The sequence below is a fragment of the Pituophis catenifer genome, unplaced genomic scaffold (genome assembly GCF_029215685.1).
Source record: "Pituophis catenifer annectens isolate HBS135680 unplaced genomic scaffold, rPitCat1.0.hap2 SCAF_1, whole genome shotgun sequence".
In the NCBI taxonomy this organism is placed as follows: domain Eukaryota; kingdom Metazoa; phylum Chordata; class Lepidosauria; order Squamata; family Colubridae; genus Pituophis; species Pituophis catenifer.
Genome location: NW_027256881.1, coordinates 89489380 through 89559840, shown reverse-complemented (window position 1 = coordinate 89559840; position 70461 = coordinate 89489380). Strand labels below are relative to the sequence as shown.

Genomic DNA, 70461 nt, shown 5'->3' with positions numbered 1-70461 from the left:
TGCTCAACTCCGTTTCTAAGCCAAAGAGCCAGCACTGTCTGAAGATGTCTCCGTGGTCATGTGGCCAGCATGACTCAACACCAAAGGCGCAAGGAGCACTGTTACCTTCCCTATTTTTCTACTTGCATTTTTTATGTGCTTTCAAACTGCTAGGTTGGCAGAAGCTGGAACAAGTAATGGGAGCTCACCCCATTATGCGGCACTAGGGATTCAAACCAGTAAACTGCCAACCTTCTGATTGACAGACTCAACGACTTACCTACTGAACCACCGCGTTCCATTACTTTGGCTATTAGGATATATTATATACTGTATAAAGTAAATCATTTGTAAATCATTGGATGTATACAATGTACATTGCATAGTGTCCATGTTATTTAACATCTATGTGAGACCATTAAGAGAAATGAGATTAGGAATGCAGGAAAGTAAATCTATTGAGAGAACCTACTCTAGTTCTCTTTTTTCCTTTGACACCTAGAAAGCTGCTGATGCTTTCAATCAGAGCCTGTAGTAATTAGTGTGAGATAAATTCTGGGGAGAATTAAGTCCACATTCAGTCATTGAATGATTTTGACCATGTATTATTTCTTGGCGCAATCTCCCTCACAGTCTTCAGATAAGGAAAAGAAGAGGGTGCTAAGTGTAGGGTGTCTTGAGCCTGTGGAGGAAAAGGAGGATATAAATCTGATAAATATATAAATAATAAAATTGAAACAGTTGAGAAAAGGGAAAATTCTGAAAGAATCAACCAGCTTTAGATAATGAAATCTGCAACTGGAGATTTTCTTGGAGAAATTATCACAGCTAAATAAATAATGGTGACCAAAAATACTCTCCCCCAGTTGAGAATTACTGTATATGTACAGTAGATCAGTAATACACCCTATATGGCTTTACACCAAAGTAAATTTGCCTTAGAATCTGATCTGAATTTGTCTCCTCCATTTTGCTTCTTCAGAACCAACATAGATAGAACTTTTCCTTTCCTAACCTGGCCCTTCATGTCTTCCAACAATTCATCCAGAACCACCGTGACTGAGTTCATCCACATTGCCGTTGATTATCCTCTTCTTTTTTCTTCCACCTTTCCCAGTATTCTCAAGAAATCTGGGTTTTTGCATAATGTGTCCAAAATATTATTTTGAGCTTATTCATGTAAAACATGTTTATTGTGTTATTATGGTAGAGTGGGTTGAGAATAGGACACAACAATGCTGCTTTCATTAACATTCCTGTAGCCAGAACATTACTTTCTCTGGCTCTGACCAAGAACAGGCTTACTCATTTTCAATTGGAGAGACAGACAGATATAATGTGTCTCACACATACATAAACACACAGATTTCAGTATCTCATAATTGATGAATAATAATATAGGTGATAAGCTTCATATCAACCCTTTTGAAAGATAATTGTGAGATTGTTTCACATGAACTGGTTTTATCAAGAAAGAAGAGATACCATGTTAAAAGACCAGAAAAGTTTATTATTCTGTACTAATTTGAAGTCATACCGTGCAGTCTTGCATCCAGAACTGGACAGCATTTTAAGAAAGACATTAAGAAGCCATATTTAATGGAGGAACCAACAACGTAGTGTCTAGAAAGAAATATTTGAGATGTACCGAAATACATTTCATGCAAAAAAAAAAAAAAAAGTTTATGGTTCTGGAAGGTAGAGCTATGATTAAAGGTGTTGAATCTACAAGGAAAATATATATTAGCTGATCATTGTTGAACAGTGGAACCAGTGATGTTCACAGCAAACTGCTTACACTGCTGAAATTATGTTGCACAAATTATGCTGACTTCTGACACCGGTATGTAAGTTGCATCATTTGGTCCCTATACATGTTTTGTGGTTTGTCCCATTGCCTCCACCCTATCCCGATGCCCATTGGTGGAAAAAATGTCAATGGATACTGCAGGTCTTAAGGGTTTTGAAGCAAAGGCTGAATAAATTTTCATACGAGATGCTGTTTCAGGAGCTTGCCTTGTGGTTTCTGCACTGAAGAGGGGTTGGATAAATGACCTCCAGAGAAGCTGATTCTGGGAAACTAAGATCCACCTTAGAAGGAACCTTATAATCTGCAGTCCTCTTTGGGGCTTTTGAGCTCAAAACTCAAAGAACCGCCCAGGAGGCAATCAGGGAACTTCCTGTACAAACATACCATTCATCAATGTTATCCCAGCCATTTGATGAGATGGTGTGTGTGTGCAGTGGTGAAATCCTAATTTTTTTACTACTGGTTCTGTGGGCGTGGCTTAGTGGGCATGGCGTGGCTTGGTGGGCGTGGCTTGGTGGGTGTGGCAGGGGAAGGATACTGCAAAATCTCCATTCTCACCCCACTACAGGGGAGGGATACTGCAAAATCCCCATTCCCTCCCCACTCTGGGGCCAGCCAGAGGTGGTATTTGCTGGTTCTCCAAACTACTCAAAATTTCCGCTACCGATTCTCCGAACTGCTCAAAATTTCCGTTACCGGTTCTCCAAAACCTGTCAGAACCTGCTGGATTTCACCTCTGTGTGTGTATGTGTGTGTGTGTATATTTGTGTGTGTTTCTGTGGCAATTTAAAGCTGCAAAAATCCCAAGCCATTATCTCTCTATTCAAGTTACAAGCTACGAAGAAAATGCTACAGTATGAAAGTACCATTGCAGAAACTGGGAAAAGCCAAGATACAAGAGGAAAGGTGAGACAAGATGTCCCATCGATAAGATATCAATCAGCTTAAGCTTCACAAAGCACCAGTAGTTCTGCTGAAAAGTTGGCTTCCATTTATTTCCTATTGAATGCAAATGAGCCAAAAATAGATTGGCTCACTTGCTGAACAAAGATAGTATCATGGAATCACATAGGTGAGGAGTTGCTCCTTGAGCTTCACCAGGGTTACATTTGGAGTGCTGCTTAGAATGAATCATGACTTAGCAGCTGATTTATGTAACTATAACAACAAATAGTTTCCCTTATTTTGCTTTAGCATGGAATAGTTCAACAGGACAATGGAAAAATTCCAGAAAGTTTCTACTGCTTGATGAAACGGGGAAGCTTTATCATGCTTTGCAAAAAAACAAAAAACAAAAAATGGATCAGAAACCCAGAAAATGAGAAATTGTTTAAAGTGAATGTGCCAATTTGGAGCATTCATTGTTGTTGATGTTGTTGTTGTTCAAAGCAGCAAAAGATCTAAAGTCATCCTGTAAAGCAGCACAGGAGGACAAAAGTCCTTGACAAGATGGATAGCTATAGAGATATTTTTGACAAATATAACATTCCTAGAAAATCCAGGACAAACAGAACTGCTCTGATATTATGGCTAGCGTGATTACCCTGGGGTCATTTCTGGCTTTCTTCTCATTTCACCATGTATAATCTTCCAGGAGCAGCGGCAGGAAGTTAGAGAGAAAACATTGAAACAATTTTAATGAGTAAATACATCCTCATTGTGCTGATTGTACATTTTGCCCAATTCCCTTAAATACTTCCCTTAAAGAGAACATTTTTCCCCAAAAACCTCTGAAACGGAATAGAATAGAATAGAATAGAATAGAATAGAATAGAATAGAATAGAATAGAATAGAATAGAATAGAATTTTTTATTGGCCAAATGTGATTGGACACACAAGGAATTTGTCTTGGTGCATATGTTCTCGGTGTACATAAAAGAAAACATACGTTCATAAAGAATCATAAGGTACAACACTTAATGATAGTCATAGGGTACAAAATAAGCAATCAGGAACAATATCGATATAAATTGTAAGGATACAAGCAACCAAGTTACAGTTATACAGTCATAAGTGGAAGGAGATGGGTGGTGGGAACGATGAGAAGATTAATAGCAGTGGAGACTTAGTAAATAGTTTGACAGTGTTGAGGGAATTATTTGTTTAGCAGAGTGATGGCTTTCGGGAAAAAACTGTTCTTGTGTCTAGTTGTTCTGGTGTGCAGTGCTCTATAGCATCATTTTGAGGGTAGGACTTGAAACAGTTTATGTCCAGGATATGAGGGGTCTGTAAATATTTTCACAGCCCTCTTTTTGACTCATGCAGTATACAGGTCCTCAATGGAAGGCAGATTGGTAGCAATTGTTTTTTCTGCAGTTCTAATTATCATCTGAAGTCTGTGTCTGTCTTGTTGGGTTGCAGAACCAAACCAGACAGTTATAGAGATGCAGATGACAGACTCAATAATTCCTCTGTAGAACTGTATCAGCAGCTCCTTGGGCAGTTTGAGCTTTCTGAGTTGGCGCAGAAAAAACATTCTTTGTTATGCTTTTTTGATGACGTTTTTGATATTAGCTGTCCATTTTAGATCTTGCTATATGGTAGAACCTAGAAATTTGAAGGTCTCTACTGTTGATACTGTGTTGTCTAGTATTGTGAGAGGTAGAAATATGGAAGGGTTTCTCCTAAAGTCTACCACCATTTCTACAGTTTTGAATGTGTTCAGTTCCAGATTGTTCCGGTCGCACCACGAGGCTAGTTGTTCAACCTCCCATCTGTAAACGGATTAATCATTGTCTCGAATGAGACCACTCACTGTTGTGTCATCTGTGAACTTCAGTAGTTTAACAGATGGATCATTAGAGATGCAGTCATTGGTATACAGAGAGAAGAGAAGTGGGGAGACCACACAGCCTTGGGGGCCCCCTGTGCTAATTGTACAGGTATCTGATGTGATTCTGCTTGGCTTCACTTGCTGCTTCCTGTTTGTTAGGAAGCTTATGATCCATAAGTGTGTTCAGGTACCTGTAGCTGGTTTAGCTTAGTTAGAAGTGTGTCTGGAATTATGGTATTGAATGCTGAACTAAAGTCTACAAAGAGGACTCTTGCATAGGTCTTTGGAGATTCAAAGTATTGTGGGATGTAGTGCAGAGCCATATTAAAAGTATCATCTGTTGATCTATTTGCTCAGTATGCAAATTGCAAGGGGGTCTAACAGCGGATCCGTGATGGTTTTCAAGTGGGACAGCACTAGCCTTTCAAAGGTTTTCATTACTACAGATGTTAGAGCAACTGGTCTGTACTCATTCAGTTCCTTGACGGTGGGCTTCTTCGGCACTGGGATGATAGTAGAGCATTTGAAGCAAGAAGGAACATAGCACATCTCTAGTGATTTATTGAAGATTCGGGTGAAGATGGGGGCCAACTGGTCAGCACAGACTTTTAAGCAAGAAGGAGTTATCTTGTCTTGGCCTGGAGCTTTTCCTGGCTTTTGTCTGTGAAATAGGTCTTGCACTTACTTTTCTGTGATCACTAGGGGTTGTGTACCCAATGGGATGGGGTCCATTGTAGGAGGCTTGGTTGTTGTTGGTGTGTCTGAGATGGGGGTTGTGGAGATAGGTGACTGTAGTTTCCTTTCAAATCTGCAGTAAAACACATTCAGGTCATCTGCCAGTGGCTGATTTCCTTCAGCCTGGGAAGGAGGTTTGCCGTAGCCGGTGATATTTTTAAGAGTTTTCCACATGTTTGCTGTTTCATTTGTTGGGAATTGATTCTTTAACTTTTCAGAGTAGCTTCTTTTTGCTGCTCTGGTCTCCCTTGTTAATACATTTCTGGCCTGATTGTACAGCATTTTATCACCTTAATAATAAACATTAAATAGAAATGGAGCATAATGGAGCAAGATGGGTGCTGTAATATGCCCATTTTGCAGGACCTAGCAGCGTTCTTGAGTTGCAGGTAGATATATCGTTGTACTGATGGACAATGATGCTCCAGCAATATGCACCAGACTTTTTCTCAAAGCTCAAGGCCAAAAGCTTGGCTTTGAAGAAAAATAACTCTTTGGTTAATTGAGTAGTGTCTCTCAAGGGACAATATGCTTCTGGTCCCTAAATAGTTTTACACATAAAGCAACCAAAGGCAACTGATCCAACAGAATTGGTGATTTTGCTCTCCTCACACTTTGCATTTTGCTCTTGATGATCTTCCAGCTTGGTGTAGATACATCCCCTCCATGGTACCAGTGGCAATCCTGGTGGGCATGGAGTTTCATTTGAGAAGGAGTGAAAGCATAATTGTAAGAAAATACTCCTGTACACAACAGCTGCAGTCTGTTTTCACTAATATTTGACATACTCCTTTGGACAGCAGCCAATTCAAGCTTCACCCAATAGCTTCCATGCTTCCTGTAGCTCCAGAATCCTTTGTAGCTGCTACTTGAAATTTAGATTTAGGGCAAACTAAGCCTCTTTCCTCCCCTGAATGTGCAGTCATCCCACCCCAATTAATTAACCCAACAGTGATTTCATCTTCATGTGCCTGCATCTTCCCACACTTTGCCCCTCATTTCTGCTCAAGGACATCAGCACATTCCTTACTTCATCACTTGTCAACTCCCTTCTGTCAAAGGCCACTGTTTCCTTCCCGTGACCTACTGCTTGGCTTGATCTTAATCAAAACTATCTTATTATTGCAAAATGGCCAAGCTTTGCATGTGGATCCTCAAAACCTTGCAGAGAGGTGCAGTGATTGCCAGGTATTTTGATCTGTATGGAAAAAGAACAGCCATTGTTTGAGATTCTTGGAATGGCAGTCAAAAGCATTAACTTGGCCAATTAATCCATATGCGGAGCTGATGGGCACAGATCAAATTAGAATTCTGGTTTGTGAATAAATTCAATATCTCTGGTATTGAAATTAGGAATTGCAATTCTTAATCCTTCTACTTCCAAACAAGAGTGAACACATCTATTTTATTTTTGCAGTTTGCATTTTTATTTTTATTTACAGTTTCGTTTCATATACAGTTTTTCATTTTCCATGATTAATGGACTTGTGTATTAAATGTTTACAAATACATACTTTTAAACGGAATTTTCCATGCTGCATTTCTCATTGGTAATTTGTTTGCAAAATACTGAGAAGTATGCACTGTATGCACTAAACTAAATTTCAGTCCATAAATTAATCCCCAGAATGTAAACTAATGACTCTTCCTCCCATCTGTACTTTTAAGAATAAATTTAGGAATTTGTCCTCACCCAAGAATCCTTTGAGATCTTAACGTCCTAAGAATTAATTGTTTTTGGTTGGGTTCTAAATTGCATCTCCCAACATCCCAGAGGATATTTCCGAAGCAACAGCTGCTTTTTGCACTCCAGTGCAGGGGCTGGCAAGATGATCTTAACTTCTTTGCTGTGGTGAGTAGATAAGGAGGAATTAATTGGTGTGTTCTTATCTTGTAGTAGTCAAATTCCCTTGACCATCCTTTCCTTCATTGCATTCTTCATTCTTAGTTTCAAGATCAGATGATGCAGAACTTCTGCAGAAATAGTAATTGTCTGAAACTGGTTGGGCTAAAGGGAACTCTGATAGGCAGAAGAATATATAATGGGATTGGCAGGCAATATTGGATAGCTGAAAACACCATTTTATTTCCTTGATCAAATTATTTACGGTAGATTTTTTTCACAGCCATTTTTTGTGGGGAAATTATTGACAAAACTTAAGTGGGTACAGTATTTGGATGATCTCTCTCTCTCTCTCTCTCTCTCTCTCTCTCTCTCTCTCTCTCTCTCTCTCTCTCTCTCTCTCTCTCTCTCTCTCTCCCTCCCTCCCTCCCTCCCTCCCTCCCCCCCCCCTCTCTCTTCTTCTCTTTACTGGGTATCTTTACTGGTATCTGAATAGGCCAATATTTTCTCAGGGATCAGGATCTTCCATTTGTAACTCACCCTTGTTTCCATCCTATTTTAATCAACCATTTTAACTATAGAAACTCTGTTGATGGAGGCAAGCTGGAATAACTGTGTTAATGCCTTTTGATCAAATATACTAACAGCAGCTGTAATTAAAGAACAGTCTTTGTTAATACATACTTTCAGAAAGTGCCCTGGGTTACCAGATGAAAATTTATTTAACCATTTATTATCTGGGCTGGTTGACAACTATGTTTATCCAATCAGATATGAAGGATGGATAATCACCAAATGGTAATCCTCCCATGTCTATAAATTACCCTGTGAGATGCGTTAAATCCCATTCATGTAGGCCACTTTATTTAATAATGAGAAGTGCTATGCAAATTAGATCAGTAAGTATTGTACTCCTACCATTCACAACTCATTAAACATAATGGAGAGACTGCAGTATATTTACTCCTCCATCATGGACTCTATATCTATATCTTTAAACAGTTTCATGCATTAAATTGCTCCATAGGGAATCACAAATCAATGCCTTTGGTTTCCTCAGTGTTTAAAGGATAGCAGAACTGACCCAGTCAACTTGACCCAGGTTGTTTTGGCTTTCCAATAGCTCCATACAGCAGACATATATTTGTTAGTTGGGGAGAGGAGAGGGAGATGAAGTCCTGAATAAATAAAGCAACATGCAACTATTGTATTTCACCAGTGAAACTTTAGGATGCTACTGCATTCCTTAGGCTTAAATTAGAGCTGGTTTTAAATGATCCCTGAGACTAAAAAAGCAGATTCAGAGTGGAGCATTTATTTTAATGAAAAGCATCCATGTGCAAATAATAATAAAGAATTGTTGCTTAGATGCCAGGAAGAGAAACTCGTTCATATCTTAAGCCAAAAAAACTACTAACACTTCTGTTTTCAGTCAAAATAGAATTATGACAGAAATCACAAGGAGAAATCCTACTGTATAGTACAAAGCCCGTCAGTTACTTTAATGACATAAGAGAAATCAAACTCTGTGGAGGACAAGAAAATTGAAAGACAATTGAGTTGGCGAGGTTAGGCCTTCTGTTAGCAGCACAAACACTGGAAGGAATAATTGTGTATGTTGTAGACAGGCAGAAGCCTATCCCTTCTTCTGAAATCACCACTGATTATCGGCCTCCACAAATATATCCAAATTGATGGATGAAACAAACAACTAACTTTGTCCTTGCAGCTGGCTTCCTGCAACCTTTTTATAATCTCATCTATTATTTTGAGAGTAGTGGCCAGCTTTATAACATCCCACAATTAACAGGCAAAATATTTTGACAAAGAATGAGAGAAATTATTGGTTGGATCCCGTCTGTTTTCTGAGAGAGTTGGGAAAGGGTGAGCAATATAATCATTTAGCAATGTGTCTAAGGTTGTATTTCAGTAGAAGACATTTCCTTCAAACCTAAAGAGCTGTTCCAAAGATCAGGAACAACATAATGCTATTCAATTGTTTAAATCATGGGTGTCAAACTCGATCGTGTCACATGATGGATCACGACGTATCGTGACATTTTTTGCCTTTGCGGAGCCAAGGTGGGCGTGGCTTGCACATGATGCATCTGGCCTACGGGTTGCCAGTTTTGACACCCTTGGTTTAAATATATGGTACATAGATAGTCCTCAACTTACGGCCGTAATGGAGCCTGCCCATTATGATTGTAAGTCGTGATAGTTGTAAAGTGTTGTTATCCATATAACCAACCCAATTTTGTGACCTTTTTAGCAGCAGTCATTAAGTGGACATGACAGTCATTAAGTGAACACCATAATCATTTAGCAAACCTATTGTTTGCCATGGGCCAATTTTGCTGAAAACTGGAAGCAAATGTCAGCTTTCAGTAAAAAAATCATAAAATGTGTTCATGTGACAGAGGGACACTGCAAATGGCCATAAATGCAAGCTGGTTGCCAAGCATCCAAAATGTGGTCACATGACTGGGAAGCAGCTCTTAGAACTTTGGAAATGGGCTGTAAATACACATAGGGAGGTCCATTGTACCTTTGACTAGTCACTAAGAGACCTGTCATAAGTCAAGGACAACCTGTATGTGATATCTGATTCTGTGTGATTCTGATGCTTGATATTCATCTACGTCAGCAAGAGAAGGCAGCCATCTGAAAAACGAGGTGTGGTCAAACCCAAATACAATAAGTTACAATATACCAGGGTTAACTAAGTTTCTCTTGGCAAGGAAAAAAATGTGTTCTGATTTTTCTCTTGTCACAAACATATATTTGCACTTAATTATACTAATTCCTTCCTGAATCTTGATAAAATATTATAGATAATCAAGTTACTGTGAAATGGAAATGTCTTCTGCTAGAACTGTGCATTTTTTTTGTGTGGATCTTTCTCATTTCAGGGATTTTGAAGTCTTTTGCTTCTGAAAAAGGCAAGACATCTCCTTGAACAATGAGTTGAGAAAAAGAAAGTGCAACCCTCGATCCCATTATTTGAAAGCTCATAATAAGCTGAAAATGGTATGAAATGGCCCAGCAGCACCTATCATGTCTGTGACCAAATGTAGTGATGATCTGTTTTGTCTTAACGGGAACCTACTTGGCAGCAGTAAAAGAAAATAAACAACTGGAACTCCTGATAACTATAATGCTCTTGTTTAATGAATCGGAACAAATGATATTGTCCTATCAGAAAGCAAGCTTCTTCTGTACATTAATCAAATCATTCTCCGTTCTCTTTATCTAATTTCAAAATGTCTCCTGCAGGGAAAAATGGATGCTATTTTATGAAGATTTTAAACTGTACATCAGTTGGAGTTGCGGCTTCAATTACCGTAAATCTTTCAGTATCTGCATTATTTTTTATTTCATTTCTATAGGTACCAATCCCAGCAAGCGATTCTGGGTGGCATACTTCATAAAATATAAAAACAAATTAATTGAGGGGTCCTTGGTGCTCTCTTGGTTATTTTTTTTTCAGACATTTCATTACCAAACTAGATAGCATTACCAGTGCTAGTCCATCACTAGCGCTGATGATGTTACCTAGTTTGGTAATGAAATGTTTGCAAGAAAACAACCAAGCTCAGAGAGCACCAAGAGCCACTCATTTCAACTCTGAGCTACAAATATTCTCCTTTATTGGTACAAATTAATTGTCCCATAATTGTACAAATGTTGAAGCATTGCCTGCTCTCAATTAGCATATGTATGTTTATTCAATAGCCAATTGAACTGTTGCAGGAGAGAAATCCCAGCATGGTAGCTGTCAATCCTTTAAGGTGGACCAGTTCAAGAAATAGGAATGCTACTTTATCCTTGTCACTTTTATTAACAGAATCTTATGTGTTTAAAGAAAACTTTCACTGCCTCTTCCAAGGACAAGAAGATCAAGGTAGGGCTACTTTGAGTTTCTTTCTCACATATTCTACTTTCTAAGAATTGAGCAACCATTTTGCCTTATTCATTTTCTTTTCAAGGGTAGAACTAAGTTCCTCCACAGTAATCTAGGTGCAATGCAGGGGTGACATCCAGCAGGTTCTGACAGGTTCTGGAGAACCGGTAGCGGAAATTTTGAGCAGTTTGGAGAACTGGTAGCGGAAATTTTGACTAGTTCAGAGAACCGACAAATACCACCTCTGGCTGGCCCCAGAGTGGGGTGGGAATGGAGATTTTTCAATATCTTTCCCCTAGGAATGGGATGGGAATGGGGATTTTGCAGTATTCTTCCCCTGGAGTGGGGTGGAATGGAGATTTTGCAGTATCCTTCCCCTGCCACGCCCACCAAGCCATACCACACCCACCAAGCCACGCCCACAGAACCGGTAGTAAAAAATTTGGATTTCACCACTGGTGCAATGCCACAAGCCTCAGAGCATTGCCATTGTCTGTTACTTAGCATAGACCAGTGATGGCAAACCTTTTAGGCACTGAGTGGCCAAAGTGTGTGCGCATACCCAAATGGCAAGGTGTGGGCGCATATGAGCGTCCCCCACGCATGTGTGCATGCCCAGCCCAAATTACAAAGTGTGGGCACATGCGTGGGTGCCCCACACATGTGTGGGGGAGACCCAAAAACTAGCTGGTCAGCAGGAGGTGCACGCACATGCACAGCAGAGACCTAAAACAGCTGGGGCGATGGCACCAGTGGTGGGTTGCTACCAGATCGGGCGAACCCGTATCAGCGATGGCGGGAGGCTCTACCCACTCACCCGTATCCTTCTGCGCATGCACAGAAGTTTTGCACATGCACACAAGCACGCACACCCATGAGTGAACCGGTAGCGATGGGTTTTGAAACCCGCCCCTAGCCGGCGCGCATGCCCACAGAGAGGGCTCTGCATGCCACCTCCATGCCAAATTTCTGGGGTTTTAAATTGAGCTGAATTATTTAATAATTTTAAATTATTTTAATTGATGTTTGTCTTGTGCTTTAAATAGGCTGTACACCGCCCTGAGTCCTTCGGGAGAAGGGCGGTATAGAAATAAAATTATTCTTATTCTTATTCTTCTCTGGCACCCGTGCCATAGGTTCGCCACCACTGGCATAGGCTATTAGAGGGATAAAATGAGAGGTCTCTCTCATGTGTTCTCACTTGAGTTTCCAAGGAAGAGGTGGCATAGAAGTGTATTCACTAATTCATGCACAGTGTAATAGAACAGCTGAAGAAAATTGGAAAAATTGCAAAACAGTTTTTATGTTAGCACAGATTTGTTGTCTCCTTTTGTCAGATTGTATAAAGTTCAAAACAAGGACATGTTCTAAATATCATTATACAATATTGTTCTTAACTGACAATACTGTATAATGAAAATACATCTTTTGTTGCATTAATTACATTTAGAAGTATAGACAAGAGTCTTAGCTTTAAAATTAACATGACAGAAATGAATCTGGAAGAGTTGATTAAAGATTCTTTTATGTAGCTAAGTGACTCTTAACAGGTTGCCTGTACCAATATAAATATATTTTTCTCTAGGAGTTCTGAATTTGGATATTTAATATTTTGTATTTCTTTTTAAGCTCAAATATATTTTACATTTTGAATGTTATTTTCAAACCATGTATATAGGTTTGTTTCAGAATAACAGAGTTGTAAGAGACCGTGGAAGTCTTTTAGTCCAAACAGCTGCTCAAGCAAGAGACCCTATTCCATTTCAGACAAGTGGTTGTTCAATCTCTTCATAAAAATCTCCTCTGTTGGAGCACCCACAAGTGCTGGAGGCCAGCCGTTCCATTGGTTAATTGCTCTGTCAGGAAATGTTTTCTTAGTTCTGGATTGGTTCTCTCCTTGATTATATTCCATCCGTTACTTCTTGTCCTGCCTTTAGGTGCTTTGGAGAATGGGTTTCATTTGTTTTGATGTTGTAGATGGGTTGGCTTGACTTGGCTTGGCTTGAATGGGTGAGTTCTGTTGTTTCTGAGGTTTTTTAATGTTAATTTAAAAATAATGTTTTTAATTTCATTATTTACTTAAATATTGTACATTTAAATAAATTTTGTAAAAATGTTTTTGTTTATTATTTTATTATTTTATTTTATTAGTTTGATTTATATGCTGCCCTTTTCCGGAGACTCAGGGCGGCTTACAATGCTTTTAAGCAATAGCCTTCAAAGTTTTGTATATACCTGCTTAGTAGTGCTTTTGGGCCCCCCTAAGCGGTGTTCTATTTTATACAAAGTCAGCTTATTGCCCCCACAAATCAGGTCCTCATTTTACCTACCTCGGAAGGATGGAAGGCTGAGTCAACTTTGAGCCTGATGAGAATTGAACTCGCAGTAATTGCAGGCAGCTGGCAGCTAAATACTACTTTAACAGTAGTTTAGTCCACTGCACCACCAGGTTCCTTCGTTTGTTGAAGGGTTAGGGCATTTTTTTGAAACCTTCAAATCAATTTTAACCCTTTGCAACTACCTAGACAAGTCCCTACAGTTTTCTTAGCAAATTTTGGAAGTGATTTGCTATTGCCTTCTTCCTGGGGCTGAGAAAGAGTAACTGACCCAGGATCGGCCATCTGACTTTGTGCAGGACTAGAACTCATGTTCTCCCAGTTACTAAACTGTTGTCTTCATCATTACAGCAAACTGGCTTTTGATACCAAACAAGCCCTCACTTGACTGAGGTTATCAAAAGTTTTATTATAGCCCCGCTATTACAAATGCATTGAAAACATCTAATTTTAAAGAGAAAATGTAATTCAAGCATAGAGGGCTCTATGTTTTGAATTTTGAACGTTTAAGTGAGCCGGATAAATATTACATAATTTTAGAATAAAAAGTTAGGTGTCCCTTGTAGATTAAGCAGCTATTGAAAGTTGTTAGAGCACAACTGTTTGACTTCAGATATTATAGGAAAAGCAAAAAAAAAAAGAAGAAGCCCCCCCCCCAATGAGTTATACAACTTTACAATGTTGAAAGGGGGTCAGTGGATTGAATCTCATCCTTGAACCACAATTTGCAGTTACAGATGCTTTTAATGGTCACAAATTAACCCATTCTTTTAAAAAAAATCTATTGACACAATTTGTCATCTGTGACAAGCCACTCTCCAGATTACCTACAGTAACCTAACATGGGGGAAGGGTAGATGAGTTGTGTGGGTTGCTTTTAGGCAGTCTAAACTTACTTCTCTGTAATTGCCTTAGAAAGCGATACTTCTTTTTGTGGTGTAGATTGTATTACAAGATATATATTCTCTTTATTGAGTCAGCAATACACACACACACACACACACATTCATATTATATACTGTATATATCTACAGTAAATAAATGTGTTCAGGGTTTGCACTCATTGGCGAAAGGACAAAGTCGGGGAAATATTGATTCTCTTATATGTTGGTGGCCCCTTGAGCTGAACTTACTTTATTCCTCCTTCTCACTTTTCAACACTAATCTGTGTTCAATTATTTACCCTTTAAGGCTATCCAAAGTGATTTATTCTCAGGATAAATGTCAAGCCCAACACATTGCTATGCTCTGTCACCCACTAGAACATGCCAAAGACAAGAAGGGGGTAACAGAGGGAGAGGGTCCTGCAGATTCAGCCGGCCTTCCCGGTTTCTCATGAACATCTGATAAATGGCTAAACCACCATTTCGGTAATCTAAGATGGTTATTATAAACAACTCCCTTCCACTTTTAAATAATAAGGGTATGATAGGACAATTACAATCTTAGTGCCCAGCTCTTATTTCCTGAGCTAATTATTCTCTAAGCTTAATTTCAAGTTGTCTGTATGGCAGATGTGTGTGTGTGTATTTGTGTGTGCCCTGAATAATGTTTTAGATTGCTGAAGCAATTAACAGGTTTTTAAATTCGTCTGTCTATAGAGATCAGGGCCTTAATTGTTAGCTTTTCCTAGAAACCACTGAGTTCTTTTTTGTTTGCTTTTTGCTTTGAGTGTGCAACTTAACCTCTTGATAAAGTGTGTGGAATAATGTTTGTAACCACATAGCTCTTGAACATTTTCCTTATGTTCAATGTGTCTATGGTGGAATTAGAACCATAACAATTATGAGTAAGCAATGTTGTTCAATCCAGATATTCATTCAATTAGATTTTCTTTAACTAAATTTATGCAGCACTATATTCTGCCTTAAGACCAGACTCATTCGCAGCATTAGGAACTCTAAAAAAATAAAATACAAGAACTGGAGCAATGAATTTGTATCAGGTGGGTGTTTTTTATGTTATCAAGCTACCCAACATTCCAAAGCAATCAATTTTGAAGTTGGACATCAATGTTTGGCATACTCCAGTCTGCTTTTAGTTCTTTCTGAGCCTTTGTGAGGACCCAAATTGTTGGGGGCAATAGGCTGACTCTGTAAATCACTTAGAGAGGGCTATAAAGCACTGTAAAGCAATTTATAAGTCTAAGTGCTATTGCTATTGTGATCGTATTCATATAGACAATTGGCAATGTAGAAAATATGATCTATTTCTGCGAGTATAAGCCTGGGAATTTACTAGGTTTATGCCAGATAAGATATAATATTAAATTCCTGACTTATTGTATCAGCTGGGGGCTGATGACTGTTCCTGACACGTCATTCTTCTCCATAAATCACAATTTTAACAGTTCATTCTGCTGATTGGCTCCTTTCTTATGAACTGATCTATTTCTTTAATTGCTGACTTTTCTTGTGGTTGCATGTGTGCTCCGGCTTTGGATCTCACTATACGTTGGAAGGAAAATAGTTCCCAGAGAAGACAGTAGCAGTGATATCTTGAACAGTGGGGCAGCAACTACATAGATTTCATAGACGATTAATTTTTATACATATATAATGTATTTTGGTGACTGCACATGATTTTGTGAAATATGAAGCCCTCCATAAAAACTCTTGAACTACAAAGATTCTGTACTGAAGTTTTAAGAAAGGATTAATTGAGGGGATATGCAGAAGTGAGTGTTTTTATAATATATTTTATGTTTGTTTTGGTGTTCTCTCTCATTCTTGCATAAAGGTAGTCCTCCACTTACAACTTCATTTAATGACCACTCAGAGTTACAACAGCCCTGAAAAAAATTATTTATGACCAGTTTTCACACTTACAACCATTACAGCATTGCTATGGTTACATGATCAAAATTTCGACACTTGGCCAAAGGCAGGCATTTATGACAATTGCACCGTCCTGGAGTTGTGTCATCTGTAACCTTCCCAGCTGGCTTCCAACAACCAAAGTCAATGGGGGAAGCCAAGTTCGCTTAATGATTCATTAACAACTGTGACAAAAATGGTTATCAAATGGCCAAAATTCATTTAACAACCGTCTTGCTTAGTAAAATAAATTTTGGGCTCAATTATGATTGTAAATCAAGGATTACCTGTATGTGTGGTATGTGATGAAATATACATGATATATATGCTTTGTTTGGATACAATAATCTGTACTTGTTTGGCTGGCCTAGAAACAACCTAGATCCTATAGTATCTATCACTTAAATGGAGTGAAATGTGTATCCATTTCTAGGACATCTTATTAGAGTCATGCTCACCATTTCTTCAGGGTTTTTTCCCCAGTTATTCAATTCAATTCGATGAAAGAGAATCTTACAAAGAAGAAAAAATCAATTTTTCCTGTGTGTTACATGTAAATTTACTGTGCAATAGCCTGTGAAATTACTAAGAATATACACTCCTCTTGATTCATCTTTAAAGAATGCACAAGTTCAAATCCTGTCATAATTGTTTTGGTTGCTCTCTTTCTCTGGAATATGTGATATGGAGCAAGGATTACAAGAAATTAATTGAGAAATTATGTAGTAATCCGTGAGTCAGCCACCAATCAGCATATTAAACTCTCTTCTTCAGGACTGATAATGACTTCTGATGTTTTGGCTTGGTCAAAAAGCAAGTTGGGGAGACTGAACAAAAAAAGGAAATCACTTTAAAAACAAAATATTGGTTTTACACCATAGGGTATCTATTACAAGAGAATTTCCTGTGGCGCCATTAGGTATTTGAGTCGGCTTCTATATGGATCCCACTAGGGAGAAATCTAAGATAGAATTTAGAGTCTGTAGGGAATCAGGGCATTAAGACCTTGGATACACCAGAGCAAAGCATTCATTAAAAGACTAAAAAGTAAACAAATCTGCCAAAGCTGGGGGAAGGGAAGGAAATTTGAAAACAAATAATGATCCATACCCTGATCTCCAATGGCTCAAACGTTCTGACCTATACTGTACAAATTTTTACTATAATCAACTTGGTAAGGTAGCATTGCAAACATTCAAAATGGGCTTCAATTGCCAGTTTGAGCAAATTTAGAACGTGAAATTCAAAGATGAAATCTTAACTTTGAATGAGAAAATTAAATCAAAATGTAACCACTTTGGAATTGTACCTGCCTTTTTCACTCTTTGGATCATGACACCCATCATCCAATGTCATGCCAGCAATGAGAACCTCTGTCCTCGGCTTTCAGATTGGAAGTTCCCTTAATCTAATAGGAGCTATAGCAGAGAATGGAGACTTGATCTACCAATGGTATTTATTATACTGGCAAAGGGGTACTGCTACAGCAATATAACCAAGGTTACCACATCTCAATAAAAGCTTTCTCTGCTTATTAAGTTAGCTGCATTTTTAAAGCACTATTGCATGTCAGTTTTCACACTTTTCCAGATACTCTTAGGTACAGCTATCCAAACTTTCATGTAGTCAATATTATTTGCATGTCAAATGTACTAGTGAAAACCTGCCAAATGTAAATGAGACATCAAACATCCTTTAATATCAAATGAAATTTCAAATAGTATTTAGTGCCTCTTGAGCAAGGAGAATATATAGTGGTCCAAATATACCATATATTTCTACAAGCGAATTCTGGAAGGATAATTTTTTTTCTCATTGTATAGGAGGATACTTAGGAGCACTTTTTAGGTCAATATTCATAGTAATAGTTTGTTGAGTGAAAGAAAGCGTAATAATTAAATTAATTATGCAAAAGAATACTAAATAGAAACATAAAGATGAAAATTAGTTAATAACCATGCAACTGCTTTGTGGACAAATTACTTAATCAACTAGACATTCATTAAATGGGACAGATGTGCTACAGATTAAATTGGTTTCCTTATAAAATGTTTCATTTAGCCAGAATTTACTCCTTACAGGATGGGTGGGAAACAACTTCACTGGAGGTCTGAAGGCCAATACATTAGGTTAGAGCTGTCTGCTGATGTGCTTAGCAAAAATGTGTCTCTGATTTATTTGCGTTTGCCACTATAAAGGTTTCAAATGACGGATATTTATCTGATAGTATTCTTGACAAATTGGTCCAAGTAGGTTGAGTAGAGCATGGAGAGGGTCATCTCACAGTGCACACACAGATACTTAGAAGAAACTAGGGTAGAGAATCCCCTCTATTCAGGAAAGGAAAGGAAAGGAAAGGAAAGGAAAGGAAAGGAAAGGAAAGGAAAGGAAAGGAAAGGAAAGGAAAGGAAAGGAAAGGAAAGGAAAGGAAAGGAAAGGAAAGGAAAATCAGCAAAACACCAATTCTGCTTCTTAGAAGTTAGGTACTACAAAGACAGTTTCAAATGTTCAACATATATCCATTTGCCAAACAGAATTGCTAAATGTTCTAACTGCTAAATGTTCAAGTATAATTCATGCTGACATATAACCGAAATTTAAACTTTTTCTTTTTCTCATTAGTTATTCATTGGAAGCTGTCTTACTGATGTGGACTTTGAAGAAACAAGATGGGAAAACTATCGATGCTTTTGAACTTGGGTGCTGGAGAAGACTCCTGGGAATACCATGGACAACCCAGAAAACAAATGGACGATCAAACAAATCAACTCAGACTTTTCATTCAAGGCACAAATGACCAGTTTCAAATTATCCTACTTTGAACACTTACTGAAGACCTAGCCCTCTGGAAAAGGCTATAGTGCTGGGAATAGTGGAAAGGAAAGAGAGCAACTAGCAAGAAGGTGGATAGATTCAATTACAGTGGAAATAAATATACCATTGGAAGATCTGAAAGACTAGGTTGGGGACAGATCATCATGGAAAAAATTGAAGTTAACAGCAACCTGATGGCATGTAATCAAGTCAATCCTTACTGATGCAAAATTGCAGTATTGAGAATCTAATAAATAAATGGTGAAAGGTTAGAATCACCTCTACTGAGACTGTCCGGATATCTGCTAAGATTAGACTACCCATTCCTACTTTTACAAAAGATGATGGTGATAGTCATGTTGGTGCAATTGTTAAATGAAAATGTTGCATTTAGATGACCCTTAAATTAATGTACATGGCTTGAAAATTATGGAATGCAAGAATTTTTGACATAGAGCTATATGTTTCTTACTCATCACTTTACTGTGCACTACCTTATTGTATTTTTCAATTAAAATAATAGCATATGATTTTTCTCTATTCAGGTACAATGAATAATATGAATCTTATTCAGGGCAAAGAGGTAATTTCTCTTTCTTTCTTTCTTTCTTTCTTTCTTTTCTTTCTTTCTTTCTTTCACCCATCCTGACCCATGTTAGGAAATAGCATATAATCTATCTGAGAATTCTGATAAAATTATCTCTATATATGGGGTCTGTATTTTATATATTTTTACACTATTTGCTCACTTTTTATACTACATCATTATTTCATTTGATTACTGCCTTGTCCTGCTTCTTCCATTCCTTCAGACAATTCGTTGAGTAAAGGCTGTTCTTTTTAAGAATGGAGCAGTAGCTCAATCTCTACAGGGAACTTAGTGAACATCTGACTTTTCCAAAAGCCAGGATTTTAATGAATGCATGACATATGAAGTAGTCAAGTCCAATTTCACACCCCTTTTGGGCTTGGACTTACTTTTATGGTTACCCTTTCAGGCATACTCGTGTGGCATTTTATATTCATGTTCATGCATTCATTCATTTCTTTTTGCTAAACACATACAGTGACATTCGATGATGTTGAAAGGACAGGCACAAATACACATGTCAAGTCCTACCACTTTTCAACAGGTGTTGTATTCATTGCGCACATATCAAAGGGGGAAGATGTGGCCATACAACTGCATTTTGATATTGTTGATCCCACCCCTTCAGTGCTTCTACCATGCTCTTACATAGGCATATATTCAATCATTCTTAATTTTCAGTCATCCATACTACTCACTGCAATCCATGTTAAAAAAAAAATAACCAGATGATTATAACCCTGTGGGATTAGGGAAGTTGCAATTTAAAGATAGGCTGCTGATTAGGTACTATTTCAGGAAATGATTAATTAAGCAGCCTATCTCAACGTTAGGAAACGCAAGCCATTCATTGACTAAAGACTGAAATGAAGGATCATTCCCAGTGAACAGAACAGGATTTTCTTGTGAATAAAGATGCCTGCTAGGTGATTACAGCCTACTAATTAATTCATTCCCTAGAATACATCCCACTTATTCTACAGTAATTTATTTCCCATACTTAGAATAAATCTATATTGCGAGATGGCTGGGGTGTGTATGTGTGTGTGCCGAATAAAGTATAGCACAAAGACATTGTTGCAGTTTCATTTGGGGGTCTGTTGCCAGAAATAATGCTAACAGTTCTACTGTGGGAGCAGTTTTGGTTGGTCCGACCCACATTTGTGTGCCACACCAAGATCATACTCGGGTTCTCTGCCCCCGAACATAGAATTATAGCCTTTAACTGCTGATTTCCAGAGCTGCATAAACCTTTACAAAGTAATATTCTATTAGCTTAACATTCCTTGGGAGATGTTTAAAACTGAGCTCTTATTTATTGTACTGAAGGATGTCAGTGCTGCACTTAAGAAAAAATGTTAAATTGACATTAAGAAGAATAGGTGAAGTTATTTATAGTCTAAGCAGAGGAATATGTAAGGCTGTTTTAAAGAAAGCATTCACTTTTATATGCTGTAGCCTGTTTTACAGATGCCAGAATAAAGTTTTTATTCATTCAATTTCTGCAATACTCATAAAATGCCTAGCTATCACCAAAATTGTCAAGAATATGTATTATGTGTAGTATGTTATATTAAATGAGCAAAATAACCTTCCTCTTAATAATTATTTGCCTAAATTATTTATCTCACTGCTAATTAAATACTGTCATCTTCTCTAGTCATTAAGCCAGCTTTATGAAGTAAACAAAATGACGCTGTTCATATGACATGATTAAGCAGGCCACAGGGTAAAGAGTTAGGATGTCATGCAACTATAATAACCAATTCCAAAAACCCCCAAAACCAGCATTGTAAGCTAACTTCTACAGGCTGCTATAATGTTCAAAACAAGGTTGAGAGGGTTAATGGAACATTAATATTCACTCCCTGTTTCTGAAGCAGAGAAAGTCTGAGAGAAAGAGCCACAAAACAGGAATTTTTTAGTATCTCCTCTCTCTCTCTCTTTCTCTCTCTCATCCCCTCCCACACTCAACTTATGTAAAAAATGGGCAAGAAAGAGAGGAGATGGGGAGGGTGGACAAGAAAGAAAGAAGGTGAGAAGCCATGGTAGAAAAGTGTTAGAATGTTTCTACCTTTAATTATTGCACCGGGGGGGGGGTGTCAGTATTCTTCTCTGATACCATTATAAAAGAGGAAAAAGTTCTACATCTTTTGCATGAAGTCATCTCAATTTGCAGCACAGAAATATCATCTGCCATCCCACTGCCCCAGTTTTAATATGTTCATTTTTTTTATTTCCTAAAAGATAAAAGCCATAAAACAAGGGTCCTCAACCCCCAGTCTGTGGACCAGCACCAGGCCATGGCATGCCAGAAACTGGACCATGCAAACAAGAGAAGGCCCATCCATGGGATGCAGGCAGCAGGCAAAACCACACCCCCTTCCCATCCGTAGAAAAACCTCCCTCCACGGAAATGGTCCCTGATTTGAAAGGTTAAAGAGAGTCAATCCTGGTTAATATTTCTATGTTAGATAAGCAAGAAATGCTAGAAGACAAACTGGAAAAGCATCCCTAAGGGCATTCCAGAAGAAGCCAATAGCAAATTAATCTATACTATTTCTAAAGGCTAATGGTGTACCATTTAAATTGGTAGTTGAGGGTGAAACGCTTTAACCACAGATGACTGGTAAATAATAATAATAATAATAATAATAATAATAATTTTATTTCTATACCGCCCTTCTCCCGAAGGACTCAGGGCGGTGTACAGCCTATTTAAAAACACAAAAAACACAACAACAATTTAAAATTTAAAATCATTAAATAATTAGGCTCCAATTAAAATCCCAGAAATTTAAAATACCCCAATTTAAAACGTTATGTTAATAGCCCTGCCTGGCGGAACAACAGGGTCTTCAGGGCGCAGCGAAACACCCGGAGATCGGAAATCTTTCGTATTTCGGGGGGCAATTCATTCCACAGGGCTGGAGCTCCCACAGAGAAGGTCCTCCCCCTGGGTGTCGCCAGCCGACATAACTTGGCTGATGGCACCCGGAGGAGACCCTCTCTGTGGGAGCGGACTGGTCGGTGGGAGGCTATTGGTGGCAGAAGTCGGTCTCGAAGGTACCCGGGTCCTATGCCATGGAGCGCTTTAAAGGTGGTAACCAACACCTTGAATCGCACCCGGAAGACCACTGGGAGCCAGTGCAGCTCGCGCAGGAGGGGTGTCACGTGGGCGCAACGGGTTGCACCCATAACCACCCGCGCGGCCCGCATTCTGGACCAGTTGGAGCCTCCGAGTGCTCTTCAAGGGGAGCCCCATGTAGAGAGCATTACAATAGTCCAACCGGGAGGTGACAAGGGCGTGAGTGACCGTGCGCAAGGCGTCCCGATCCAGAAAGGGCTGCAACTGGCGAATCAGGCGAACCTGATAAAAGGCCCCCCTGGCCACGGCCGTCATGTGCTCTTCTAAAGACAGCCGTGCGTCCAGGAGGACACCCAGATTGCGAGCCCTCTCTGTGGGGGGCAAAGATTCACCCCCAATAGTCAGCGATGGCACCTGCTGACTATATCGGGGCGCCGGAAGCCACAGCCACTCGGTCTTGGAGGGGTTGAGTCTGAGCCTGTTCCTCCCCATCCAGGCCCGCACGGCCTCCAGGCAGCGGGACATCACATCAAGGGCATCGTTGGGGTGGTCTGGGGTGGAGATGTACAGCTGAGTATCGTCAGCGTACAGATGACACTTCACCCCGAAACCACGGATGATCTCACCCAGCGGCTTCACATAAATGTTGAACAGGAGAGGCGAGAGGACCGACCCTTGCGGCACTCCCCATGCGAGATGCCTCGAGGTCGACCTCTGTCCCCCTGCCAACACAAACTGCGAGCGGTCGGAGAGGAAGGAGGAGAACCACCGCAAAACGGTGCCCCCTATTCCTAACCCCCTCAACCGCTGCAGCATGATACCATGGTCGATGGTATCAAAAGCCGCCGAGAGGTCTAATAGGACTAGGACAGAGGAGCAGCCCCTGTCCCGAGCCCTCCAGAGATCATCCACCAACGCGACCAATGCCGTTTCAGTGCTGTACCCCTGCCTGAAGCCCGACTGGTACGGGTCTAGATAGATAGCTTCATCCAGGTGCCGGGGAAGTTGTCGTGCCACCACGCTCTCAACAACAAATGGTGAAACAGGACATGCTTGGACTCAGGGGAAAAAAAAGCATAGGAAAAAGTAGCACGCCCAGAGAAATATAAATAGTAATCGTTTTTTTAACCAGATTTCAAACTAATAATTTTCTATTCGGAAGGCAGGAATTATAACCATTGTATTACAACAAGCAGTCATTATATGGGGCATTTTTCAAAAGTATTACTAAGGATTGACTCTATTAATGGGTGTTCTTCATTATGGAAATGAATTATTGGGGTTAACTTGCAACAAATTGAAATATGTTATTCAAAACAGACAGAAGCACTTGAGATGACACTACATGGAAAAATGTACATTAGAAGTGGAGCATAAAAACACACACGCTGAGGTCATTTTGACAATGTGCCCAGAATTAATACATGGTCACATTATTTTGGACAAGACCTCAATGAAAATCCATGCTTAGTTATGGAAATTCATGAGTGACTTTGGGACAATGTTATTGTTGCTAGGAGGGAAGTTAACAGGAGGGAAGACTGGAAGAAAAAGTTTTGTGCATGCCCTCTTGACCCCATGGAGGAAAAACAGGATATAGATCTACTAACTAAATCAATCAATACTGTTATAATTTGTGAGCCTTTGATGGCAAGACTGATTCAAAATTCTAATAAATCAATACAATAAGAAGGTGATCTACAAACAGGCACTTCAAGTATCTGAGGTACTTTACTCTTCATAGTTTCATTGTAAAACAGCTACTTTTTTGTTCACCTCCTTATTTTCTGATATTAAACGAAATGCTTTATTTTCTATACAACTTCATTGTATTAGTTCTATAATCTTTATCAAGATAACACAGCCAAGATAAACATGTCCACATAATGGATTTCCAGCTGAATTCTAGAAATTGCTGAACTGGTTTCAAAGCCATTACATTATTTGGCACCATCTGAATATCTATTTTATTTCTTTGCAAGCAAGATGAAAACGATTTCACCATGAGGGAGGGGTGGGAAGGTTGGGAATGTGAGAAGCAGTCATGAAACTGTTGTGAAATTTTGTAACTGTGGAGGATCTGAGTGAGAAGGATAGCTGTGTTGCATAATTAAGTGTGCTGATGGACATAAGTCTTAAACTATCATTTGTAAAGTAACACTTTGGTCATTTTCTGGTGTACTCAGGCCTTGTGGTGTGTGTCAGCTGTCTGACTGCTCCTTTGATACTGTGAAAAAATGTGCTGCTAGATCTCTGCTTCCCAACATCTACAGTACATCCCTAGAGGACTTTCATCTCTGCCTGCTTCCCTCCCTTCTCTTCCTCTGTTGGCACAGAACTCCCTACAGAAATCTATTCTAGATCTTATGATCTGGTTGGAGATTTCCAAAGTTGAAGTTTTAAGGCAAATATTAACCCAAAATGCAGAGAACAAAAATAGACGATATACTATATAACATTATATAAAGAAACCTACCTTTAGCTACAGAACTCACAAAAAGACTTTGGGTCTATAACTGTATCTCAGTTCAACTTACCCCACAGGTGTTCATTGTAAAGAAAAATTGGAGGAGAGAATGCCATGTATGTCACATTCAACTACAAGTGGAAAAGAAGGATATAAATCTAATGGATTAATACAATTAAGTAAATAAACCCAACTTCTCTAGATCCAAGAATGGGATATCATAAAAGTCAGGATTCTATGTGCCAGTTGAAAGCAAGTAGTTGATATGAATATGAAATTCCCAATTTGCAACTTGTGTAATTGATTCGTGGAGAATTAAACAGATTTCCTATCATTAAAGGCAATGTGTCAAATAGCAGAGGAACTTAGAGGATGTTCTGCTTGGTTAATTATTAATTACTTGATCAATGCCTAGAGGTATCTTATCATTTCTTATCATTGCTTAGGCACTGGAAGATCATGAACAATTTATATTGCTAAGTGAGAAATTTGTTAAGTGAGCTTTGCTCCATTTTACAACTTTTCTTGCCACATTTGTTAAGTAAATCACTGCAGTTGCTAAATTAATAACATGGTTGTTAAGTGAATCTGGCTTCCCCATTTACTCTGCTTCTCAAGAAGGTCGCAAAAGATGGTCACATGACCTTGGGACACTGCCACTATCATAAATGTGAGTCAGTTGTCAAGCATCCAAATGTAAATCATATGACCATGGGGATGCTGCAATGGTCATAAGTGTGAAAAATGGTCATAAGTCACTTTTTTCAGTGCCATTGTAAGTTCGAATGATCACTAAGTGTACTGTTGTAAGTTGAGGTCTACGTGTAATAAGTTAACTTAGCTAGGGTATACAAATCAACCTTTAATATTGTGATAGTGAATCTGTAGTCAAGAAAAGATTGGAAGATACAGAGACAGAGGTGGGTTCTGAATAGCCTTACAGAAATTTTGATTTAATAACATTTTCCAAAAAATAAATTTTTGGGAATTTTATGTTGGAGTTTTCACTGATACATTTATCTCTTGGGAGACATGGTTTTACCTTTACTGGACTAGTGCTTAGAGGTAAACTTACATTTACTTAAAGATAAATCTAGAAGTTAACAATTGTGTACATAAACCCTAAATTAACACTAGCTGAGGCATAGAACAGCACTTGATTAGTAGTTTTGTAAAGGAGATATGACCATCCAAAAGTGTAAGAAAACACTCTAAGCTATGACAGATCTCCTCTGAGATTCCAGTGTTATCCTACTGTAAGCATTACAGGAAACTTTAAGTAGCACTTTATTTTCCTTCCTTAAGAGGCCAAGGGATTTCTAAGTAATTTAAGCTAAGGTCATTTTGCAGGATCCAATCTGGGTTGCTGATTGGGACCAGGGGTTTTATTTTCCGAGCTTTTGGACTCGTGCTGGAGCCCATCTTCAGGGAACTTCTTTCTAGCAAAGAGTGTGCTGTTCTGTGTGTGGTATTTATAGTGCCTGTTGTAAGTGGCTTTTTAGATGTTGATTGGGGTGTGTTGATGGCTGGCTTTTAAGTCATTAGCTGTCATTTGTTCCGATCCTAATGACCGACCCTGATTGGATCCTGCAACATTATCCTGGGATACATATATAATCATCTTCATTCGTAAGGTCATTTTCTACTTATATATAATGTTACAACTCTTACGTCAGGTCCATGAAATACCATTCAGTTTAAATCTAACATTCTAACTAACTTGGTTTATGGAGAATTCTTTATTTCCTGCTGAGAATATTTAGAATGTTTTGGAATGTTTCATCCTTGCCAAACTGAGGTTGGCTTATTATCCAGATGTGGAATGAATTATTTGTAAGATAAGATAGGCCAGTCGTGGGCGCCTTTCTGATATTTGGACTTCAACTCCAAGAATTCAGAGCAATGGCTGAGCAGCCTGGGAATTCTGAGAGTTGACATCCACATATTTGGAACGGTGCAGGTTAGGAAGGCTGAGATAATTTATACCTGCCCAGGTAGTAATGGTTTCAGAAATCCTCAAATAGATGGATTATTAATTGCATTTGTATCTAAGATGATTCATTGCTCCATTTTATCTTCATAACAATGGTATCAAAAGTGACCCATTTAACTTTATAACTGAGTGTGAATTAGAACCTGTTTCTATGTTTTATATTTAGTTCAATATTCAAATTGCTACATCAGGCTGGTTTGTTGAGTTCCATATAGACAAGAGTTGAATTCCATATGGACAGGAATTGTCTTGAATTCCATATAGACAAAAAATTAGGGTGCCCATTAGAAATCTTGTAGATGTGTTCATTTGCCTGAATAGTACAAGGGAAAGTCTAAATATATATAAGCATGTTCTGTCCATCAATGTAAGCAGAATCATATATTCTTTCAATTTGAAATTTGATCAGAACTGCATATATGCAGAGTTTACATCTCATATATTAACAATATAGAGCCTTGATGGTTCAGTGGTTTAATGCACCCTGTTATTAACACAGCTGCCTGCAATTTCTGCTGGTTCGAATCTCTCCAAGGCTCAAGGTTGACTCAGCCTTCCATCCTTTCTAAGGTAGGTGAAATGAGGACCGTTTGTGGGGGCAATAAGCTGACTTTGTATAAAATATACAAAAGAATGAAGGCTATTGCTTAACGCCTTGTAAGCCGCCCTGAGTCTCCGGAGAAGGGCGGCATATAAATCAAATTAATATATATATATATATATATATATATATATGCATGCATACTATGGTACTTCATTGCAACAGGAGTCCAATCTACTGCAAAGAACAATTGTTCACAGCTTATTTGTGATGTTCCAGAGATATCTGGCATATTACTGTGGAAAATACAGTGCACAGCTGTGACCCAAGAAGTCCTCAGCTGATTTAATACTTAACCCATGTCCACATTAAGCTAGAGGTTTGTAATTCCACATTTATGAAAATCTGGAATTGTTTTTCAGACTTACATTCTAATTACTGGAAAGTAAATTCAACAAATTATTCCTTATCAAACAGTTTCATCATGTTCTGAAACCACAAAAATGTGAAGGATTAGCCAACATAGAAACAGCATTAAAAGATATCCCAGAACCAAAACAATTTAAACTTTTGGTTATAAGATGTCATAAAACACCGGGGAGGGGACTTTTCCCCTTAATTGTTCTTCAGAATATTTGGAAGAAAGAATTGCAACATTCAGTGTCTATTGTTAGAACCTTCAATAAATATTTGGTGCATTTCTTGTCATTAATTAACACATTGAGCTAAATATCCTGCAGAGTAGAACAACTAACACAACTCTTCTTCTTCTACCTTGAGTGCACTTTTGCATGACTAGAACTTTCTCTTCTCTTGCATATCTTTCAGTATCCATCACAGCTATCAATAGCTACATTTCCCTTACACACGCATAGCAGAGATTGTCATCTTTTTAGGTATGGTGAAACTAAACCTAAAACCTAAGTCTTATAGCCTGTAAAACCAATGATATTGCACAGTATAGTTCATGCCCAATTTCATTTTGATTTTAGCTGGTCAGTAAAAGACAATCTGAAATTGGAATATTTTTATGATTCCTGAACTTCCTGCACTCACATTCTCATATAAAAAGGATTCTTCAGAAATAGAAGCTATTGCCATTATGTAGAATATTGATATATTTTACCCATTCTGGGAACAAAAAAGTAGGTCATAGAATCCATGCCCAATAGACATAACTATTCACAAAGCATATAAATGGATTTAGCTATGCATTAAAAAAAGGACTGCAGTTGTTTTCTGGTTCAAGGAATCATTCCATACATAGAATCTACTTACCGCCCACAATATGCTAAAAAAAATTTTTTTTTTAAGTTTCTGCCCAATTCAACATTTCTTGCTCTGCTCCGTCTTGTAGCAGCAAACCCTATTCTGTTCATTAGAAAATAAAACTTTTACTTTCTAAGATTAAACCAGCCTTATCCATACTGTACCTCTAAAGCAGGAGTCTCCAACCTTGGCAACTTTAAGCCTGGAGGACTTCAACTCCCAGAATTCCCCAGCCAGCTTTGTTAAAGCAAACCTTATCTTCAGTGTCACTCTAAGTGGGATCTAATCTCCCCAGCATAGGGGCAGTCACTGGATACAGCTTGCAGATGTTCTGCTCCATTCTATACCACACAAGGCTAGCAGGAAAGCATAAAGAGAGGAAGTTTTCAGCAGTGACACCTCTGTGATAGAAGATCCTATCCAGAGAACTTCTTGGAGGGATGGAGGGTGCTTCGGGACAATTTAAGATTCTTCTAATGCTGTCAGCCATTGATCTTTAATGCTTTTTTCATTTTAATTGATTTTAATATTTAATTCCTGCTGATTTATATTCTAATATATGCTATTTTCAATTTTAGTGGTTCTCTTCCATTATAACTACTGCCAATGTTGAGCTTTTAACCATGGGTGGCCACTACTATATGCAATCCAACCCAACACCCCATTTATTGTCCCCAGCGCCTCCCCAGACTGTGTGGGGCCAAATATTTTGATACTTTTTTCCTGCGGCCAAGGAGGTTTAAAAGATTAAAGAGTGAAATAAGTATCTTAAGCCTCACAGAGGCTTAAGGTATCCATACCAACTTTTTTTTTAAAGTCCACATTGCTCTGATTCAGACTGATCTGGAGAGATGTCACACTGCAAAGTTTAATGCACCATGTTTGCTCCTTGAATCTACTCCCCAAAGTTCTAAAATAGCAAAAGGATCCAAAATGTTCAATTGCATCATTTGGGTGAAATCCTAATGCTGTAAAAATATGAAATTTTTAAATAAGCAAACAATTCCTCCCAAAGATCCCAAACAGAAAAAAATAAGCCCACTACAGACTAAGAAAGGTTGACAACCTTGTTCTAAAATAACTGTACATATTTAAATAATTAGTTTAAACATCTGATGTATGTATGTATGTATGTATGTATGTATGTATGTATGTATGTAACAGAATTGAAGATTCTTGAATTTCTTTAAAATTCTGCATGTTCACAGAACTTGAAAAACATATATTTATCAGAGCGTCTGAACTAAATTACAAACTATCTACATATACTGTAAGATACTACTTATTATTATAATACTCATAAGTATTGGGTTTGTTAGGTTTGGTTTAAGAAACAAATGGTATAATCAATCTAAACCAGGGATCCCCAATCCCCAGTCCAGACTGGTACTGATCTTCAGTCCATTGAGTACCAGTCTGCACAAGCAAGGGCGAGTGGGTGCAAAGCTTTATTTGTGCAGGCATGGCAATAGGTTGCACACATGCTACCATCCCTTCCCTCCCCCCGCCCGCCGCTGCCACTGCCGCCACCACTGCTGGTCCATGGACCCACAAAGGTTGGGGACTACTGATCCAGTGGTGAAATTCAATTTTTTTTACTACTGGTTCTGTGGGCATGGCTTGGTGGGCATGGTGTGGCTTGGTCGGAGTGGCAGGGGAAGGATACTGCAAAAACTCCATTCCCACCCCACTCTGGGACCAGCCAGAGTGGTATTTGCCGGTTTTCCGAACTACTCAAAATTTCCACTATCGGTTCTCTGAACTACTCAAAATTTCCACTACCGGTTCTCCAGAACCTGTCAGAACCTGCTAGATTTCACCCCTGCGCTGATCTAAGCAATACTCAAAGCACACTTACAGTAAGATTGGGATAGCCATGCACTACATCAGTTGATTTCTCTCTATTTGACTGTTGCCTATTTTAGCTGCTGTAGGTACTGTTCTCAGTGGGAAAAGTTGGGTCTCTACCACCCAAAAGTTTGGCTTCTTCAATTATCTCTTCCTTCTTTTGCTTGAGTATCTCAAAAGTACGGGAGGTAGGAAACCTTATTTGCTTATTTTTGTATCTAATTAAGATTCTAATGTACCCTGAGTTCAGCTCAGAAATATCTGCCCCTGAGCCTCAGTGAGTCCATTTTGTCTTAATCCTGTACTGTATAAATTCTAACTAATTTTGTGCACAATTTCAGTTGTCTGGATTTTTTTTTTCATATGAACAGCTTCAATTTGATATTTCTCTTATCTTAAAGCTGGAAGTGACTCCTTGCAGAAGTTTATAGTATCAATCACTTGAGCAATAAATCATGGCTGGGGAAACCAACCATGTAGGGATCCACCTGCACAAACAATGATCAGGAACATAAAACAAAAAAGACCATAAATCTCAGACCTGCTGATGAGTAATTTTTGAAATCGGTAAGAATGCATGTCTAAAACAACTAGCTACAATAATCAATTAAGTTGACAATGTGTTTAGTTAATAGTTCATTAAAAACAATACTAACCCAGTGTTAGCTTACATGAAAGTAAGGGTACTGAATTCCCAGATGAAGCAGAGTGTTTAAAATGACATGCTATTATGATTTTCCAATTCTGCACCATGATTGTATCTATTAGTTTGCATATAAATAGCAATAGATAGTTCTATTTAATTCCTTGCATTTTCATACTTGATATGAAAATGTCTATATATATATATACACACACACAGTATATATATGGTAATTATGATTAAGATGGTTTTTGTTTTTTATTAGTTATGGAGCAGGATCATTATGCAGTGATCCTTTTCTAGGATTAAATTAGGGTTGAACCACTCTATTATAAGTTAAATGGAACTGAATCTTGGCACCATCCAAACTCAATTGGCAAAGTGTGTCTTTTCCCCCTAAAAACCTGTTACGAGGCCTCATTTTAAACCCAAATGAGCATGACAGATCCATACAGCAAGCAATAACCTCATTCAATGGTAGCCACATGTGACAACTCCCAATAGTAGTGTTAGCCCTTCTAATAAGACTACTTTACTTTATAACCTGCCTTGGAGCAAAAGACAAATGTAAATGTACTTTTATATGTAAATATACATAAGTTTAAACCCGGCATGACCATTCTCATAAGAGGATCATCTCCCTACTTTTTTGTGTGGAAATTAGTTGCTCTTAGTTTGGCTTCTTCCGATTAATATCAATGGAAGAAATATCTCTGCAGTGGATATGATTGGATCATTTGGTCATTCATAAAGTGCTGTTGATTTTAAGTTTTGCACAATTTCAAGATTCTTCATAGGACTTTCTGCAGGAATCAGAGAATGTTCTCTTTCTTTTCTAAGATGAATGCTGTAACACAATGAGCTTATCTAAGTGTTGATTTGAAAAAGATGGAAACTTGCTGCCTTCCAGTTGAAATGTAGCTCTCATAATTCCCATTTATAACTTGGGTTCCTGGAGAAAGTTACTCTTAACATCCTTAATAAAATGGAAAGCCATTTGGAGTGTAGAAAGGCAAAGATGCCATTCCAAGATTCTTTGAAGCTGTTGAAGTAGAATTCAATTGCAGCCCTCCCAAAGATCACATCAGCTGATCTGAATTCAGCATATCTGATGGATATTGGATTGGGGGAGCAGTCTGTAAAGTAGCCAGTTCCAAAATAAATGAAAACAATGACTCCATGTAAAGCTTAATGAAATGTTATAATAATTACAAACATCTCCATATTCACTCTCAATCAAGCTGGTGTAATTTTTTTTGACTTGGGGTTCTCATAATTGACCCATTTAAATCAATAAAAGCTTCTTATTTGTCACAACCTTTTTAATTACATAATCTAGTTATTAGATTATCTAGTCCCGCCTAGTCCCAGCATGGGCAACTTTGGGCCAGTCACTCGCTCTCTCTCAGCCCAACTCACTTCATAGGGTTATTGTTGTGGGGGAAATAGGAGAGTATTATGTATGTTTGCCGCTTTGGGTTACTTATAAAAATAATAAAGGAAGGATTTTAAAAATGTAAAAACAAGCCTACAGGGCATAATGGACACCAACTGGTAGTTTGCTGAGCCAGAGTCAAGATGCTGGAGTTGCAGAACCTTGGAGAGCTCCAAACAGGCCATTTTCTCCAATGAAGTTTGGCTTCAACCTGGATCATTCCTTTGGGATTAGCCCATTCTCTTCCTGAAAAACAAGAGTTTTTGGGATGGTCCTTTGGTCCAGAGTCTGGCATTGAATCACTTCCTAGGCACCTCCCAACTTGTGCATTGCCGCCACTGAAGAATAGGCAGAAGATAAAATGAAAACCCAGGGGTAAATCCCAATTTATCTGGAACAGTCCAAATTACTCTTGACTCAAGAGTCTGAATTCCAGCTCAGTGTTGGAGCCCAGATTTATCATCCCTGCAAACAATCAGAAATCAGGTGCCCTGCTATAAGGACAGGAGCCCAGTCGATCCTTGCTCAATTTCCTGAATTGCACAGAAGGCCACCGTGCTTCTGAAGATGCCAGCCAGAGTTGCTGGTGAAACATTAGGAAATCCGTTGTTTAAACCATGGTCATTAAACCCTGAAACTCAACACTGCCATTCAGACATCAGCTGTCAAAGCCTATACAATTAGGGTTGCTTTAAGTTGTCTAAAGCATGGGTGTTCCACATCTTTTGGTTGGTGTGTTACAGAATAGATTCAGAATTTAAATTTATCTGTGTATTCTAGATTGGGGAAGATTATGATAGAGGATGTATAGAATCAAGTATTTAATTAATAGTAAAAACATTCAGTCCTACATATATCAACCCTGAACTACCTCCCACTGAACTTGGGGACATGAGTTTTAGATAAAAGCTTACAAAACACATGTAAATGTAATATTTTCTATTATAGTGTATTGTATACTATATTATTCTACTATAGGTATAGGGATGGTATCTACTATTAGTTTGTCCTTGAAAAATTCTATTTTAAATATTATTTTAATGAAGAACATTGTAATTTTAATACCATGTACACTTCATTATAATTATATATTTCCTTAAAATGTACCTACAAAATTATTGCAATATTTCACAGTGCATAAAACATTCCATACTGGTTCCTTATAATAAATCATGTTAATTCACTTGTATTTGCTATTTATTAACAGAGTTGGCTATACAGAAAAGCTGCCAATTATGAACCTTTTACCAAGAGGGGGAAATCTTGATCAATATTTCTAAATATGTACTTTGCACTCTTTTAATCATTGGAGAGGATGTACAACTGAAGTTTATACTAAGATTGAGAAGGCTTTGGAATTCATGCTGTGGCATATTAGGGCGCCATCTTGCCATTTGATCTCCTCTTCAGGCGAATCAAGATGCTCCTTGGGAAATAAACAGTTCTACAGATTCAGTTGGTCCATTGATGAAACTTAGGCTAGATCCTCTAAGGTCCTGGCTAAGATATCTATCAAGAACAGATGTAGGAATAAAGAGTGATTGAACAAGACTGAAATAAAACATGGCTGTGTAAGAGGTAGTTTCAGTATAACAGATTTGGAAGGGACCATGGAGGTCTTCTAGTCCAAACCCCTGCTCAGGCAGGAAACCCTATACCAATGATGGCTAACCTTTTTGCCATCACGTGCCAAAAGCTGGGGGAGTGTGGGGTGGTCGCGCGCGTGCATGCCCACACCCACAATTCTATGCACCCTGACCCCCCCATGCATGTGTGCGCGACCACCCATGCTCCCCCTGCTTTTGGCATGGGATGGCACGGTGGGCCCAGTAGGCCCGTTTTTTTGCCCTCCCCAGGCTCCAGAGGCTTTCTAGGAGCCTGGGGCGGGCAAAAACAGCCTTCCTCACCTCCCTGGAGGCCCTCCAGAGGCCGGAAACAGCCCGTTTGCCGACTTCCGTTGGGCCCAGAAGGCCCAAAAATCAGCTGGCCAGTGCATGCATGCGTGCTGGAGCTGAGCTAGGGCAACACTTGTGTGCCTACCAATATGGCTCCGTGTGTCACCTCTGGCACACGTGCCATAGGTTCGCCATCATGGCCCTATACCATTTCAGACAAATGGTTGTCCAATCTCTTCTTAAAAACTTCCAGTGTTAAGAGCATTCACAATTTCAGGAGGCAAGTTGTTCCACTGATTAATTGTTCTAACTGTTCTAACTAGTCAAAACTCACAGCCACTTCTTCCAATAATATTTCAGTAATCTGATTCAATGACAAAGAAATGTATATTATTTTTGTGTTACAAATGTTTTGAGAAGAGGGGAGCATGTGTACACTGTACAAACAATATATTGAACTGAGGCTTCTTTGCTGCAATGCTCTCCCAGAATACAAAGCGGCCCACAATTAAGATAACTTTTTATAACATACCTTTAATGTGATACCAGAACTGAACAGAATTCAGATCTCTTGACTTCAAATTATAGATCTTAACCAAAACTTAAAAAGAAAAGTTTATTGGAAAAGTAAAAGCATACAAAAAAACAAAAGATAGTTCTATCCGATCTACAATAGCTGATCTATAACATTCTGTTCACTTCTTAATTGAAGTCACTAATTAATAAAATCTGAACCTGGTAGCATTCTGTTTGGTATCTTGCTTCAGGTTGATAAGGAACCGTTGATGAGTATCCTGAAGATGCTTTTTCAAAAGGCAACTGGACTTTCTATGTTTTTCTCTTGAAGATGTTTCGCCATGACAACCATGACCCCGGATGACTGAGAATTCCATAGACATTTAACCATTGATGAACAGTCTGAATACAATGTTTCAGCTCCTTTGATATCCATTTAATTGTCATACCATTCAACCCCTACTCAACTATAATGCTAAATTGAATGCCGTGGGTTTGCTGGAATCAAGATATATTACATGTACAGCATTCCCACAAGAAGCAGGAAATGGCAAACCACTTCTGAATCCTTTCCAAGAAAACTGCAGGGATTTGGCCAGACAGTCACCAGGAGTTAATACTGACTCAAAGGTATCAAAAGCAAAAAAATACTACATCCTAAAACAAATTATTCTGACATATGGCAGAAAATCCCATAAGCACCTCTTCCCAACCTTGGCAGTAAAGACACAATAAACAACAAATTAAATAGCACCTTGCTGCCTTTTCATAACCGCTAGAATCAGCTGCTGAAATAGTTGCCCTTCTCTGCCTAACAGGAAAGCTGGTCCAGCCTGGTGGGATGAAGTTTATGCAAACTCTGACAGGCTTAAGCTAGGTCAGCTCTATCAAGAACTTAGAGGTCTCAGACACAGACGTCATTGGCCAGCCCATTCATATTCCAGGAATTCAGGAGTAAAGGCCTAGATTTCTGCAATTCTTGAAAAAAAAAATGAGACAGCATTTAAGACTTCACAGGAGAAATATCATCAATAATAGCAATCGGAAGGAAGGAAGGAAGGAAGGAAGGAAGGAAGGAAGGAAGGAAGGAAGGAAGGAAGGAAGGAAGGAAGAAAGAAAAAGAAAGAAAGAAAGAAAGAAAGAAAGAAAGAAAGAAAGAAAGAAAGAAAGAAAGAAAGAAAGATAAAGGAAGGAAGGAAGGAAGGAAGGAAGGAAGGAAGGAAGGAAGGAAGGAAGGAAGGAAGGAAGGAAGGAAGGAAGGAAGGAAGACAAGGCCTAGTACTGAACAACTAGGAAAAGCAAATGTCATCTGAGCAGGGATGTCCCAGAGGTTCCTAAACCCAGGCAACCTCTGGGCCAACCCAGGGAAGGAGGCCCATCTCTGGAGACATCCTAGTCTAGAGAGCTCAGCATCAAAAAGGGAAGCAGATACATCTGGACTAAAGAAAATAAAGAAGACAGATCTCCCCGTTTCAAGGAAAGCCCAGATCCTCGAGTGGCCTCTCTCCCCCGACCGATCCGGGGTGAGTGCGGCAGTCCACGCAGTGCGGCGACCCTTTGGAGAAAAGCCCCTCCCACGGGCTGCCCCGGACCGCCTATTCTTCACCCCCCCACCCCCCACCCCCACCCCCCGGATAAATGCCTCCCGGGCGCTCCGCATCAACTTGCGCTTCTCCTTCCCTCTCGCCAAGTCAGGCGAAGAAGGCTGAGCGGGGGTCCCCAGGCGGCGGGCTCCCTTTCCCTGCCCCCCGGCCCGAGGCCATGTCCACGGGCTCGCTGAGCGATGCCGAAGACCTTCCCGAGGCGGAGATCCTGGGCTGCTCCGGCAGCCTGAAAATGGACCGCTGCCGCTCGCCGTCCGCTCCACGCCAGAGCCCCGCCGAAGGCTCTGCTGGCGAACGGGGCTCCCCAGGCAAAGGCCGGGGCGCGGCGGCGGGCAAGGCGCGGAAGAAAACGCCGGGCAAGAAGAGCCCTCCGGGAACGGCGGGCCAGGAGGGCAAGCAGGTCCAGCGGAACGCGGCCAACGCCCGCGAGCGGGCTCGCATGCGGGTGCTGAGCAAAGCCTTCTCCCGCCTCAAGACCACCCTGCCCTGGGTGCCGCCGGACACCAAGCTCTCCAAGCTCGACACGCTCCGCCTGGCCTCCAGCTACATCGCCCACCTGAGGCAGATCCTGGCCAGCGACAAGTACGAGAACGGCTACCTTCACCCCGTCAATTTGGTGAGTGGGGCGCTCGGGAGGCGGGAAACACGCCGTGCGTGGGGGGGGGGCGGCTGAAAGGACACGCGCGCCGCGACGCTCGCACCTGGCTCCACGCTTTCCCGGCGCCCTCAGCTCCCCTTCTCTTCCCTTGCTTTTCCCCCCCTCCCCCAACCATCCTCCGGCCAGCAAAGTCGTCGTCCTTAGCTCGGCGGCTGGCGAGGAAGTCGGTCTCCGAAGTCGTCCGAGGGAACTGTGTGAGCTGTGGACGCCGGGGGTAGAAAAGTCCTCGGCCGCTTGGCGCGTTCGGCACTTCCCCGCGCGCTCCGACGACTCGGCGCTCGGTTTGTCCCGAGCGGTGACGAAAAGGCGCAGGGAGCGACGGGCAGAATAATAATAATAATAATAATAATAATAATAATAATAATAATAATAATAATAATAATAATAATAATAATAATAATAATAATATTTTTAAAAATTGCCAAAACGATAACCACTCTTTAAAAGAAGCCCCCCCTCTTTTTCTTTTTTTTTTCTTTTAACCGTCCTCTTAATCGGATTGCGCCACAGAACTCTTTTTTTTTTCCCAGCCGTCCCGGCCGCTTCCTAATAACTGAGGGGAGCCGTCACGTCTTTCACTCACCAAGTTTTACTAATTGATCAGAATAAGGGGGAGGGAGAAAAAATAGCCCGATTTATTGACTTAACGGCGTCAGTCGGCGGGAATCTGATTTCGGCGTGTTTTATCTGCCGATGGTTGGAGATTAGTACGAGTAGTACTATCGCAGCCACTAACGACCGCGACTGTTAACGCTGTTTAAATAAAGCTATTTAAATCACCATCGAAACCGCTTTTTCGAAAACACCGTATAACAACAATGGGTTTTAAACGAAAAGAGGTGCCTCTTTTTCTCTCTCTCTCTCTCCCCCCTGTCTCTTTTCGCCCGCCCCGTCGTCAGGATCCTGCCCCCCCTCCCCCGTAAATTATGGACTTTTCGGGAGTGGAAGGGGTGTGTGTTTTTGTGGGTGTGTGTACCGCACACCTTCAGATTTACAACCACCTTCTCGACTTCTCGTCACGAAAGGGGCCACAAATCCGTTTGTAGGTCACGAAGGAGGAAGAAAGAAGACGGACGGGGCTGTTAGGAAGTGGCTTGGAATATTTTATAAGCTTCTCCGGCCTTTTTAGTAGATGCGAGCTGGTATAAGAGAAACATATAGATAATAGATATCGATTCGGATATTTGGAGGCCCCGTTATTTCTAGCAACGGAGTTAATCATAAAGAGGAAAACGTTTAGCCTCAGTTTATGGCTGAAACGAACGCAAACGTTTTTAGAGAGAGGGAACGGTTAAAAAACAACAACTTCCATTCAGGATTTTATCGGTTGAACCCTCTTTATTGGAAAGAAATCTGGCAGGGGGGCATTATATTCCTTCACTGTGTTTTTTAATTTATCTGATAGATGGTTTACTTTTATTGTGGTTCTATATGTAAAACAATTGTTTTCTTACTCGTATTAACAGTTAATTAATAATAAAGGACTGAAGTTTTATTTATTTTATTTCTCTATGGTTAGCAACAGTAAACATATTAAAAAAGTTACTGAAAGCAAACTCAGAACCCCAAACTGTTTTGACTGATGGATTTGGGAGAAGGGGTGAGATATGGTTGACCTTGTTGTTGGTTTTGCTATGATATCATTATTGCATGTATATGCTTCATTTTAAAAAGACATTGAGATTAATTAGTACAATAGCATGACAATGATGAATAATTCCCACCACCACAGTACAGATAATCTACACAGATTTTATTTTGCTAGCAAGTTTGCATTCATGACATTTTTTTTTAAAAAAAGAAGGTGATTTGTGCCTATTGTCTCTAATGCCCATAAGAAATGGATAGAACTGTAATTTTACTGTTCTAGAATTATACTTTCCTTATGAGGCTTCTGACCTCAGCAGAACTTTGGCAGTTGCAAACCAAAGCATACAGTCAAGAAGAAACCCCCATCTCCAACTCTAAAATGCTTTTAGAGGAGATAGTACTCGTTATCTTTTTCAAAACAAAGCAAAAGTGAAGGGGGAGCCGTGCTTTGACATTACCCAGTCAAGAATAGACAGGGGCTTAAAAAAAAAGATGTCTGCCCCAATATCCCTTTTTATGTTGCGTTCATTGTATATCTATTTGAGAGAGAGATCATTTCTATCAAATGTAACCAATACTGGTATCTAGATCAATAAAGCATGACCTTTCACCCCCAAAGGTTTTAGAGAATTATGAGGAACATAAAGAGTAAAAAAAACATATTTATGGTGCAAAACATACGACTCTGCAGCTGCATGGGACAATACGGTGGAGCCATCTTAAGAACCTAGTTACGCTCACTGGCTGAGACTTGTCTAATCTAACCACTACTTCCTATTGTTTGGAAAGAACACCTGGGTTATCTATGTCTTTATTACAGTTCAAGAACTGTGTCATTTGAAATACACTGATCTCTCTCTTCTTTTTCTCGTCCTTTCTTTTTCTTCCTCTCCTTTTCCCCCACCCCCACACCTTTTTGCTCCTTGGCTACAGACATGGCCTTTTATGATTGCTGGCAAACCAGAGAATGAGCTGAAAGAAACAGTGAACACAACTCGGTTGTGTGGCCCTACTGCCTCCTGACCCAGGATTTTCAAGCATGAGAAAAGCACCCTTCTCTGTGGATGAATGCATTTGTGCATTGTGTATACGAAACGGGTGGGGGAAGCATTTCAAGGAGGCAACAAACTGTTTTCTCATGGAACAAACAAATCCTTAAACTGAAAAGAAGACCAAATGTACTATGCCAAAGGAAAGTGAAACAATCACAAAGAACATATATTTAACTTTATTAACTTGTATATATATATATAAATATACACATATATATATTTTGAATATCCTGCAGCAACGCCTTGCTGGTCCAAGTGCTGTTCTCTGGATCCAACCAAATTTTGCAACTTTCTATCTTTGTGTACTCCACTTTGTGAAAGACGGCGATTCCTAGAATCAATATTCTGAAATCACATCTCTCTAAAAAGAATACACATTAAAGATATTCTATGAATATATTTTCTTCAAACAAATTTTGCTATAATTTGTATAATTTTTTTTAAAAAAATTATCAACAGGAAAATGAAAATAGCGCACTGTGCTGTGTGGGTTTTTTTATTATTGTTGTTTTGAAAGAAAAGAGAAAGACGATTACTATTTATTTTATTTTGGGTAAGCAGATTTTACAAATCTTAAAGTGACACAATGCAAAAACCATTTGACCTCAGATTATGAAATGTTTATTTTCCTAATTAAGAAGAGGTAGACCGTAGCCTTTGGGGGGAGGTTTAGATGACTAGAAAAACAGCATGTAATGGCTGTCTCACTCAAGAAGGAAGGAAGGAACCTGTTTGTCACATTTCCAATAATTTAACTAAGAATTAGGGAGATTGTGAAATTAGCAACAAACTTTAACAAAATTTGTAGCTCAATCCATACATTTGCATTGTCATTACTATTCATGTCTTAATTTAGAATGGGGTTGTTTGCAAAGATGATAAGAGATGGAAAGCAGACAGTTTTATATTGTCTTTGTACACTAAACAATCTAAGTTTTATAGAATTTTTTACAAGTCATACAATCTAAGTGTTAGCATGGAATGTGTCTTTTCTAAACATTGCCAATGTAAGGCTGAAAACAGAAAAATGCTAAATGAAGGTAGGTACAATTTCTTTCACTAGAATAAATCTGAAGCAGGGTGTTTGAAGGATTAAAGTGATTTGATTTATACTTGGAAATAAATCCCAGGTAAGTTCAGAGGGTTTTCCTGTTAACTTCATTTTTTCCAAGGGATTTATATGATGTTCCTAAATAACTTTTTGGAAATTATCAGCTCTAAAATTATACATTCCTAAATAACAGACGCAACATGAGAAAAAAATACTTCCAGATTACATCCCAGCATATATTTTTTTAGCTAAGCAGCTTGAAGATCTGTATATAGTTCGGGTTTTTAGTTAAAAATGGTGTAGAAAGGAATTATTTGAAAAGTATCAAGCAGGTCAAACAATTTTATTCTGGATCTCACAAGGATACAGTTAATAATTTAAATTAGAGATGAATTAGAGATGAGAGCAAAAATGTAAATAACATTTTTATAGTAAAATATTTGAACTTTTGCTTTGTTCTGCCATTCAGACAGTGCGTCGTCCATAACCTTTCAAATAAGCCAAACAAAGCAAAAATTGAAATATTTTGCTTTAAGGTTTTTTCATTTTTTTTTCAATCACTCTTAATATAGTAATATAATATTAGAGAGATAGGCAGTCCCAAGCTACCAACAGCAATGTTGGGGCCAATTACTTGGTTGAGTCAGGCAGCTATAGAAATTGAATAAATATATAAAGTTAATTAATGCTTTGATAAAGATAGGTAACACATTATCTTCAATATCCTATGCTTATTAAGAAACCCAGAAATAATTTTTTGGTAACTCAGAATACTCTTTAAATGATATCACCTTATCTTCAATATCAATTAAACCTTTATATATCCAGAAATGAATCGGAATCAAAATAGAGCTGGAAGGGATCTTGGAGGTCTTCTAGTGCAGCCCCCTGCTCAAGCAGAGGATCCTATACTATTTCAGACAAGTGACTGTCCAGTCTGTTCTTAAAAACCTTGTGATAAAGAAGCACCCACAACGTCTGAGGGCAAGCTGTTCCACTGGTTAATTGTCCTCACTGTTAGGAAGTTTCTCCTTAATTCCAGGTTGCTTCTTTTCTTGATTAATTTCCATCCCTTCTTTTTTGTTCTGCCTTCTGGTGCTTTGGAAAATAAATTGATCCCTTCCTCTTTGTGGCAGTCTCTCAAATACTGGAATACTGTTCATGTCCCTCCTAGTCTTCTTTTCTCTAGACTAGCCAAACCCAAATCCTGCAACCATTCTTCATGTTTTAGTCTCCAGGTTTTTAATCATTTTAGTTGCTCTTTTTCCAAAGTCTCAACATCTTCTTTTGTAATGTGACCAAAATTGGATGCAGTATTCCAGGTGTGGTCTTACTAAGTCTTTATAAAGCAGTACTAAGGATTGTATTAGCTTTTTTGGCTGCTGCCACATGTTTAAGGGATCATTCACTAGGACTCCAATGTCGCTCTCACAGTTACTGTTTTTGAGCCAGGTTTCACCTAATCTACTTGGAACTTTGGTTTTTCCTGACAAGTGTAAAACCTTGCTTTTCTCCACGTTAAATTTCGTTTTGTTGGATAGGGCCCATTGTTCAAGTCTGTCAAGATCTTTTTGGATTCTGAGCTTGTCTTCTGGGGTGTTGACTATTCTTGCCAGCTTAGTGTCATCTGCAAATTTGATGAGTTCTCCTATTCCCTCATCTAAGTCATTTATGAAGATATGGAAGTGTACTGGGCCTAAGACGGAACCTTGTAATACCCCACTGCATGTAGATGTTGTACCATTAAGGACTATTTGTTGAGTACAGTTTTGTCAGCCAGCTACAAATCTATCTGGTGATGATGCTGTCTATCCCACATTTTTCTAGTTTACCAAGAAGTAGGTTGTAGTCTACTTTGTCAAATGCCTTGCTGAAGTCTAAATATACTATGTCCACAGCATTTCGCTGGTCTACTAATTTAGTCACTTTGTCAAAGAATGAAATTAGATTGGTTTGGCATGATCTGTTTTTAACAAACCGGTGCTGGCTACTAGTTATAACTTTTGTTTCTAGATTATTTTTTTGATTATTTTTGCAGTATCTTTCCAGGTATTGCTGTTAGACTGATTGGTCTAGTTTCCTGGGTCTATTTTTTTACTTTTTTGAAGATGGGAACCACATCAACTCTTTTCCAGTCCTCTGGTAGTTCCCTGGTGCTCCAAGATTTTTTAAAGATATGATACAATGGTTCTGAGATAACTCCTGCCAGCTCCTTCAGAACACTGGGATGTAATCCATCATGTCAAGTGATTTATATCCATCAAGGTCAGGCAGGTGTTGTCTTACCATTTTCTTGCTTATTTTAATTTTTATTTCTAGTCTGTATTTTAAATATGATTTCTTGGTAAATCAGAATACTCTTTAGATGAAACCACCTTTATATTTATCTGGTTTAACCAAGCAGTCAAGGAAAGATGATTTATTTGTAGGCCCACAAGTTCAAGCTTTATCTTTTTACAGGTCTTCATCCTTTAAACGGAAGGGAAGGGAAGTCTAACACTTCTGTTTTACTAAAATGAACATATTGTCTTTGTTAACTATCTTGATTTGGGCTGGCTGGGCTATATTGACAATCTCCACATGCACATATGCATGCATCTGTACAAACCATGGAACACTGCAAACCAGGTTCCCACTACAAACCCTTATCTCTCCAATTTGTGGATTGCTGAAGTCTATAAGGAGAACATCTGGTGCCTTTGCATTCAGTCACAGTGGTGTCCCAACTTGTCATCTGCTGGAATGCTGAATAAAATTATAAGGTATGCCATATTTCCAAATGTTTTATCAATCAGATGGTGCAAGGCTACACGTATGCTATTTATTTATTTATTTATTTATATTTGTTTGTTTATTTATTTGATTTCTATTGCTGTCTATTCGCACATGGTGACTCAAGGCAGTTTACAATATAAAAACATCATATAAAAAAATATAAAACTAATAAAAGAATCATATATAATAATAAAATAACTCCCCACCCCTCGCAACAACACATCATACGAGCCATTTTATGGGCTCCATCCTGCTCCATGTTCCCCAGGCCCGTGTATACATTTTATATAGTATTATGGAAGTATTATGGAAGCACTTGTTATGCATGTACATTATACTTTTGCAGAGGATAGGATAATCTTTAACTGCTCATCCCTATTTGGATAAAAAATTGCCTGGAATTTGTTATTAATCATCAAACAATAATTTATATTACTGGAAGATAAAATAATATTTTCAAATAAGTTCCTTTCTTTAGTGTAGGGTACCTAACTTTAAAAACAGCCTTGTTGTAAAGATAACTCCCCTTTTCATCAATCCCCCCAGAGCCTCCCAACAGGTAAGATGGTGGACCCAGGAGAGTATCTTAAGCAACATTAAAAAATACTGATGGAATAATTTGGATGGGAAGATACTCTTGCCTTGTACACTCTCATGGTGCCCTGGCTTTAATTTAAACATCATTCTTTCTATTGATCTGATCTGTTACTCTGTGAGAGATTAAGCAAAGAGATAAACAGAAGTGCTGGGCTCTTTCCTCTGAGGCAGCTCAGTCCAGAGGCAGCTGATGCGCCAGATCCCAGAGAACTGTTTAACGTTTCAAGGTTATGACCGCACTGTTTACAAAATGTCTTCAGTTATTTATACTGTTATTCCCAGCAGAGGGGCTTTAAATTTCCACAGTTTCGTTCATACATATGTGTGTGTGTGGGGGGGGTAATATTGTTTAATTTGATACCTGGATTCTTTTGGGAACAGTAACATTCCCGTGGGGGAAAGTTTCACTAAAGTCAAGCCTAACCTTTTGCAAAATTTGCACAAACCCCCCCCCCAAAAAGTTATATAAAAAATAGAAGGAACATGGCAGTTTGGGAAGATGTGATTAAGATCCTTTATCCAAGATGTAACTGTCTTACGTAAGCTTAAAAATCATGTTTATTGTAGAAGTTTTAATGGACCATCTTATCACATGCATGAAATAGTTTTCTTAATGGCATGATACAAAGATAACTTAAGACAGGCGGAAGTTGACAAATTTTCCAGATTTTTCTTTACAAAACTCCAGGCAACACACAATACATCTATTGGGATATTGTGCAAATTATACAAACCTCACATATATATCACACAAGAAAATAAATATTTTTCCTATTAGCATGGGTGTGTGACCCACAAGAGTACTAACTTCTGAGTAGCAGGCTTAGTAAAAAAAAATACACATCTAAAGACAGCTAATGCTCTTTTGCAATAAGCTAGAAATCCCCAAGATTTTTCTGCAACCAAATTTCACAGAGACAGATTTGATTATTAATTTCTCTGTGATGTCATCCCAACAGAATAAATTAGGTTCATACTTCAGAATTATAAGGGGTATATTAAGATAGTTATCTAAATTATTCTCACATAGATTATGACTGTAAAATGTGATATAAGAAACATATGTCTAAAACAACATTAACATATTCTTGGTTTTAATTAACCGGAAATAACTACAGTATCCTTTTTTAATATTAAAATAATTAAGCATACTTACTTCACCTCAATGAGTAAATAGTCTTTTCAGGAGAAAGCTGCCATTAGTTTTTTATGGCAAATGGCTAGCACCAGACTCCAAAATATGGATAGAATAAGGTCGCAAATGTGGGCAGATCCAAGATAATCAAGATGAAATGTGCACCAAATAATTTATTTTATTTATTTTATTTTATTTCAAATTTATATACCACACCTTCTCCCGAGGGACTCAGGGCGGTGTACAGCCAGATAAAAACATACAAACATTAAAAACAATTAAAAGAATATATATTAATTTGGCCCCAGTTTAAAATGACAAACCAATTAAAATATTTAAAAATATGTTAAGCCAGCCCGGCTTGCTGAAAAAAGAAAGTTTTAAGGGCACGGCGGAAGGCACCGAGGTCTTGGATTCTCCTTATCTCTGGGGGCAGCTGGTTCCATAGGGTAGGTGCCCCCACAGAGAAGGCCCTCCCCCTGGGGGTCACCAGCCTACATTGTTTGGCTGATGGCACCCCGAGGAGGCCCTCTCTGTGGGAGCGCACGGGTCAATGGGATTAAATGCAGTATCAATAACTCTCCGTATATTTTGTATTTTTTTTGTCTATCAGGTTACCAATACTCAGCAGCATTTTAACTGAATTTAACTAGATTATATTAACTAGACTATATCTCCCTCTTTATGTATTTAATGATTCTCCTTCCAGCTTGTTAAAAATAATTCAGCAGCATCCCAGTTAAACTGAATTTAAACCAAAATAATTAAATGAGGTATATATAAAACTCTTTTTGTATTTACTATGTTTCTCCTCCAATTTTGTTAAAACTACAGCTCAGCAGCTGCTTTTGGAGAATCCCTGAGGCCCCTTGTACAGGGCTCTGGGTGAGCCATATGGGCCTTAACCTAAGGCCTCAGTCGTCCCCCCTATATTTTATAAGTATAAAGAGAGAGAATAAGGCAGCATTAAAGAGTGCCAAGAGGTAATTAGCTTATCTGAAGTATGTGCAAGATGTATGCTAAAGATGCAGTGTCATTCTTTCCCCATCTTCCATGAAATGTAAAGAATTGCATAGGCCCCACATTCATTTATATAAGGTACGTGACATTTCAGCTGTATAAAATCTGCAACATGAAGATATTTAGTCTTACATTTTTTAAAAAAATTGTATCGAGGGGTCTCTGCAGTCTTAGGGCCTAATTACTCTGTTAATGCCATTTTTAATCTATCATGTTGTAAATAATAGTAACCCTGGACCTTACTAGAATTGGGACCAAGGCATATGGAAGAAGATTAACCCAAAGTATCTTTTCTATTACCCAAACTTTTTTGTCAGGAAGGAGACTCTTGTTAACAGCATGTGTAATTTGGTTCTTAGAATTCTGGCCTGAGAAATATTTGTATCTCGCTTATGTTTATATGATGTTCTCTAAATATTCTGAAGGTAAGACAAGAGATAACAAATTTATAGCAAAGGACAGTTGTGCACATTTCTGATTTTTTTTCTTTAATACTAATTGGCTGCTGCCTGCAATATAATAAAATGCAATATAATAAATCTAGCCCTCTCTAGTTTTGCCACTATAAAAAAAAGTATGTTTTTTTAAATCAGGCAATGAATTAAGAAATCTACATTGAATAAACAAACGTGTGCAGAGAGCCTTTTCAAAGTTTGGGGAAGACAAGAACTATGATTGAATTAATTATTGAAATGGACTATCTTTTTTATATCAAACAAAGCAAAAAGCTGATCTTCTTATTGGTTAGGTTTGAACCTATCTAACATTGTGCTCAGAGTTGCTCTAAAGCAGTGTTTTTCAAATGTGGCAACTCTTAAAATATGTGGAAATCAACTTTAAGAATTCCCCCAAACAGTTGGGGAATTCCTGTAGTAGAAATCCACAAATCTTAAAGTTGCCAAGTTTGAAAAAACCCTGACCTAAAATGAAATACTATTCAGAGCTTTATTGTTGAGTGAGCTAGGAATACTTCTTCAACAAAGTTGATCCCCAGTTCAGATGTGTGTGAGGTATGTATGATTTATTGACCTAAAAGACATCCATGGGGTTGGTTCAAGGCATTTCATTCCTGAGGCTAAGAAGCAAACAGTACACAGTATTAGAATTTCATATTTTAAGGGCAGAAAAATCATTGATGCCTCTCCTACAGCCTGACAATACAAGAGCATAACAATGAATCAATAATTATCCTTTTGCTGTCTTTTTGTGATGTCCAACCTTCTGTTGCCTGTTATCCTTAAAAATATTTTCTGTTCTATATTCTCTGAGAATAATGGAAATGTATCCATAGCTAGTATTTCACCTAAAGTAAATCAAACCTAAATAAAAAAAGTTCCTTAGTCTACATACATCTCCATTTTCCATGCCATAGATATGGAATTCTGCTGAAACCAAGAATTTATTTTAATTTCTTTCCTGTTAGTGTCTCATCTATTCTATTCATCTCTTCTGAAAGCATCATGACTCTGACCATGTTTAAAGGACCTGATGCTTAAGGTACCTGAATATATGGCCACTCTTTGTGATACAGTCTCAGGAGAAGCATCCAGCATGTATCAGCTTGTGGCTCTTATCAACTCCCTGTGGGAGAGCTTTATTAATTGTTACTAAAAGGGATAATACAACATGAGCATAACATAAAGATGTTTCACTGAGTGACTAATGAACTTCCTGGAATTTTCTGTGTAAGTAGAATAGTGTTTTTTAAACTTGGAAATTAGACTTCTGGGAGTTGAAGTCCACACATCTTAAGAGTTGCCAAATTAGAACAACCTGACTTGTCAGGCAGAGTAGGAAAATAGGAGACTGGTTTGAGTTCTAGTGTGTGAATATTTAAGAAGCAGTTCTCATGAATAGGGTCGAATCAGTGGAATAATATCTCTGACTGAATGTCCACCTGGCAGTGGGCCCCCTCCAAGTGTCTCTTGGGAAAGCCCTCCCTAGTAAGGCTTGCTTAGCACCTAGTTTATTATCTTTTTAGTGCCAGTTAGGCAGAGATATTTTTATTCCCTGGAAATCATTACTCTTTATATGGTATATATTTTAAAAGGCTGTATTTTAAGGGATACTGACTCAAAAACTTTTTTTAAAAAAATATAACTTCTGAACCTGATGAAATGGAATGGTGTGCATCCTATTACCTGAAAATTCATTAACAAAAGACTAATAAGAATGTCACCTTCTGTATTAGTACAACTAAGATGTCCTTATTTTCTTTATACCCAATAAGCACTGCAACAACTGGCAGAATGGCTCCAACAGCCATGATGAGGAAAATATTCCTTGGATGCTACCAACACCAGAGGCACAGGCCTTCAAATAAAAAACATCAACACATGGCTTGCATTTGCAACCAACTGCCCTCTCTCTTCTTTCATTGCATCTCATTATGGTGGGGCCTTGGACCGAGTTGTGCCTTTGCGGCCTCTGACCCGATGCCAATCCCGTGCGGCTCCTTGGTTTACTGAGGAGCTGAGGAAAATGAAGCGCCGGAAAAGACGCCTGGAGAGCAGTTGGAGGGCCAGTCTCGCTGAATCTGATCGAACACTGGTAAGGTCGCATATTAAGGCCTACCTAGTGGCGATAAAGACGGCAAAGTCTAACTACTTTCCGCCTCTATTGCGTCATCAGGGAATCGTCCGGCCGCCCTGTTTAGGGTGACCCGCGCCCTGCTCCATCTGGGAGTGCGGGAGGATCCCTTAGAAGGCAGGGCGGAGGATTTCGGACAATACCTGTATGACAAAATCGCTCAGATCCGGGGGGATTTGGACTCTGACTGGGTAGATCAGGGCAGGGTGACGAGGAACAGTCTTGAGAATGTTATCTGGGAGGAGTTTGATGCTGTGACTCCCGATGATGTGGACAGGATTTTGGGGAGACTTAGTGCGGCCACATGTTTACTGGACCCATGTCCCTCCTGGTTGGTACTGGCTTCCCGGGAGGTTACACGAGGCTGGCTCCAGGGCGTCATTAGTGCTTCGTTGAGTGAGGGTCACTTCCCCGCTGCCCTGAAAGAGGCGGTGGTGAGGCCTCTCCTCAAGAAGCCGTCCCTGGATCCAGCAATATTGGCTAACTATCGTCCTGTCTCCAACCTTCGCTTCATTGCGAAGGTTGTTGAGAGTGTGGTCGCGCAACAGTTTCCACAATTCCTGGAGGAAACATCCTATCTAGATCCGTTCCAGTCGGGTTTCAGGTCTGGGCACAGCACGGAAACGGCATTGGTCGCGTTGGTGGATGATCTCTGGAGGGCTCGGGACAGGGGCTGCTCCTCTGTTCTGGTCCTGTTAGACCGCTCAGCGGCTTTTGATACCATCGACCATGGTATCATGCTGCACCGGTTGGAAGAGTTGGGGATGGGGGGCACCGTATTACGGTGGTTCTCCTTTCTCTCCGACCGGTCGCAGTTCGTGTTGGCAGGGGGGCAGAGGTCGACCTCAAGGCCTCTTATATGTGGAGTGCCTCAGGGGTCGGTTCTCTCGCCCCTCCTGTTCAAAATTTATGTGAAGCCGCTGGGCGAGATCATCCGTGGCTTTGGGGTGAGATACCACCAGTACGCTGATGACACCCAGCTGTACATCTCCACCCCAGGCCACCCCAATGATGCCCTTGAAGTGATGTCCCAGTGCCTGGAGGCTGTGCGGATCTGGATGGGGAGGAACAGGCTCAAGCTCAACCCTTCCAAGACTGAGTGGCTGTGGCTCCCGGCATCCCGATATAGTCAGTTGACTCCATCACTGACTATTGGGGGCGAGTCTTTGGCCCCCACTGAAAGGGCTCGCAATCTGGGAGTCCTCCTGGATAGGCAGCTGTCTTTGGAGGAACATCTGACGGCTGTTACCAGGGGGACCTTTTATCAGGTTCGCCTGATTCGCCAGTTGCGGCCCTTTCTTGATCGGGATTCCTTGTGCACAGTCACTCACGCCCTCGTCACCTCTCGCCTTGACTACTGCAACGCTCTCTACATGGGGCTCCCCTTGAAGAGCACCCGGAGGCTCCAGCTGGTCCAGAATGCAGCAGCGCGGGTACTGATGGGAGCAACATGGCGCTCCCATGTAACACCGCTCCTGCGCGAGCTGCACTGGCTCCCGGTGGTCTTCCGGGTGCGCTTCAAGGTGTTGGTTATCACCTTTAAAGCGCTCCATGGCATAGGGCCTAGCTATCTCCGAGACCGCCTGCTGCTACCGACGATCTCCCATCGACCCGTGCGCTCCCAGAGAGGGCCTCCTCAGGGTGCCATCAGCCAAACAATGTAGGCTGGTGGCCCCCAGGGAGAGGGCCTTCTCTGTGGGGGCTCCCACCCTCTGGAATCAGTTGCCCCCGGAGATAAGAAGAATCCATGACCTCAATGCCTTCCGTCGTTCCCTGAAAACCCATCTTTTTCAGCAAGCCGGGTTGGCTTAAGAAGAAATTTTTAAATTCTTTTAATTAGTCTGTGATTCTTAACTTTCGGGCCAAAATTTATATATATTTTTAAATGTTTTAATATTTGTATTCTATGTTTTTTATCTTGGCTGTACACCGCCCTGAGTCCTCAGGGAGAAGGGCGGTATATAAATTGGAAATTAAATTAAATTAAATTAAATTAAATTAAATTAAATTAAATTAAATTAAATTAAATTAAATTAAATTAAATTAAATTAAATTAAATTAAATTAAATTAAATTAAATTAAATTAAATTAAATTAAATTAAATTAAATTAAATTAAATTAAATTAAATAATTAAATTAAATTAAATTAAATTAAATTATGATTAAGAGAATTTAAGAGTTCATTTTGTGAACAGAGTATTTGAGATCAATACCTATGCCCAATACGTCAAAAAGTGCCTCTAGCATTCTATTACTCTTTTATCTGGGCTTGGGCTTTATAATTGATCCCAAAGGAGTCCCAATCTATCTGCACACAAATATACAATCACCCCATTCATGCATGGCACTAAATTATGAGCTTTCCTTGGTTCTAGCTTAACACACTACAGGAACCTAGTCTCTGATATAAGCCATAGTAATAGTTTAGTTTAATACCATAATAGTAGCCAGTGTTGGTTTATAGAAATTTATGTTGGTTAAACAAACTGTGTTTGTCTTGGTATAGCTGTCTTCATAGATGAAAAATCTATAAATATGGCTCTCAAACACATTTTAAACATTAGAAATTGTTGAGAATATTCATAGTTCAGGTTGTAGGTTTTGTTAGGGGTCTGTTCTCTGACCTTGTTGTTTAACTCCCGGACGTTTCATTACCAAACTACATAACATCTTCAGTGGGGTTTCACCCAAAAATCCCGCTGAAGATGTTACCTAGTTTGGTAATGAAATGTCCGGGAGCTAAACATTAAGGTAAAAGAACTGACCTCTGCCAAAACATTTAAAACTTCCTTTCAACATTATTATCTTGTGGGAGTTACAGTACAAAGCATGCCTTTTCCTTGGCAGCCTCTGCCCCATGGAACAACCTTCTAAACACCCCCCTAAAGTTCAGCAGGCCTCTACCATCCTCAACTTCCATAAAACACTGACTTTTCCCCCTGGCGCTCTCATGAGGTGATTGCTCAACAGAAGCTTGACTTCCACCAGATTTTTGTTTATATGTACTTGATTTTAAAAGTTTTAATATGGTTCTTGTGTTGTTTTAATTTTTAACTGAGAACTGCCCAGAATTTGTTATACGATGAGTGGCTATATAAATGTTTTAAATTAATAAATAAATTTTGAGTATACAGCAAGATCCAGTGATGGGATTCAAGTAATTTAACAACCGGTTCTCTGCCCTAATTATTTCTTCCAACAACCAGTTTGCCAAACTGCTCAGAAAGTTAACAACCGGTTCTCCCGAAGTGGTGCGAACTGGCTGAATCCCATCACTGGCAAGATCCTTATGTTAAGAGTTTCCTTAAGCCCCAATCAGTCCTATCTAACAGTTAGTGATGAGGGCTAGCTACTAAGAGTTGCAATCTAATAATACCAGAAGCGTGTGCATTGTCTCTCCATGTTCATTGGCTAAGATTTTGATAATCAAAATTCAATAAGCTAGAAGGAGAAGTCACAGTATTACAATCTTTAGCAGCTATAGCTGAAATGGAGTAGGAAACTGACTTTCAATTAACTGGGGGTTGGGCGGAGAGATGGAAGCGGGGGGGGGGGGACTAAGACAGAATGATGGATGGGATGGGAAAATTGTCTGGTAATTTTTGTTTCAAACTTTTGGCAAGAAGATACTTTCCCCCAAAGTCTGATTGCATAGAGGAAAAAGTAGAAAAACGTAAAGAGGGGGGAAGGACGCCTTATTTAATTTTGGTACAGGCTTTACCATCCCCTCACAGAGAATACAACTTCAACAGAAAAATAATTTTCCCTCTTTGCATTAGAGTCAGGATACAGTAGGGCACAAGAAAGAAAACATGCAAGTTCTAAAGGATATAGAAGCATTTCGAAATCTCGTGGCTGATCTGCAGAAATCCTTGTAAATTTCACAGCTGAAGCAGGAAGCCAGTCCTCACCCTTTAAAGGCTTGTTTGTCTAACAGTTAGGAATGAAGCAACATGCAAACATTACTACTAATTATACTTTTTCCACATAGACATTTAAGAGACAGTTTTATCTGCAGAAATTCCACTGACAAAGCCTTTTTCATATGAATTGAATATAGATTTCTTTTTATACTCACTGCTATAATTGAATATTTACTAAAATGTTTAACAGAATATCTAAAGGCAATTTTCTTTAATGAAAAAGGGCATAACTTAGAGAGTGGTGGTTGTATTGCTAATATCTCTGTCTTAAAAGGAAGCAAGAGGTCACCTTTGTTACATTTGTTTATGTGTATATTTTATCACTTTTAATATGTTTTGCTATTTTCTTTCCTTTTATGTTAGTATTTCAATATATGATATCAAAACCTAATAGAGGTATTATATAGAAAAATGCAGAAAAATATTCTAACTTGCTTGGGAAAAAAATCAAAAGTAAATTGTACCAACTTTAGGATCTATAGCATATGGTGTCTTATATCCAAGAATTTAAAAAGATAAACATTTAAATATTTCCTCAATTGTTTTCTTTTTATATGCCACAGGGTGGCACTCATGCTTGGTATATTTTTCTTTCACATAAACAAACAAACAAACAAACAAACCCATGGAGGGAAATTAAAATTAGTTTTCTCTAACATTCTACAGTATTTTCTAAATTTATATACAAAATGTTTTCAATCAGATCTGCAATCACATTCGGCAGAAAATACTTGCTTTTTTAAGAATGAAAAACTAGTCTCCAGATACTGTATTTAGTACAATGCAATCCACAATACACTTTAATAAATGCATTTGTTTTCTGTTCTCATAATTAAAATGCATGAGGGACAATTTAGGATTAGGTTCCTGGTTTTTTTTGTTTTTTTTTTAATTTGATTTATATGCCGCCCTTCTCCGGAGACTCAGGGCGGCTTACAATGCGTTAAGCAATAGCCTTCATCCTTTTGTATATTTATACAAAGTCAGCTTATTGCCCCCACAAACTGGGTCCTCATTTCACCTACCTTAGAAAGGATGGAAGGCTGAGTCAACCTTGAGCCTTGGAGAGATTCGAACCAGCAGTAATTGTAGGCAGCTGTGTTAATAACAGGGTACTTAGACCACTGTACTATCAAGGCTCTTGGTAGGTTTTGTTTTGGTTTAGCTGGTGCTGTGTTCTAGATCAAAATTATGACCAACAGTTGTAAAAAAATCACTTTTTGAAAACTTCCAAGTACCTATATCCATGTTCTTAGAAAGTAATGTTTCTAGATGAGGCATTTGTTATACAGTTATAGTTCTCCATACAGAGAACATTTGGAGGAAAGTAAATATTCAAATGATAATATCTGCTGCTTGCAAAACATGTTTAAACTCTTAATGATGACGCTGTCCAGTTTCTTTAAAATATTAATATTATAATTATTACTAAAATGGGGCAATGAGGAAGAAAGGAAGAAGAAAAGAGAAATATTGCTCCCTATTTCCAGAAGGGGAGCTATATTAAACACTTGGATAAGCGCTAGACGGCAGACAGCATACCTAAAACTCTTGACTGCTGCTGTCATCTAGCGACAGCCAGTTTTTAAATTACTATTAGCCTTCAGCTACGTCCGCCTGCTGAAGAAATCAGCCGCGGGAAAGCCCCGAGGGCTGGGGGGGGGGGGGGAGAGAGAGAGAGAGAGAGAAACGCGATCTCTCTTCCCTGACCACGCCCTCCCGCTTCTCGATTTGCATTGGAAGCTTCGGGACTCTCGAAGAAAGTTTAAGGCAGCCGATCGAAACAAACTAGCGGCGACCTTAAACCGGAAGGACCGTGCACGCGGAGAACATCCGGTTGCCGCTCTAGGCGGCGGAGATGGGGGCGCCGTCTATGGTGTTCGCGCGCTTTGTGATGTTTTATTGTGTCGCGGGGATTCGGCGGCCTGGAAACCCGGAACCGTCAGGAGAAGCGGCGGCGGCGGCGGTTGCCGAACGTCTGTGGGTCGCTTAGCGGCCGGTTCTTCTCAGAAGCCGTTGAGCCCAGAGGAGGAGGCGGAAAGGCCGTCGGGGCTGTACGTCAGTAACGGTCTTCGTGCCGCGAACCGTTGCACGCGAGCCTACGGGGGAAGCGGGGTCAGAAGTGCCGGGGTGGGTTTTTTTTTTTTTTTTCCCCCTTCCTCCCTTTCCGCCTGGCATCTTGAGATGGAGGAAGAGCTGAAGAGGTTGAGGGGGGAGCGGGGGGGGGGGGGCGAAGGAAAGGAAGGCTTCTGCGCTCAGGAAAGGCCGAAGAGTTGCTTTGGGTGCAAAAGCGGAGGCTGCTACGTTTCTTCTTCTCCCCTCCTCCCTCTCTCCGCATCTGCTCCAGAGCTTTCTCCCATCTTCCTTCCCGTTTCGGCTGCGGGGAAGGGGGAAAATGCAACGCCATAAGCCAGCCTTCCCTCAACGCAGTGTGACCTCTTTTTTGGGGGGGGGGGGAGGAACAGCCATGCTGGCAAGGGCGATGAGGAGAGAGAACTCTAAACCCAAGAAATCTGGACGTTTAACGGGGTTGGGAATGGCTGCCTTATTCGTCCTCCCTGGGAAACAGCCAGCAGGAGGAGGAGGAGGAAACAGCGTCCACCGCAGGCACTTCTCTGTTTCCTGGCAACCTCAGTGACTCACGTTCATAAAAAAGTAAATAAGCTGAAGGCCCTCCTTTTCATTCACAAGGTTGCTCTCCTTTCTCGTAATCCAGGGATGCGCTCTGTGACCTCACCTGGAGGCGGAAAATGAAATGGATCCGCTCAGAGATCCAGCTGGGTTCTTCATAGGATTGCCTCTACAGAGGCCCAGATTTTATATCTTGTTATTTGGGAGAGGTGAATGGTTTCATAATGCTATGGATCCTTTTTTCTACCAGAGGGCTTTTCTTTAAAAAAAAATGCCCTTAAATAGAGTCGTGAATGGGTTCATAATGCTATGCATCCTTTTTTCTACCGGAGGGCTTTTCTTTAAAAAACGCCCTTAAATAGAGCCTGGATATAGCTATCCACGTTGCAGTAACTTCTCTAGATGGCTGTCTATTGTAATGTGACATAGGAAGGACTTCTTCTAAAGAAATTGCAGTTTATAGAAAATACAGCTGTAAGGTAATCTGGCTTGATAGAAACCATATCATTTAAGTAGCTACATTTATTCTGTACCAACACATTGTTCAATAGATAGTATTTCTTGCATCCCGTAATTTTCATCCATTGTCCCATTGCCGTTTGAAGTTACATGGATGGTAACCTGAGACAGCCTTTTTGACTGAGAAACCAGATATTTGTTGCATTTTGAATTTTTTTTTCCTGTTTGCTGCAGCATTTCAGAAGTCTGAATAGTGAATTTCAATTCCTGTTTTGTACTTTAGCCATGTTTAGTAAGCCACTGCAGCTATTTCTGCCTCCCTGGTTTTATTGTTTACTTAGTTTTAAACTCCTTTGTTTCTGAGAAAGTATATTGAAAAGCAGATTATTAATTGCATTATAAATAATGCTCAAATAATCTTAATCACTCAGAAAAGCATAATTGAAATTAAAGTGCAAAAGAACATTCTCCCCCCCCCTCCCTCCCCCCTCAGAAAACCCACCAACAATTGAATCTGGAGTCCATAGAACAGGATGGGAAAAATAGAATGAATTAAAATGAGTTTCAGGTTGAGAAATGTTGTCATATTCTAGAAGACACATGGGTATACTGTAGTAGAACTGCTCTGGAAAGACCTATTTACTCCCTTTCACAAATCTAGGTTTCCCATTTTTAGGAGCTCTATATTCTTTATTATTGGGAACTCTCTTAAAATGCAAGAAACTTTTTCTCCAATCAATTTCAGTCACCTTCCCTCATATACTTTCTATTGTAAAAAGGCAAAGCTCGAGGTATTCTGGAATTGGGATGTGTACATTCAAGTTTTTATCTTTCATTCAAATAACTTCTCCCTCAAATAACATTGTAAACTTGAAATAAATGCCTCTTATTAGGTGACTGCATTTTGTTCATCTTGTCTTGAACTCTTGTTATCATCTGTACAGCAATTAAACTGTGATGCAATATTAAAATTTAGAGCTAGATACAACAACATCTTGCTAGCCTTGAGCTCTTGTACTATGTGGAGGGGAGTTTACACAACTGCTTCTGTCTGTACTCCTTGAGTATTGGTCCTTGCAGCGATGACAATAGGACAAAACAAATGAATTTTATTTTGCCACTATCAACCCATTTGAAACACTCCAATGGAGTGAAACTCATAATCAGAGTCCGTTCTTAAGCTGAAATGCATGCCAATCTTCAAAAGAAGGAATTGGTACCTTTAGTAATACGCAAGCCTTGAAAATTATTAAAGAGTAACAGTGATCAATATTCTTAATTGGAAGATAGGGGTAATATTGTAGATAAACTTTCAGTGTTTTCCAGAGCATCCAGCCCTTTGAATATTACTGGATTTTATTACATGCTTTTTCCATCCGCAGTTCTGAAAGTTATGATAGCATCCTAGAGAAAAAATGTAGAAGTATTTTTTATGAATCAGTGAGTGTATAATTAAGAAGAAAGTTGTGTATATGTTCACACATCTGAGCTCAGGAATAAATCATTGTATTTGGTGGGAAATGAAATATTTTTAGTGGACAGCTGCTAGCTAACTTGCAGAAAGCACTTTCAGGAAATGGTATCCAGAATTTGTGTAGGTTTCCTGTATTATCCTTTCCTCCAATAAAAGATTTATATTATTCTTTTCCCCTCAGTTCCCCAGCTGCTATCTTGAACTACCAGATGGCCTCTTTCTCAGTTTTGAATTTTGAAATAATTTTTTTGAGCTAAAAGAAAGGTGTGAATAGTGTGAGAGCCATCAGTTGTTACTGAATTGCTTGTTCTTAGTATTGGCTAAAGGTGATAGGTATTGGAATTCAAAAATTCATATAATCATTTTTCACTTCATTCTTGTTTGTAATTTAAGATCAGCTAGTTAAGGAATAGTTAAAGATTTCCCTAATTCAGATACTTCAGACTTCATTTAGACAGATCTTAATGGCTGAAAAATAATTGTTAGAAATTCAATTGAAGTAAGATAACTTTAAAGAATGCAGATTACAATGTTAATTTGTATTCATTTTGGAATGCTTTTAATATTCATTTTGGAATGCTAAATTTTCAATGATAATTTAAGATAACTTATTGAATCTCACCCATTTCTGGAAGAAGATAATGCAATTCCAATTTCCATTACTTACATCTGTATTTTTGCTATGCTGTAATTTTGGGCATGATGCCGTCCACTATAAACAAGCTCCAATTAAGTCCAAATGTAGTGGTATAATTTACTTTGCATAAAAGAACCAAAATACACATTTTATACGTTGATAGAATATATTTCATAATTTAAAAGATCATATTGCATAGAAAAACTGAATTTCACAGTATTTCTCTCTGCCATCATGTTCGCTGGAGGCAGAAAAACATGAACAATTCAGTTTGGTTTCTGTCTCTCAGATTCTTATGACATGGAAAGTATAAATCAACAAATAACAATAAAAAAGCTCTGGAAAATTAAATTATAAATAAATATAAATAAATAAAACAATTCCAGGGCTAACCTTGTTGTTTGAAAGTATTCTATGTACAGTATTTTGCAGATGATGGTATGTTTAACAGTTTTGGTTGGCTAAAAAAATCACATTAACTTTAATATCTTTACATTAAATGGGTATCAATGTCCTTAGATCAAACTCTTGTAAAAAAAAATTCTAATCAAATCATGTAACTTAAACGTTCACACACATGCATGCACACACACAACATTTGTCTATTGGGAAGATGCTGTTTTTCAAATTAGGACTTCATTTCGGGAGTTAAAACATACTGTTATACTTTTTGATATCTGTTTAATGTATCTTACCCTCAGGATGTAATCTTTCATGGTATGGTGCTGGGAATCTGTGTTTTAAATCACCCCAATGGATGCAGAGAGTGATGTTGCATTGGATATTTTAATCACAAATGTGGTCTGTGTCTTTCGAACAAGATGTCATTTAAATTTGCGAAAGATTGCTTTGGAGGGAGCAAATGTGATATATAAGCGTGACGTTGGGGTAAGTAACATTTTAATTTTAGAATACTCTCACGAATATTGGAAACTTTAAAAGCTCTACATAATAAAACATTTTAGATAATTTATTTGGTAATAAGGATTGAATTTTTTTTACAGTGTCAGGCACTCAGGAGAGTGTCTTCAATGTTATTCTCAAATGGAAAGTACCCCATTGGGAATTCCTATGCCTTTTAAAAGAATTGTATTTTTCCTCTACAGCCAGGCCTTTTTAGATTGAATTAGTTTATCGTGATATGAGTTCTCAGATTTTAATTGTTGCATTGCATGCATAACAAGCGTACAAAAATGTTTATGTAATATTTCAAGCTCAAAGGCCAATCTTACCAAAAGTGTTCTAACAGCCATAATCAGAAGAGTATTGGAACACTTTTATAAGATGGGATGGTGGTTTTTAATTCAATCAGCAGTATATCAAACTTGAGCAATCTGTTTCAGATTTGAGATGTTTTGTACACTTCTAGTGTATATAGTAAAAACAAAATCATTGTGCTAGTTCTTACCCTTAAAACCTTCAGTACTTTAACTAAATTGTTTGAAGGACTGTCTTCATTTTATCAACCTGCCTGCCCTTCAGTTGAAGGCTCTCTTGGCCATACTTAAGGGAGATAATTGTGTGGTTAAAACAAAAGAGAGAGCTTTTTCTATAGTAGGTTCCACACATATGGAGTATCTTGCTATCTGGGGTACATCAGCACCATTAGTGCGAGCTTTCTGAAAAGTTAATAAATGCATTTATTTATACCTTGAAATGGTCTTGCTGCTCTTCTAGTTGAAACAGATTTTAGTATTATAAAATGTGTTTTTTAACTTTTTTTATTGTGTTACTGTTTTAAAATGAGCAGCTGAGAAACGAAATGTCAGCATGGGGGAAAGACCTAAAATAGGGATTTTAACCACAATTCGTTTATATTAGTTTCAGAATTGTATTTCTGAAATATAATCATTTCTGCTTTAAAGTTTAAAAAATTCAGGTTGATGAATATTAGATATTTATATAGCTGATACTTTGTTCACATGAATTGCTTATATAATTGGAATTCTGTCCACAAGTAACCCATACTGTGTAACTTGTTTGCAAATAAATATTGTTTTGTTGGTAAAGCATCATGCCTGAACAACTATAGTAATAAGAATTAATTGCAGGAGATTCAAGAGCTGAAACAATTTTGATTAAAATACTAAGAGAAAGGAAGAAAATTTGTTACTATGTTGAGGTTCAGACTTTTCTTGGTTTTTACTGTGGTATAGTTACATACTGTTATCATAGGCTTCCTTAGCCTTTATCCTTTTGATGCATTAGATTTCAGCAGTTATCTCCTTGTCAGCTGTAATGTAAAATAAATGCTTAAAATCTTGCCTTTTTATTGGAGTTGTTTCAAAAACAACAAAACTATGTACTAGTAAGAAACATTTAGTTTTTCCCCCAGTGTAGAGTACTTCAGAAGTGAAACTTCATGTTGAATCTTTCTACAGTAAATGATAGCATTTAGATCTCTTTTTAGATTTCTCAACTTATTTTTCCCTGATTGATTTCAGAAAGTATTAATGAAGCTTAGGAAACCCAGGATTACAGCAACAATTTGGTCCTCAGGGAAAGTAATTTGCACAGGAGCTACAAGGTATACTTAATCTATATTTTATTGCTTTTTAATGAAATCGTTTATGTATTAGTAATGCTTAATTGCATAATCCCTTAACTGGTTGTTTGTTTGTTTTGAACTCTAGTGAAGAAGAAGCAAAATTTGGTGCCAGACGACTAGCCCGTAGTCTGCAGAAACTAGGTTTTCAGGTAATTTTTCTAGTGAAATAAATATGTTTTGCTTTATTAAGTCAATTGTGACATGACACCTCTCTTTTTGTTCTCATTCAGAGATTTTTCTTATTGGCTCGGTTTCTAGAAAGTCAACTGACTACTCGCTACTCACTAGCAATTAAAACCCTTTTCCTCTCTGATGAATCCTGTGCGTTTCAGGCAAAACACCACAAAACAAAATGGGGTCAAAAAATATTTTTTTTTTCTTTCTTTTCATCAATTTCTTTGAAAAGGAAAGTTTCTCTCATCAGCTGAGTCATTGCAAAAAATGCCTAGATCCTTTACTATGAAAAGAAACCAGGTTCTTTTGTAAGAATGCAAAAAGAATTGAAGGAACATCACAGCTCTACATGCATTCCCTGCAAAAACTCAGTGCTAAGAGCAAGTCTTCTTCCACCTCTATGTTCCCTGTTTGTGTTCATTTTGTCTCTGTTGGTTTGTATGCTATTATTTGGCTAAATGTCAATAATAAAATGTTTTCTCAGCTACCGATTCTGACTTTACCAATTATAAATCCAAATATAAATAAGTAGTTTATTAAAAGGAAAGAGGAGTGCATGCTTTATTTGCAATGAAATAATAATGTGTTTAATTTGACATATAATTTAAAGGAATTATATTTACTGGCTAGTAAATAGAATTTAATCATAGTATTCAGACATCAGTTGCATTGCATGTGTGGATGCAGGAGTGTGTCCATGTGTATGTATTTTAGGAAGCAAAGTGCATTCTTTCACAGAGTGCAATGGGAGGGGGCGCACTTCTCATGACAAAATAGCTTGTCTTAAAAATAATCTAAATATTTCTCAATCTCATCAACTTTTAAGATGTGTGGACTTCAATTCTCAGGCTAGCTGAGTTCAGTACTTCCTAATGATTTGTTTGCTGTGAAACAGGAATACGATTAAAAGGACAATTACAGAATATTTCTCAGTTTTTGGGAACATTAGTAAATCTTGATTGCCATTGCAGCAACTTAATTGAATTATACGAAGTTGATTACTGAAATAATTTTCTTTTGACTTAAATATGTTAACTTCTTTTCTCAAAAAGGTCTTATGCTAAAAAGCACATTCTAGCCATAGTTTCAGGAAACAGGCTTCTTTGAAATGAGACAAAAATGTATATAACCCCTTTATTTAAGTTTTAAAAGTGTTCTAATACATCTATCTCCACATGTTCTTTCTCCTTCAAAAAGGTGATTTTTACAGATTTTAAAGTTGTCAATGTTTTAGCAGTATGCAACATGCCGTTTGAAGTCAGATTGCCAGAATTTACAAAAAACAACCGACCCCATGCCAGGTATAGTCCAATTTAACAGTATTATTATACGATACAAATTGAAGTTGTTTTAATATGAATAGAACAAATTAAAATTATTTTATGTTTTTGTATTGGGATTTATTTTTGAAATATGTTTTGTTTATTTATTTCCTAGTTATGAACCAGAGCTTCATCCTGCAGTGTGCTACAGAATAAAAACACTTAGAGCTACTTTACAGATTTTTTCAACAGGAAGTATCACAGTTACAGGTACTCATTCATTTTTGTGAATAAATATCTTCCTTAGCAATGGGACCTCAGATAATTAAAGATAGCTGTATAACCATGAAAACAATAACAAAAAATTACCTTTATTAAGACAAACAATCTGCTACAAATTTTTTTTCAAAAATCTGAATTGAATAGAATTTTTCGCTCAGCAAGATGTTAAACATAGCTGGTGTTGGAATGGAGGAGTGGGAATGACAGCTAAAAACAGGTCCAACGTTTTTATGAATGCTAGCTCTAATTCCCAGGCAGCAGTATGTAGATTGGATTAATCCCCAATTACTTCTTTCTTACCTTCTCTGACAATATAGCTAAAATTCAGATCTCTTGCATTGAGTAAAACATAGCTTATGCACAGTGGTGGGTTGCTACCGGTTTGCCCCGGTTCGGGCTAACCAGTAGCAGTGGCGGCGGGAGGCTCCGCCAACTCACCCGAACATCATCAAATACGCTCTGCGCATGCACAGAAGTGGTATGGATGCGAGCGAACCGGTAGCAAAGGTAAGTGAAACCCACCACTGCTTATGCCAGGTAGGGAACATAAAGAAGAGAAAGTAAAGAGATTTTACATAAGGAAAACTATAGATTATTTATAGAGTCTGTGGTTGGCAAAAACAAAACTAAAGAGTTACACATTCAAGTATTGTGAAACTAAGTTATAAAAATATGGAGTCACTACCGTGTTTCCCTGAAAATAAGACCCTGTCTTATATTTTTTTGAACTAAAAATAGTTCAAGCACTTGGTGAAATAAGCACTTGGCCTTATTGCCATGTGCTCAAAAGCCCGATTGGGTTTATTAGCAGGCAATGTCTTATTTTGGGGAAAACATGGTATTTAATTGGTAGAAAATAACAATGATATGCTAGATTAATAGATGCAGAAATAGCAATTCTAGTCTGCAAGCCCGGGTACAGCACGGAAACGGCATTGGTCGCGTTGGTTGATGATCTCTGGAGGGCTCGGGACAGAGGTTGCTCCTCTGTTCTGGTCCTATTAGATCTCTCAGCGGCTTTTGATACCATCGACCATGGTATCATGCTGCGCCGGTTGGAGGGGTTGGGAGTGGGAGGCACTGTTTTACGGTGGTTCTCCTCCTATCTCTCCGACAGGTCGCAGTCTGTGTTGGCTGGAGGGCAGAGGTCGACCTCAAGGCACTTGGTTTGTGGGGTGCCACAAGGGTCGGTCCTCTCGCCTCTCCTGTTCAACATTTATGTGAAGCCGCTGGGCGAGATCATCCGTGGTTTTGGGGTGCAGTGCCATCTGTACGCTGATGACACCCAGCTGTACATCTCCACCCCAGACCACCCCAACGATGCCCTTGAAGTGATGTCCCGGTGCCTGGAGGCGGTGCGGGTCTGGATGGGGCGGAACAGGCTCCGACTCAATCCCTCCAAGACTGAGTGGCTGTGGCTGCCGGCGTCCCGATATAGTCAGCTGGTGCCATCGCTGACTATTGGGGGCGAGACATTGGCCCCCACGGAGAGGGTGCGTAACTTGGGTGTCCTCCTGGACGCACGGCTGTCCTTAGAAGAGCATTTGACGGCCGTGGCCAGGGGGGCTTTCTATCAGGTTCGCCTGATACGCCAGTTGCGCCCCTTTCTGGATCGGGACTCCCTATGCACGGTCACTCATGCCCTCGTTACTTCCCGCCTTGACTACTGTAATGCTCTCTACATGGGGCTCCCCTTGAGGAGCACTCGGAGGCTCCAACTGGTGCAGAATGCGGCCGCGCGGGTACTTATGGGGGCGGCATGGCGCTCCCACGTGACACCTCTCCTGCGCGAGCTGCATTGGCTTCCGGTGGTCTTCCGAGTGCGCTTCAAGGTGTTGGTTCTCATCTTCAAAGCGCTCCATGGCTTAGGACCCAGTTATTTACGAGACCACCTTCTGCCTCCGATAACCTCCCACCGGCCAACATGCTCCCACAGAGAGGGTCTCCTCAGGGTGCCGTCTGTCAGGCAATGTCGGCTGGCGACCCCCCGGGGAAGAGCCTTCTCTGTGGGGGCACCCGCCCTCTGGAATGAACTGCCCCCAGGGATACGACTAATCCCGGATCTCCGGACCTTCCGCCGGGCCCTGAAGACGTTTTTATTTCAGCAAGCCGGGCTGGGTTAAAAAAAATTTTTTAATTGGTGAATTTTATGGGTAATGGGGTTTTAAATTGGAGAAGCCTAAGATAATTTAATTCTGTTTTAATGTATTTTAATATTTGTATTGTGTGTTTTTAATTTTGGCTGTTCACCGCCCCGAGTCCTTCGGGAGAGGGGGCGGTATAAAAATTTAATAAATAAATAAATAAAAATAAATATATGAAAATCCTTAGAAGGCAATAGTTCTTTTCGGATTGGCCCCAGTACTAAGTAAGAGTGCCATATTCTTATTTTTAAACAAATTATGTTTAAGCGTAGATCCTGTATGCTCATTTTTTGTAGATCACATAACACCTTGTTTTTCCATTAAAATTGTATCATCAATGTGTGACAAGTGACGTTTGAATGAAAGCAGTCAGATTAAATTTTAAACTGAAAGTCTAATAAATTGAAATTTGAAAATCTAACAGATAAAAGCAGAAAAATAATTGAGTGAGATCAGTTAATTGTCACAATTAGGTAAATTCAGTAGTCCATCCATAAATCAATATAACTGACAAAAGAACTGGTTTCTTATAAGAAGTAGTTTAGTTACACATCCAATTTAATTATGAGCACATGGGGAAATATTGTTTTTTAATCAGGAATGTAGTATACGATGGAAGAAGGCTTACATCTCCCTTTCTGCTTGTGACTTACATACTTTTAAGAATAAATATCCCATTGTACCAATGGGAACATTCTTTTTTTTATACTTTAGCAACTCTGGGGAAGTAACAATTTTGTTCAGTCTTGCTGAGGAGAGAAGAAATAAGACTTTGATTCCTACATGTTGGGATCCCAGTGAAGATTTTCTGGACTTATAATTGAAGAAAAACAAGATAAATAGTTATATTAAGGTCTAATTTGAGTTGGAGTGTTGGGTGGCTGTTGATGATAACAGGTAATTTACAACAATATAAAGTGCAAGTAGCAAATATGGTGAAATCAGTTGCTGAATTTGCACTTTTTTATGGTACAGCTAGTCTTCAATGTGAGGAGAGCGGAGATCCATCTAGGAGGTTTATGGATGCATGTGATGTATAATTTAATTAATGTTTTCAGGCTAGTTTTATTTTCTGCTTCAGTAGTGTTGGAATTGTTCACTTAATATTGGAGAAAACAGTTGTCGTAAGTATTAAGTTCCACTAATAAAGTTTAGGAGTTTCAAAGATTTGTTTCTGTGTCTCTTCTGAACCTTTTTTCCCCCTGTTTATTCTTAGGGCCAAATGTAAAAGCTGTTGCCACTGCAGTGGAACAGATCTACCCGTATGTGTTTGAGAGCAGGAAAGAAATTTTATAATTTGCCACTTCACGGTTAGGTGAACTAGCCAAGCACCTTTTATAAGACTGCTGCATATTGGACTTAAAGCAAAAAAAGGGTAAAGAAAAAAGGATTAACTGGACCAAGGCAGCTGAGAAGGTACAAACTCTTGGCCACAGTGATAAACTCCAGTCCTTTTTGGATTTTATTTTGAACAGTGCTGTATTGTAAAAACAAAAGTTTACAAAAATATGAAATTGCTGCTTTTTACAAGACATTCTATTTATTTCTGCAGTGATTTCTGTGTTCATAAGCAGAATTGTCATGATATGCACTAACCTTGGAAATACTTCTTTAGGTTGAGCTTGTGTTTTTATTTGTTAATAGTCTTTTACATTTTTGTATGCTGACTGTTGGGCACCAAAGAAGCTGTAGACATTACCTTTTTCACCTGACAAACATGCACAAATAAAAGTCTGCAAAACCTTCCTTCATACCTGTTCTGTTACATTCCTTTTCCCTTTTCAATTAACAATTGTATATTGGCAAAGTAACTAAAGCATTATTAGTGTAATCTTTTGTTCATTTTTTTTCTTCCAGTTTTAGTGTGCGTGTGTAAAGTGGTCAATAGCAGAATAGATTCAAGTGAATGACAGATACATATGTGTACAAAGGACAGACTCTGTTTTTTCTGCAATGTATTTGTAAGTAAATGCAGAGGTTGGCTGATCTTTTTCTGCTTTGCTCAGTAAGGGCACATTCTGGATCATAACAGATTTTAATGAACATTGTATTCAGTAAAGATAGAAGTACCATGATAGCACTTGATGTTAGTAAAATCAGCTTACTGTGTCCATAATTCAGATACAGTTTTGGTTGATTTTTTAAAAACTGCTGTGAATTACTTCCATTGACTAGTGTTATTTTTCAGGAAAAAAGTTTAATTGATGTAGACCTTTTAGCTACTTCTAAAAAATTGTCCACACTTGCCAAATACTGCTATAGTACTTCATTTTTGTTTTTTATTCTAACATGTAAGAAAGCTTGGTTTTGACATGTAATCTTGGGACTTCAAAAGCCAATGTTGAATCTCTCAGTACATGTGCATTGGTACAGATGAGTGGTATTTTAATTAAATTTTAATTGGAATGAAGATGCTACTCTCATCATATACAATAAATATGTAAAAATGCAGATGTCTCTTTTTCATATCTGAGCCTCAAAAATGAATAAATGTTGATATGAACATTGCAAATACCATGTATTCAGTTCTCAGCTTCCACTTCAGACTGAAATAAATTCAGCAGAGTCCTGCAGATAAAAATCCGATTGGCATATTTTTTTCAAACTATTTTTAAAATACTGTTCAAATGTCATGAGAACTTTGGAGGTCTGCTGGAAAAATGATATATAAATTGTGCTTTGGGAGAGGAGACAAATGGACTGAATATAAATAGACATTGTGTTATTCCAACCAGAAAGTGTGCTAAATATATCTTCCTAAAGCATTTTCATCTAGGAAGCAGGCTCACCTTTTGAGAGGCATCTACTCACATAGATTAAAACATGGAAGCAATGATTATGCGTATACCTAATAATAATTACGATGGAACTAGGAAGAGTACCTCCATAACTACAAGCTAATGTTGATTATCATCTTTTGTGTGTGGCATCAAGTCATGTGTGACTCATGGTGATGCCTGGACAAGTTCCCTTGGCAAGATTTTGGAAATGGTTTGCCATTGCCTGCTTCCTAGGGCTGAGAGGGTAGGACTCACTCAAAGTTAGTCAGCTGCTTTTGTGTCTAAGGCGGAACTAGAAGTCATGGTCTCCTAACTGCTACACCAAGCTCTCGCCTCTAATCATCCCTAATCATCTAGTGTTCATTATTTGTTAATTGCTTCTTTGGAAACTTATGTAAGATAAATGCATAGTGTGTATGAAAAAGTATGGAGATAAATAAGAATGATAGAATGATTACACCCTCTACATTAACTTTTAATTAGTCATAATTTACATTTCAAAAGTGTATTGCTTATAAAAGTGACACTTCCTAGATTGATGAGTTGGAGTGCAATTGTGCCAAATTTCAAATTGATCTGATAGAAGTTGCAATGAGTACAGCAAGTTAAAAAGCAGTAAATATTTACAAATTTATCTTTTGTATTCAGACATACTGTATATTGGGTGTAAACTATTGGTGCACTTTATTAATTAATTCATTTCTATATGGTGCTCAAAATTTTCTGAGGTTTTCTGCCCCATTAAAGAAGATCAGCAACTGTTAAAATAATTATCTATATATAAAAAAGGATATATGTAGGTATGTATGTAGGTATGTTCAAGCATAACTCTGGAACGCCTCAAGCAATTTCAACCAAACTTGGTGCACAGATGACTTACCCTCTGGAGACAAACACTGCGGGGGTAAGACACCCCTAAGACCCTCGGGTGTTTGTGTGTGTGCCCCTTGGCACGCAGGTGGCACACAGCCCAACTCAGTTCCACTGCGCGCCTCCCGCTGGCCAGCTGATATTCAGGTCTCTGCCACACGTGCATGGGGGGGCGTGCAGGGGAGTGCGGTGCGAGGCAGGGAGGTGTACTAGGCCAAAAACGGGGCGGGGCAGCCCTCCCGCAGCCCATTTTGGCTCACAGGTGGCCTACTAGACCCAAAACGGGCCCCGGGGGGGGGGTTGTGCGCATATGCGCGGGAGGCGAGGCGGATTAGGATGAAAAATTTCCGGGCAGCGCCAGGTCATCAGCTAGTATTGTATAAACCAGATATCAATCTAATTTGAGGGGGAAAAGATTAGATTGCTTAGAGCACGGGTGTCAAACTCGCCACATCACATTGCCGTCACATGATGCATGACGCATCCAGCTTGCAGGGACCGCCAGTTTGACACCCCTGGCCTAGAGCTGTGATGTCTTGGCATGCAGCGCCCTCTGTAGGCACGCGAGCCGTCACCCCAGTTCAGCTTCGCTCCCACCAGCCAGTTGGTATTCAGGTCTCTGCCACGCATGTGTGGGGGGGATGCAATGAGTGGGAGCGTATGTGCAGGGGCCACACATGCATTGCATTTTGGGGATTCAGGCACACTTTCGGCATTTGGTCCGGAAAAGGTCACTGGCCTACAGCAACTTTCAGATATGTGAACTTCAACTCCCAGAAGCATGCGGTCTGGGGAATTCTGGAAGTTGAAGTTCACACATCTTAAAGTTGTCAAGATTGAGAACTGTCGCCTAGAGGAAACAGGATTAAAGTACAGGAAAGAGGTGTACCCAATATTTTCATATTAATTTAGCAACAACACTTAATCTGCTATCTCAAAATGTAGCTTTCTAAATTTTTACTCTGCCTTTAAAGTTTTTATTCCAATTAGGAAACTTTGTTTTACATACATGTAGTAAATTGCTTAAAATGACTAGCATTCTGTTTCTCATATGAATTCATTTGCACAAAAGTGACTCATACAGTAGTGAGACTGTATGAGACTGTATGAGACTGTTCAAAATTGTCAATTATGCATTTTGCTAAACATTTTGTTACATGTGGCCATCATAACTATATGGAAAGAAACTCAGAAAAGCAGAGAAAACATTCTCATACAAATAAAGTCCAGATCAATATAGCTGGTATGTAGCAATCAGGAGTTTGAAGAGAACACTTAAAAGGCTTTTAAAATGAGGTAGGAATTGCTTTTGGCCCACAATTACAGAAGATCAGAAACATTTCTCTGTTGATTGGACCTCCTCATTATATTAAGCAATGATTTGTTTTAATCTTATTTTTTTTAAAAAAAAATCACAGTAGCCTGGTTTACACAACTCTAAGCCATAAACTATGGTTTACAGACCACAGTTGTTCAATTCATGTTATATACCAAGCAACAATTAAGATAGACTGCATTATAATTTTATAGTAAAATATGTGATTGCAGCCAGTGATTTGAAAAGGCTTATTAGTTTAGTAGGGGACAAAGACGATGAGCAGCAGTAATGGTCTACGAGGTGCTTTAGGTTACAAGTAGCTAATTCATAGTGCCTACATACTAATGTTAAAACATCAGTCTTTTCCCATCCAAAATTAAAAAAAATCAGATGTTTCAAGACTAGTATAGCCATAATTTCATTTCTTAATCTGAAATCTAATAGTAAAAAAAAAAGATTCAGTCTTCATGGACTCAACACAAAAGCGGGTAACTCACCAGCCCTGCAGGTACTTTGATGTAGTCTAATGTAAGTCTTGAACATCCCCCCCCCCCCCCCCGGTCTTCCCATCATATTGCCACTTGCCACATCTA

General features: G+C 38.9%; 2 protein-coding genes across 5 annotated transcripts; both read left to right on the top strand.

The window, feature by feature from the left end:
* Positions 1-37056: 37056 nt before the first annotated feature.
* On the top strand, positions 37057-40535 carry TCF21 (transcription factor 21). Its single transcript, XM_070952501.1, has 2 exons — positions 37057-37515; positions 40081-40535. Exons 1-2 carry the CDS (start codon positions 37057-37059, stop codon positions 40168-40170), a joined length of 549 nt encoding a protein of 182 aa, XP_070808602.1. The 3' UTR covers positions 40171-40535.
* Positions 40536-55155: 14620 nt separating this feature from the next.
* TBPL1 (TATA-box binding protein like 1) lies at positions 55156-67351 on the top strand. Of its 4 annotated transcripts, none has more exons than XM_070952473.1 (7): positions 55156-55343; positions 59192-59378; positions 60935-61017; positions 61124-61187; positions 62410-62513; positions 62650-62744; positions 66117-67351. In XM_070952473.1, exons 2-7 carry the CDS (start codon positions 59244-59246, stop codon positions 66194-66196), a joined length of 561 nt encoding a protein of 186 aa, XP_070808574.1. In that variant the 5' UTR covers positions 55156-55343; positions 59192-59243; the 3' UTR covers positions 66197-67351. The 4 variants fall into 4 exon arrangements, with proteins under 4 accessions (XP_070808574.1, XP_070808583.1, XP_070808566.1 ...); XM_070952482.1 differs by having other exon boundaries at positions 55156-55347; XM_070952465.1 differs by having other exon boundaries at positions 55156-55419.
* The last annotated feature ends 3110 nt before the right edge of the window (positions 67352-70461 follow it).

What these genes read in the sequence shown, in the direction of transcription:
- TBPL1 (XM_070952473.1), top strand. Translation starts at nt 59,244, where the DNA reads ATGGATGCAGAGAGTGATGTTGCATTGGATATTTTAATCACAAATGTG. An exon ending in TGCAGAAACTAGGTTTTCAG is followed by an intron (nt 61,188 to 62,409) that starts GTAATTTTTCTA and finishes TCCTTCAAAAAG; the next exon opens with GTGATTTTTACAGATTTTAA. An exon ending in AGGAAGTATCACAGTTACAG is followed by an intron (nt 62,745 to 66,116) that starts GTACTCATTCAT and finishes GTTTATTCTTAG; the next exon opens with GGCCAAATGTAAAAGCTGTT.
- TCF21 (XM_070952501.1), top strand. Translation starts at nt 37,057, where the DNA reads ATGTCCACGGGCTCGCTGAGCGATGCCGAAGACCTTCCCGAGGCGGAG. An exon ending in ACCTTCACCCCGTCAATTTG is followed by an intron (nt 37,516 to 40,080) that starts GTGAGTGGGGCG and finishes CCTTGGCTACAG; the next exon opens with ACATGGCCTTTTATGATTGC.